This window comes from Pygocentrus nattereri, chromosome 16 (genome assembly GCF_015220715.1).
Source record: "Pygocentrus nattereri isolate fPygNat1 chromosome 16, fPygNat1.pri, whole genome shotgun sequence".
Classification (NCBI taxonomy): Eukaryota; Metazoa; Chordata; class Actinopteri; order Characiformes; family Serrasalmidae; genus Pygocentrus; species Pygocentrus nattereri.
The window spans coordinates 14535630-14604995 of NC_051226.1; the positions used below are offsets into that span (position 1 = coordinate 14535630).

The 69366-nt window shown below is 39.0% G+C and overlaps 6 protein-coding genes and 1 pseudogene across 10 annotated transcripts; 3 read left to right on the forward strand and 4 right to left on the reverse strand.

The window, feature by feature from the left end:
• Nucleotides 1-4470: 4470 nt before the first annotated feature.
• LOC108439620 lies at nucleotides 4471-9606 on the reverse strand (annotated as a pseudogene).
• Nucleotides 9607-10234: 628 nt separating this feature from the next.
• On the forward strand, nucleotides 10235-11887 carry LOC108439629 (growth arrest and DNA damage-inducible protein GADD45 gamma-like). Its single transcript, XM_017718128.2, has 3 exons — nucleotides 10235-10518; nucleotides 10635-10842; nucleotides 10972-11887. Exons 1-3 carry the CDS (start codon nucleotides 10376-10378, stop codon nucleotides 11083-11085), a joined length of 465 nt encoding a protein of 154 aa, XP_017573617.1. The 5' UTR covers nucleotides 10235-10375; the 3' UTR covers nucleotides 11086-11887.
• A 1467-nt stretch (nucleotides 11888-13354) lies between these two features.
• Nucleotides 13355-16505, reverse strand: si:ch211-22d5.2 (serine/threonine-protein kinase NIM1). 2 transcript variants are annotated; one of them, XM_017718126.1, is made up of 4 exons: nucleotides 16265-16505; nucleotides 15807-16062; nucleotides 15205-15473; nucleotides 13355-14332 (listed from the first exon to the last, which is right to left on the reverse strand). In XM_017718126.1, the coding sequence occupies exons 2-4, from the start codon at nucleotides 16060-16062 to the stop codon at nucleotides 13577-13579; spliced, it is 1281 nt and encodes a 426-aa protein (XP_017573615.1). In that variant the 5' UTR covers nucleotides 16265-16505; the 3' UTR covers nucleotides 13355-13576. The 2 variants fall into 2 exon arrangements, with proteins under 2 accessions (XP_017573615.1, XP_017573614.1); XM_017718125.1 differs by having other exon boundaries at nucleotides 15807-16109.
• Nucleotides 16506-18292: 1787 nt separating this feature from the next.
• Nucleotides 18293-20825, reverse strand: LOC108439619 (coiled-coil domain-containing protein 152). Its single transcript, XM_017718114.2, has 8 exons — nucleotides 20766-20825; nucleotides 20535-20640; nucleotides 19844-19912; nucleotides 19624-19688; nucleotides 19426-19528; nucleotides 19161-19288; nucleotides 18555-18650; nucleotides 18293-18418 (listed from the first exon to the last, which is right to left on the reverse strand). Exons 1-8 carry the CDS (start codon nucleotides 20823-20825, stop codon nucleotides 18293-18295), a joined length of 753 nt encoding a protein of 250 aa, XP_017573603.2.
• Nucleotides 20826-20959: 134 nt separating this feature from the next.
• Nucleotides 20960-35166, reverse strand: ghrb (growth hormone receptor b). Of its 3 annotated transcripts, none has more exons than XM_017718111.1 (9): nucleotides 34826-35166; nucleotides 32435-32526; nucleotides 25915-26050; nucleotides 25444-25622; nucleotides 24391-24575; nucleotides 23641-23782; nucleotides 23456-23546; nucleotides 22688-22757; nucleotides 20960-22565 (listed from the first exon to the last, which is right to left on the reverse strand). In XM_017718111.1, exons 2-9 carry the CDS (start codon nucleotides 32514-32516, stop codon nucleotides 21693-21695), a joined length of 1758 nt encoding a protein of 585 aa, XP_017573600.1. In that variant the 5' UTR covers nucleotides 32517-32526; nucleotides 34826-35166; the 3' UTR covers nucleotides 20960-21692. The 3 variants fall into 3 exon arrangements, with proteins under 3 accessions (XP_017573600.1, XP_017573598.1, XP_017573599.1); XM_017718109.2 differs by having other exon boundaries at nucleotides 20960-22568; nucleotides 34826-35165; XM_017718110.2 differs by lacking the exon at nucleotides 34826-35166 and adding an exon at nucleotides 34453-34646 and having other exon boundaries at nucleotides 20960-22568.
• A 10273-nt stretch (nucleotides 35167-45439) lies between these two features.
• LOC108439614 (succinyl-CoA:3-ketoacid coenzyme A transferase 1, mitochondrial-like) lies at nucleotides 45440-55633 on the forward strand. Its single transcript, XM_017718108.2, has 17 exons — nucleotides 45440-45638; nucleotides 46651-46762; nucleotides 48679-48769; nucleotides 49028-49163; nucleotides 50303-50452; nucleotides 50643-50749; nucleotides 51025-51085; nucleotides 51167-51274; nucleotides 51396-51507; nucleotides 51654-51748; nucleotides 52294-52342; nucleotides 53574-53646; nucleotides 53903-53978; nucleotides 54076-54165; nucleotides 54273-54353; nucleotides 54727-54828; nucleotides 55132-55633. The coding sequence occupies exons 1-17, from the start codon at nucleotides 45540-45542 to the stop codon at nucleotides 55165-55167; spliced, it is 1578 nt and encodes a 525-aa protein (XP_017573597.1). The 5' UTR covers nucleotides 45440-45539; the 3' UTR covers nucleotides 55168-55633.
• A 789-nt stretch (nucleotides 55634-56422) lies between these two features.
• c7b (complement component 7b) lies at nucleotides 56423-66880 on the forward strand. Of its 2 annotated transcripts, XM_017718107.2 has the most exons (19): nucleotides 56423-56609; nucleotides 56696-56727; nucleotides 57020-57084; nucleotides 58139-58214; nucleotides 58314-58455; nucleotides 58630-58774; nucleotides 58925-59063; nucleotides 59160-59294; nucleotides 60172-60415; nucleotides 60515-60628; nucleotides 61615-61781; nucleotides 61933-62161; nucleotides 63909-64080; nucleotides 64169-64256; nucleotides 64378-64510; nucleotides 64772-64960; nucleotides 65935-66022; nucleotides 66120-66301; nucleotides 66548-66880. In XM_017718107.2, the coding sequence occupies exons 2-19, from the start codon at nucleotides 56722-56724 to the stop codon at nucleotides 66715-66717; spliced, it is 2484 nt and encodes an 827-aa protein (XP_017573596.1). In that variant the 5' UTR covers nucleotides 56423-56609; nucleotides 56696-56721; the 3' UTR covers nucleotides 66718-66880. The 2 variants fall into 2 exon arrangements, with proteins under 2 accessions (XP_017573596.1, XP_017573595.1); XM_017718106.2 differs by having other exon boundaries at nucleotides 56423-56727.
• Nucleotides 66881-69366: the final 2486 nt, after the last annotated feature.

Consider the following 69366-nt stretch of genomic DNA (forward strand, 5'->3'; position numbering starts at 1 on the left):
ATACAGAAAAAATGTAAGTCAAATGTTTATATAATTAATTGTGTAACTCATTGTGAAGTTATGCAATAACAATGTAATAGGATAGCAAAATGAAACCAATAGGTCATTAACTTTAAGGGCTAATAACTAAATAATAAGCCTAGGTTTCAAAGGTGTAAGGCAAAACAGGACAGGCTATCAGAAAAAGTGTTATGCTGATTATATACAGTGACATCTTCTTGTACCCCACTGTATACATAACACAAATCTGGGATTTTTTGTATTAAATTAAAAGTTATGAAAATGAAATATTCAAGCTTCTGCATTGATTCAATATTCAAATTTAAGCTAATTTGTGACACTGACCATGTTAAAGCCTTTGTACAGAAAGATTTTTTAGTCTTATTCTTTCCATTGAAGCCCATGTTCAGACTCTCAGGAGAGTCTAATCTAGTCATCAGGGGCCTTTGAACATTGTGGGTTCATGCCAGTGAAGTGTATGCTGCCAATAAAGCAAAAGGGGGACAAAATAAATACTGATAAACTCTGAAATTCATGTTCACATTTCAAAAATTCAACTTTTCATTTAATTTGCAATGATGATAATACAATTTGCTAATTTGCTGACTCCACTGTACATGAACTCCTTAAATTGCCAGGCTCATCACCATATTAAGGCTTGTTATTCAGTAATTCTGTGGAAAACGGTGCAAACTGGCTCAGGTATTCTTAAGGTATATGAGTTAGGAAGGGAAGTCTGGGCCTGCTGGCATATCCTGGGTGTTTAAGGTATACAGATAAAGTGTGTGGAAGGTACAAGCTGTACGGTTGTGGCGTATGTCAATGGGTTACATCAATCAGTGGAGTATGTGATGGCAGGTCTCATCCCCATTGCCTTCATTCCCTGAACCGCTAGAAGAAGACACGCCCCACCCACACGGCACCCAGTCAGCCCAGCAGGAGGCCTTTGTGAAAGTTGCTCCATGGGGGTAGTAGCAGGTCCCCTGAGGGAGCGTGGCTGAAAAGGAGCTGGCTTGTGCCAGGCACAGGGTTGTCCTCTTCTTCCACTTCCTCTCCTCCCCCGCCTCCTCCCCTGCACCTAAACCACAGCTCATTATGCACAGCAGCAGATGGAGCAGGTTTTGTGGTCCAGTTGCTGGGTAGACTGAAAAGTATAGGGCTTGGGGGGCCTGGCTGTCTTTGCAGTTTGCAGGCGCTTGTCGTGTGGAAGAGCACAAAGAGGGCCGCCTGCGTGCTGCTGCATTGTTCTGCAGGGGATTATTTGATTGCTTCTTTACTCTTTTGGAAGTCTGGATCAGAGCAGGAGAGCCAAAGGTCAAGCATACTGCTCAGCTGTTCACTCCTAAAACATGGGGAGTCAAATAATGTGTGTTTTCACTGAAAGGGTGAAATCACAGTTAAAATATTGAGATCATGACTAAAAAAAAAAGGCAAAAAAAAGGCATGTAAAGTGATGTACTATAATATATGATTATGTGTGAAATACTTTTTAAAATTAAATATATCAATAACATTGTTGCATGTATTTTGTAGATTTTTACATATTGTGCATTTTATAAATATTGTAATTCAATGTCATTTTATTTTTATTTACAGTCAATATGCAAGAGTTTGGGGTCAAATTAAAGGTTGTGTTGATACTATGAAAGTAAAAATGAGCACACATCCTCTACAGGGAACACATCTTTATGTGCAATTGCTGTGCAATTATCCATTATGTTTAACATCCCTGTAGAGGATGTGGACTTATTATGACTTACAAAATCAACAAAACATGCAATTTGACCAGGATGTTCCAACTTCTGCATATGACTTATGTTCCTTGTTGGCCTACATCTTGGACCTGGCCAATTAAAGCATGTAGATTTATTCATTTGTTAGATTCATTTTTATTTTTTGCTTAATTATGCTCAAACCTTTGAAGTTGCAGGAATAGACATGAACAAAAAACAATGCAGTGCTTTAAATCCTGAGCTGAACCTTACCTGACTTGCAGGTTCTTTCTTGTTGCTCTGTCCTCCACCTGATCAGACATTTGAGCTCACATGGGATTTGCTGCTCATCAGCCAGATGGCACTTTCTCAACCAATCATAGGCTGTTGCTGGCTGAGCCTCAGGCAAAAGGCCTTGAGTTATAAAGACCAGTCAGCAGCTTAATTATTCCACAAACCTTATTGAGAAGAAGTGAGAGATCCTGTGTGCTGATACCATTCCTTAATTTTTATTTACTTTTTAAATTTTGACATCATTTATACAGTTGACTTATATTAGTTAATAATATCTCTTCTGTGAAACTGGTTAATCGTTTTATCCATAAATATCCTTTAAAATAATACTATTAAAGCAGAATTTTGTTATACAGTTTATTGAGACTTCTTTTTTAAAGCATGTTTCAAGATTACAGAGCAGAGATTACTGGTCTGTTTGTATTGGTATGTTAAACGAGTGGTAAATATTGGGCTTTGCATAGCTTGTCATACAGCTTTGGCTCTTTCTGTGTGAAGTTCATTGATTTTTTTTACTGAACCAAATCTCAACTTTTCTTTTTAAAATAATAAAATAACTGCTGCATTTTTAGTTTTTTTGGCCTTTCATTAATACTCCGCTCTCCCATAGCTTTCTCCTCTATGTTTTGCTGTACAAGAAAACATTTATTGCAGTGTTCTAGTGATGAGAAACTTACTGACTCTTTTTTTCCTATTTCCTACTATTTGTGCTGAATGAAACTAAGCTGATGATCAAACAATTAAATAATACCTTGTAATTCAACTATTATGAGTAATATTATCTCTGGACATCTTTGGCCTGGCATCTGGAATAAAGTGAAGTAAGACTAATGTTTCTATTGTTTAAAGTATAATGACCATTTATCATTTAGTTTTCCTTCATGGATGGAGTTGGGCGGCACGGTGGCGTGGTGTGGAGTTTGCATGTTCTCCTCGTGTCTGTGTGGGTTTCCTCCGGGTCCTCCGATTTCATCCCACAGTCCAAAGACATGCAGTCAGGCCAATTGGACATGCTAAATTGCCCCTAGGTGTGAGTGACTGTCTGTGTCTGTCTGTCTGCCCTGCGATGGACTGGCGACCTGTCCAGGGTGTATCCAGCCTTCCGCCCAATGACTGCTGGGATAGGCTCCAGCACCCCCCCACAACCCTGAGGGAGAAGTGGCTTAGAAAATGGATGGATGGATGGATGGATGGATGGATGGATGGATGGATGGATGGATGGATGGATGGATGGATGGATTGAGTTGGGCAGTAACTGGAAAGCGAGTGAATCTCTGGCCTTTTTAGCAGTTCTAATGAGCTACAGTTGCTCAGCAACATCTAAGAAACTCTTGAGTTTAGCACTTATGTTATTATATTATTGATTGTTTTCAACGCCCCTTAACACCAGGTAGGTGAGAGAAATGTAGCATTTTTGGGTTTTGTTTTTGTTACAGGCAACTGTATGTCAAAATATTGACTTTGCATCTCAAAACAATGATTTATTTACTTCAAATTTTGACTTATCGCAAAATAATTATTTAATAGTTTCATCAGTAAGATTTAAACAAGGTTTATTTGTTTATTTATGTATTTGTGTGTTTATTATTCAGTAAGTAATTATTTTGGGATAAGTCATTTAAGTAATTTTTTACAAGACACTAAGTCATTGTTTGACATAAGAAGTCAGTCTAATGAGATATTAAGTCATAATTTGGACCTAATATGCTGTTATTCTGAATTCAATATTCTGAGAAAATTTGTCTTTATTCTAACCTAGTCAATGTAGTAGGTCAGAAGATAAGGCATTATTTTGATATGCTAAGTCAATATTTTGAGAAAGTAAGCCATTGGGCTTTTTTGAGCTACTAACTTAATATTTTGATCTACTGAAGAGAAAAAAAATGTTTTTTTTTCCTTCTCTGCCTGGTATATATGGGTTTAGATAATTTATCAAACAACAAACGTATAGCTGTCTCTTTTGTTAATACACAGCTGCAGATCACCCTCTGCTCTCTTCGGCCTGTCCAGCTTTCTTTTACTGCCATATTTCCACTGAGCTCTTCATGATGTGTGATTCTCAGGTGATCATTAGGACAAGGAAAAGTCTGGTTGGAACTGCAAATAGGTCAGTTTCACAAAAACAATTTAAGGGCCTTCATTATAACTAGATTTTTAACCCAGTCTTGGTGAGATCATGTTTAATGTTCATGTGTTAGATTGTGTGTAATGGAGCTGAATCTGGCATAAACAATGTTGATCATTAAAGGTGAATGTGCTGACTCAGTTTCATAAACTAACAACACTAATGTTGTATTTCACCTGCTCTTATCTGCACAGGAACACATGCACATACATGCAGCTGAACACTTCAAACCAAAGAAAACACAAGTTAAACATGTTGTACTTTTCAGGAACTTTTAATCAGATGAATAACATCACAGAAAAGTTATTTCCAAAACTATTTTTGTAATATTATGCATCATCTCTACAGTGAAGCCTAAAACATTCCCAAAGTGGACTTCTTCATCATTTGTTTTTTTTTTTTCAACATATAAAATCTTTTCAAAATATCTAGGAGTTTTTTGTTTTCTTCTTGTCTTTTTTCTCCTTCTTTTTTCTTCTTCTTCTTTTTATCAACATATTTCCAAAGTAAACTTTGGAGATTTTTTTTTTACATGTTTTTCCTTTTAATTTTCAAATTTGACAAAACTTTTTGTCCTCTTCTGTCGTCTCAAATTTCCAAACCGAAACATGAAGATTTTTTATTTTTATTATCTTTTTTTCTTCTTTTCTGACATCTCAAATATTTCCATAATGAAACCTTTGGAGATGTTTTTCCTCCTTCCTCATATGCAGTAAAATCTAAAGTGAACCCTTTAGAGAATAAGACCCTTCTGGAGAGTGGAAAGCTTATTGCCCGCAGTGAGGTGCCTCTACTGGGGAAAGTGGGCGTGGTGGAGTGCAGTCCGACTAAAAGCTCCGTCTTTTTGGCCAAAAGCCCCGCCTCTTCGGCTAAAAGCTCCGCCTCTTCGGCCACAAGCTCCGCTTCTTCGGCTGGAAGCTTCTCCTGCTCTGTTCGAAGCTCAGCCTGTTCAGCCGAAGCTCCGCCTCTTCGACTCGAAGACCCGCCTCCTCTGCGCCTCCAACGCATCGCCCCGTTCGCCGCCCAACTCGCTTCTCCTTCCTCTCCAAACCTCATCCGCACAAAGAATGAGGGCCATCGGCTCGCTCTCGGCCCGGGACACCCCTCACTCACACAAACGAGGAGGGGGCTCGGCTCGACGTGCGCGTGGCACGAAGAGCGACACGAGCGCCGCCCGGGCCTGTCCACGCGCGCGTTCGCGCATTCATGAGCCTCCACAGGAGCTTCATCAGAATCATCCTCGATCCTCAGAATGAGGAGAGTATTTCCTTCAAACGTGCAGCAGCAGCGCAGTGCAGAGAGGCTCAGCGCGCGGGCAGACTCACTTCCGGAACCCACTCGTGGCAGCTGCGGCTCTCTGCGCAGAACACGTGCAGCTTTTCCAGAGCGGGGTCTTCCCACGAGCCCTCGGTGGGGTTCTGTTGGAGGAGAAAACACACAAACATGAGCAAATGTGTTCACACTGAAAGAGCTGCTCTTATTCTGAAAGCGCCTCGCGTGCATGCAGTTCTATGAACAGCCTCCTGTTAATGAACAGCCGTGCGTACCGTGATGAGCACGCAGTGCGCGTCTTCCAGCTGCCCCGCTTTGTCTCCCAGCAGCTCAGCGAGGCGCTGCGCGTCGCTCACTCTCACGATGCTGATGTCGTTGTCGAAGCAGAAAGCCTGGATGAGGGTGAAGTGGATCTGCAGGGCGATGTCGCACTCGAACTCCTCGTCCATCGCCAGCACGCAGAAAGCCACGCTGTCAGGATCGCTGTAAGCACGGAGAAAAGTTCATGAGCACAAGCTGAGAGTGACTTAGCATGGCTAACACTATCAAACACCCCAGAATAACAACACTGAAGTGAACAACCCTGACTCACTCTGTCTCCATCCCAAACTCCTTTCCCAACACAAAACCTAATCCACAAGCCAGTCCTCATCCTGCACCCCCAACACTGCTAACCTTCAGCTTGGCTAGTTTGGCCACCAGTAGATGACCTAGACTGGACATGTCAGAGTTCTGGCGAGCTATGAGTACGTTTACTGTTCAGAGTGAGATGTAAAGTCTCTCCTCATACTTACTCGTTCATGATTTTGGCGCACTCGTACACTCCAGCGGTGAGGCGACCCTCATCCCGCGCGCACAACATGGCCTCCTCTAGGCACGAGCCCTCAGAAGCCATCTTCAGGTATACAGCAGTGCTGAGTACGTCCTGGTGTTTGGGGTTGGTTAGGTGCTCAGTAAGGGGTGTGTGTGGAGTTAGGTGAGTGTAGAGCGTGTGAAGTAACATCCTCCCGGCACGCGACCAGTATTTATAGGCGGGACGTGGCACGCGCTCGTGGCAGCGACCGCCCTGATTGGCTGACTGAAGGAACATGAGCTGCAGGAGGCGCGTGCCTTTAGATATGCAAGACATCAAAAAGTTTCTTTATGAATGGGTCAGAGTTCAGGCACCTCTTTTACGCTTTTATCCAGCTTCAAATTGCAGCTTTTCACCGCAGCATGTAAACTGTCAGCTGTGCGGGAAACAATGGTTTGGACATTTCGTGCTACGTGGATAAGCGATATTGTATTTAAGTTACTTGATTCAAACGTGCACATTGGCTCCAAAGTAGCAAAGTATATTATAACTAGAGTTGTTGCCAAAGAAGAACAATAAGAATGAAACAAATGTGCAAAGTGGAAATGTTCATACATTTCAACCCAGAAAAGATTTTTTTTCTTCAGCTTATTATATATTTCGGCCCGTCATTTCGCAAGCGCGTTTGCTTCATGTATAGTTTCTCAGTGAATAAAGTATCAATTATGCATTTGAATGCACACAGACTACTTATATTTTAGCTTAAAACCCGCTTTATAATAGAGAGACGTTCATCCACACTGAAAGAAAACAGTGCTTTGAATTCACATGATTCAGTTGCGCCTGCATAAAATGCACTACATCAGCCCAATTTTCACTATAAGAAGTAAATAGTTGCGTTGATAAAATGTAATTATGCTAGTGTTCAACCGATTGACACATCATTCAGGTTCCAAAAGAAATGTGCTATTTTGTCATTGCATGCATGCAAACTGCATTTGACCTGCCTACTAAACTAGCACTAACAGTCGGGAATAAAGCTCTCGGATGCTTTTACATGCTGCTCAAACAGAAAATAAAAAGACAGTAATATTGCGCCTCATTTGGAGTGACATTGGTACAAATCACGTGTGCGTTTCGGTGACATACAGGAAAGTGTGTCAGTGCAGTGAATCAGAGCTCCAGTCACTCCACACTTCTGCATTATTTCTGGCTGATAATATCAGACACGCGCTGCTCGATTGCTCTCGCTGAGGTGGCCTTACACGAGGCGCGTGCCATCTGGGGATGCTCCTCTGTCGCTATAGCGACGGGAAAGGAGGGGGGTGAAGGGTCAATAAAGCAAAAGCTCTCTGATCGCTATCAGCTCCCGGCGAAGCAGCTCCTCTGCAGCCTGCGTCTTTATTCACAGCACGACTGATGGGCTGGAGTTTTGGACAAAGAACGAACTTGCTTGGTTTTTTTTCTATTCTATTATGTTCTATGCACTGAACAAACGCCAGCTACAGAAACTCAACGAGTGTTTTTATCTTCAAAAGTCAGTGAGTTGGTCGCCCTAACAATTTGAGTAAGAAACGCCAGGAAGGGAACAACAGCACCAATTCAGATTGTTGTCTTACCTGAGCCAATTCTGTACAAAACAGAAAAGGTTAAGTCCACATAACCTCGATTTTAATGTGTCAGAGGATAAACAGTGTCAGACATTTCACTGTAGAAATGTTTTGTTTTTGTTATTTTAACCCAAGAGGGTCTGGATCAAAATGTTCATGTAAACGCCAGTAGTAAGTGAACATCAACACAAACACGTATTATTGTTCAAACTGACAACAGGGACGCAATACAAATCGAATTTGCAGGATGAAACTGGTGATAACATCACAGTGTGATCTGATTCTGGGCTCTCACAAAATAAGTAAAACAGTGAGGCTATGATAAGTTATATCATACGATATAGTGCTGTGTAATATCCTCGTATAATATTCCTTTAGTGCTATCTTATTCTAAACTATGCTAGGCTATCATTGTGTAGCCAGTAATAAACTCCACTATAAATAATGGTGATTCAACTTTAAAAAAAAAAGTTAGTCTGTTTTAAGTCAACTGAAATTGAAATGTTAATAGAATGTAAGAGGCGTATTTTTATTGTGTTAACTTACTATAAAAAGTTAATTTAACTCAAAATTAACTCAAGCAACCTGCTTCCTGCAACTTTTAAGCTGGTAACTGACTGAATAGATTCCTGTAGAAATTCCTATAGTATTCCTTTTTTCAGGGGTGGTGATTTCACTGCTGGTAGTTTCATTAAAATGATCCAGATGATGAAAGTTGCTGCTGTTTATTCTTCTTCTCCGCGGCAGCTGGCAGCACGCGGCTCATGTGGCTCTGAACACAATGACTCACAGCAGCTCTGTGTGTATAGGGCGTGGGGGGGGGGGGGGGGTTTGGGGGGGTATGAAGGAGAGGGTGGTTAGAGGCTGCACGCGCCGGAATGGCTCTGCTTGACACCTGTCACTGCGCCCTGCAGATGTGCTGCGACTTGCACGCGCCCCAGCAGCTGCACCAGCTCGTGCGTGTGCAGTGAGTTTAGCCTGCTACACGGTCGCGTTAGAGCACGGTTTAAAGTCATCTTTGAGTGGCAAACTGCATCGGATGTGTTTCCCACACGAGGAGGTTCCTCATTGTCTTTAGCAACTTACACAAATGCGCCAAATGGAAAACAGCAAAGTTGAACACCTGTGTTGAAACAGACTAATGTGTAATTTAATCTGTTTCTGGGTTTTATTTGGACTGTTGTAGTGTGGTAGATGGACAATAGGCCTATAGGTGCTGCATGGTGATGGAAGGGCTTGAATGGGGCTGAGTGGGAGGAGGCCCCTCCATCTGCTCCTGCATGCTAACAATAGGCCTGAACCTGCCCGTCTGTTGTTCTCTAAAACCACACTACATTTCTGTCAGCGCTCCTCTCTCAGTTTGCCCATGGTATGGATCTGTCTATTACCAAATATGCAGTAGAAATCTTGTGATAGGAAAGTGCCTGGATCACAAAAGGACAGCATTCATATCTGTTTTTAAAGTTGCATGTCTGTATTCTGTGCTTGCATGCGGATCTTTTGCCTGATCTACATTCGCTGTGGACAAGTTTGGGCTTTGAAATGTGCAGACCGGGTTACTCTTAAAGCACATATAGGCGAACTAAAACGCAAAACTTAAACGTCCTCGAGTTTAATGCAGGTACGCACGTGCATGCCAAGTCACCTAATACAGCACAAAACCACTTTGCATATGTACGTTTATTCTATGCATTTGCAAACTGCTCTGCGGAAAGCTGCTGCCTGCGTGTCACGTGACCCCTGGCCGGCGCGAGGCAGATTGTCCGGCGGGGCGTCACGGCACGCGCGACTCATTTGCATTTCTATGCAGCTCTAATAATAAAAGTTTCTCAACTCATAATAGAGCCGTTTCAGCGCTTCCACAGATGGCCACACTCCACCTGCCCCTCTGCCTGGTGGGGGGTGGGGGGGGGGGGGTCTATAGTTCTGTACTCGCTCTCTTTCACCACCACAACGCTCCACACACTTTCTCTCCTCTGTTTTCAGTCCTATAAACTGTTTACTGATAAATGTTCTGTTTTCTTTTCAGTATTATTTTGTGCTTGCAGTCAACGTCAAGACGGCTCAAATGCTTTTGATAGCCAACTAGAGCTGCTGTATAACTTTTTACAACAGTTACATATAGAAGTATTACTTAGTAATGAATTATTAAATGTTTGTGAGTTTTAGAGAATCGGCTCTAAATGTTATTGGGTCTCCAAAATGTCACAGAGCATTTAAACTTCACATTCCACATTAAAATGTGCTGCATGGCTCTTGAAAGAGAATAAATAAAACGAAAAAAAAGTCTGCAGGCCAAAAAAACTGATCTCCATCAATCTGCCACGAGCCGCACTGTGACAATAGCTATTAGCATATCAAAACACCCTTCGGTTCAGCCAATCAGAAGGCGCAGGCATCAGCTTGCTCTCCAGCTCAGCCAATCAAGAGTCGCGGCTCTCACCAGCTGCCACGAGCCAAGACAGTATAAAAGCTGGACCTCTGCTCTGACTCAACACCAGATCCTTTCGGGATTATTCGCATATCAGCTTCTTTTGCTTCTACCTTGTGGAACCTGACCAGCCTCACCATGACTCTGGAGGAAGTTCCCGTGCAGAACTGCAGTGAGAAAGCTCGCCGCACCGGCGAGGCTCTGCAGGAGGCCCTGGAGTCCGCCCAGGCCAACGAGTGCCTCACCATCGGCGTTTACGAGTCTGCCAAAGTCATGAATGTGTAAGTATTTATTTAGCGTTGATGCGTTGTTGTTTAGCGCTGCACTGAATTATTGTTCTCAGTTTGGTTCGGTTACATTTGTGTTGCTCACGTTTCTATTTTCTCCGTGCTTACAGCGATCCTGACAGCGTGGCTTTCTGCGTGCTGGCGATGGACGAGGAGTTCGAGTGCGACATCGCCCTGCAGATCCACTTCACCCTCATCCAGGCTTTCTGCTTCGACAACGACATCAGCATCGTGAGAGTGAGCGACGCGCAGCGCCTCGCTGAGCTGCTGGGAGACAAAGCGGGGCAGCTGGAAGACGCGCACTGCGTGCTCATCACGGTACGCACGGCTGTTCATTAACAGGAGGCTGTTCATAGAACTGCATGCACGCGAGGCGCTTTCAGAATAAGAGCAGCTCTTTCAGTGTGAACACATTTGCTCATGTTTGTGTGTTTTCTCCTCCAACAGAACCCCACCGAGGGCTCGTGGGAAGACCCCGCTCTGGAAAAGCTGCACGTGTTCTGCGCAGAGAGCCGCAGCTGCCACGAGTGGGTTCCGGAAGTGAGTCTGCCCGCGCGCTGAGCCTCTCTGCACTGCGCTGCTGCTGCACGTTTGAAGGAAATACTCTCCTCATTCTGAGGATCGAGGATGATTCTGATGAAGCTCCTGTGGAGGCTCATGAATGCGCGAACGCGCGCGTGGACAGGCCCGGGCGGCGCTCGTGTCGCTCTTCGTGCCACGCGCACGTCGAGCCGAGCCCCCTCCTCGTTTGTGTGAGTGAGGGGTGTCCCGGGCCGAGAGCGAGCCGATGGCCCTCATTCTTTGTGCGGATGAGGTTTGGAGAGGAAGGAGAAGCGAGTTGGGCGGCGAACGGGGCGATGCGTTGGAGGCGCAGAGGAGGCGGGTCTTCGAGTCGAAGAGGCGGAGCTTCGGCTGAACAGGCTGAGCTTCGAACAGAGCAGGAGAAGCTTCCAGCCGAATAAGCGGAGCTTGTGGCCGAAGAGGCGGAGCTTTTAGCCGAAGAGGCGGGGCTTCTGGCCAAAAAGGTGGAGCTTTTAGTCGGACTGCACTCCACCACGCCCACTTTCCCCAGTAGAGGCACCTCACTGCGGGCAATAAGCTTTCCACTCTCCAGAAGGGTCTTATTCTCTAAAGGGTTCACTTTAGATTTTACTGCATATGAGGAAGGAGGAAAAACATCTCCAAAGGTTTCATTATGGAAATATTTGAGATGTCAGAAAAGAAGAAAAAAATCTGAAAATTAAATCTCCAAGTTTCACTTTGGAAATCTTGAGATTAGAAGGGGGGAAATTCTGATGGTTTTACTTTTGAAATATCTGATCTCAAAAAAAAAAAGCTCAGAAGGTTTCACTCTGGAAATATCTGAGATGTTAAAAAAAGGAAAAAAGAATCTCTGAAAGTTTCATTGTGGAAATATTTGAGATGTCAAAATGTGAAAAAAAAGTTTGGAAATATTTAATCTGACAGAAAAAGTTTTAATAAAATGATCAAATGAATTTTTGTGTAATGTGTTTATTTCCTTTCCATTCTGGTTGTGCTGTTGTCAGACTGCTTTGGCTCTTCGGTTGGAAAACTGTATTGCCTTAGTTTTCATTCTTCAGCAGATTTGCATTGGAGGCCACAAACAGTGCCAGCTGCCTGCTGCAGTGGCCTCTGATCTGAATGCACAGAGCCAAAACACAATGGCAGCACACTGTCCCGTCAGAAAGGGGGCCTGAACAAGGGGCCCATTGTTGGAGAAGCAGATGTCTGAGCTGCCACGCACCTCCATCTGCCATGGTGAGCAGATGGGAAGTGAAGAATGAGGAGGCCACAGGGGCAGCGAGGGGGTGTTGGGCTGCTATTAGGGCTCAATGTCACAAAAACTGCCTGTGGCTCCTGCAAGGCCTGCTGCAGCTCTCATCCCTGATGGATGGAGGCCAATGAAAGAAATTGCAAATGAAAGAAATTATGCATGCATAATTGTGAGCTTGAAAAGCCTGTTCTAATTTTTAAAGCCATACTTAATGCACAGATTGTTTGCATTCATCAGCATTTAAGAATTTGGTGCTGTTTTTGAAAATAATTGGACTTGAATAGAATTTGAAGACAACTTTTCACTTATAGCAAATAAAATGGCAGGATCACCAATTTCTTATTCTAATAGAAGAAGAAATTACACAGAATTAAGTTGTTTGATCACTTAGATAAAAAAGAAAGCAAATGCTGTAATGCACTTTATTAACAAAAATAGAAAACATTCACATAACATGATTGTTACAGCTCTTAACTTACAGTCTAACATTTATTATTAGAAGCTTATTGTTTTTTTTTATTTCATTAACAGCCAATGTGTTTGAATTCTTGAAGCAAATGTCTAATGTCTTTAAATATCATTCATTTAGTTTCATAAACATTTTAGATAAGTAATCTCTTTATTTGCACTTCTTTGATATGCAAAAATATGTGAAAATAAACAAACAGGAGAAGACAAAATATTAAGGGCAAGGTGCAAGCAAAATGAATATAAATAAATACATTTAAAAAGCACATGTAAATGTGTACAACTGAAATTGTCACCTATTGATAATAGGGGTGTAATAATAACAATAACAATAATAATAATAATAATAATAATAATTATTATTATTATTATAAGTTCAATTTATATAGCGCCTTTCACAAACCAAGGATGCTTTACATCATAAATTTTACATCAAACTTTTAAATAAAAAATAAACAAACAATACAGTTGGTTTGATACAATGTTCAATTAAGATTTAATGTGCCATATCAGAGATATGGTTTAAAATTATGATATACTTTCAATTTCAAACCTTTTTCCTTTTTTTAAATTTTTCTATACTGTATTGAAATCGTTACACCTTTAAGTGATGATAATTGCTAAGCTTGCAATGCAAGACTATGAACTTTGTAATCTAAAACAAGTGAACTCCATCAGTTCAATTATTGCAGACATAAAATCCATAAGCCCTTTATCCTTAAGCTTAATAACTGAATCATTTCCACTGAATAATAAGCCTTAGCATGTACAAATAATCAGCTCAAAAGGTTAAGAAAGGACACACAGTTTTGAGGTGTGCCGTAAATTCCTGTAGGCGCGAAGACTGTCCCGTTTAGGGTCTTTGACTACACCTGTGATCATAGGGGCGCGCTCAGTTCCCTTGTTTCTTTGCATCCTGTGCAATATGATGCGATAAATACCTGTGACTGGACTTCGACTGTTCTTGCTCTGGTTGTTGAGGATGTGTTCTTCAGTCACTCCCAGTTCCTGCAGAGCAACACGCACCTCCTCTTCTTCTTGGTTCAGCCTTCCTGGACCAGACTCCAGCAGATGCATGGGGTTAAGCCGGTATGTGGGTGGAACAGGACGGAAAAACTCCACAGGCAACAACCATTCACAACCCAGCATCTGGTCCAGAGCATAGCGCTCAGAAGGCTCAGGCTTCAGGATGCCCTGAATCAGCCGCTGGCATGGAGCTGACACCCATATAGGCAGAACGTAGGCCCCCTCAAGTACACAACGCCGCAGCCTAGGAACAGTGTCAGCACGAAAAGGCATGGTGCCAGTCACCATGAAGAAGAGGAGAACACCCATAGCCCACACGTCTACAGGTGGCCCCATGTAGGACTCATCCTTGAACAGCTCTGGAGCTGCATATGGGGGAGAGCCACAGAAGGTGTCCAACATCTGATTGTTAGTGCTGACCCTCGTACTGAAGCCAAAATCAGCCACCTTCACACAGGCATTGCAGGAGAAAAGGACATTTTCTGCCTTCAAGTCCCGATGGATGATGTTGTTGTCATGCTGAAATATATGATAAATATAGTCAGACAAAAGATTTTTCATATTGCTGCTGTCAGAAGAAAACCTTGTATTGTTTTTCAGTTTTTGATATAATTTGAAAATATATTGTATATTTTATATTGTATGTAAATATCATGAGGAATGGACCAAAATAAATGACTTTGAAAAAACTCTGGTTACATTGACTTACAGTAAATGTAAACTAGGTTTTTTCCTTCTCCTGTAAAGTTACAATTTTGGTTTTCAACAAGATTTTCTTTCAACAACAGCGATATGCAGATACTCATATAGCAAAACTTATACAAAGAGAAAAAAGTAAAAAAAGAGACATTTTTTCTGCTTTTTCAATTTTCTCTACTTATTAAAGAGCACAATTCCTTATGACTAACCTAGCACCCACTGTAAATTACATGACAATGATCTAACAAAATGAAATGGTTGTATTGCATCTAACTGTAACAGCACAGGCTGGGGCAGCACTCTGGATTTGCAACACAATTGACACATTTATTGCATTGTCTTACCCAACATAGGATGCTTTGCATAAGAATTACTAGATCATCTTATTAAACATTTAATAAGACAAGATGACTTTCTCTTGAAGTGTAGACACAGGCATCTAGACCACTAGTAGATCTGCACAAACATTCTACACGAAAGCAATGCTAAGGGTTTCCCAGACAGGGATTAAGCCTGGCCTTGAATTACATTTTCCTTTCAATGGAGAACCTCCATTCAGAGCTCTGTGTAGTCCAGGACTAGGCTTAATCCCTGTCCAGGAAACTGACCCTAAGGGTTTTTTTCTGCTAAAATTGGTAATACCTGGTAAATGCTACTTCTGATATTGTTGTGTAATGGGATTTAGAACTGACCATATGCTTTACAGCAGACAGGATTTGGGCAAACACAATCTTGCTCTCTGGCTCAGAGATTTTTCCCTGAGAGGTGATCCTGCTGTGGAGGTCTCCTCCTCCAGCATACTCCAGAACCAGGTATAATCGACTTGGCGTCTCCACCACTTCATAAAGACGCACAACATTCGGGTGAAACAAGCTCTCCATGCTGGAGATCTCTCTGGACAGCATTCTCTGGGTCTGCAGGTCCAGCCTCAACTTATCCAGAACCTTAATGGCAACTTTGTCTGCAGTGAATGCACAAAGTGGAGAAGCAATTATGTTGATGTGATTATTGCATATTAATCTCTTTAGCTTCTGATCTATATTAACAAATTTCCACAGAAAAGCAGCCAAGAAACCTGCATCTGTCTCATAGAATTAATACTTTAATTTAATTTAACCTCTTAAATTGCAACAGCTTGTGGGTCCACACATCAATTCCTCATTCTCTTGACTACAAAATATATATATTTTACAAAATAATAATTTATTGTAGTTACTGAATAGCATATTTTCATCTTAATAACTGAACAAAAAGGTCAACCATTAAAGAATGATCTAGACATGATTCATCTTACCTTTGGTAAGGGCATGGAAAGCCAGTTTGACTTTAGAGAAGTTCCCACACCCGATCTCACCACGGACTTTGTAGAAGCCAACCCTTCTACCCACAGTCAGCTCCTTGATGGTATTTTCATTGTGACACATATCCAGTGTTAAGTTCTCCAGGGGTGTGAGGCGTCTGGATGGCTCCTCTTCCTCTTCTTTCTCCGGCCCACAATCAGAGCTGTCTGTCAGGCTGTAGAGGCTGTGTCGTGGCACTTGTGGAGACATCTGATCGGCAGTCACACGCATAGTGTTGCTTTTTAAGGCTAAAATAACTACAGAGTAAACAAGCTTAATTTCTTTCACTTAGCTTGTTACATGAATGTAATGTACATTGATACATTTGTAATTTATGTAATACAAAACTTAAAAAAAATTGTATTTAGAAAAAAGAAAAACAACTTTTAGACAGATCTTAACTGTTTCTCACCCCTGCTTTACGCTTCTGAGGTTGGATTAAGGCATGCCTCTTCTTCCAGTCAACAGCGCCAGGTCCCTCCACGTCTTCACATCCTCTTTAAATGGCATCTGTTGTCATGTTACATCTCAAAATACTTTTTTTAAGTAAAAACAAATTGGCTCTATTAACATTTTACCAAACCTTCCACGCTCCCCCCTCTTTTGTTATCTGTTAAAGGCTGTAAGCTAAACTTTTGGGAGAGATGCTACATGCCTCCTACACAGTCCTGCAATATTCCCTCCCACTTTATCTCTCTAAGGTGCACTGTCAAAGAAGGGATTATGCTGGTGTCATGTCTCTTAATCTCTCAGCTTTATTTAGGCATACCTTAATCCTCATTAATTTCCAGAGAGAGGTCTCTCAAACATGAAAGACCAAATGAGGTGAAATGCCAGACACTTTCCTAATGACTTTTTATGCACTATGTATTTGCACTGACATGCTGTTAACAACAGAACGGCCTTAACAATTAGCCAGTACGTTTGCCAGACTGTGAAGACACAAGTGTTGTCTCTGTGCTTAATGAGATTGATCTCAGATGAGCACTTCGGGTACAGGGAAAGTTCAGACGTTATGTAACTACTAAAAGAGATTAGCGCAGTCCCTCTTTGACACACAAAAGAGTTCGGCAGATAATGTGATTATACTTAGCTTCATAATCTTTAGAGTGAGTCTTGCAGGATGCAAATTCACAATCAGCACGTTCAAGTGTGCTGTTCTGCTGAAACGTGCAATATTTAAATGATCCAAATATACTTCCTGAATGGTTTGTTTGAGCATGCTAAGATTAAATCTGTGTAAGCAAGAGAGCTTAAAGAATTTTGTTAGATTTTCTTTTGTTTAATCAGTTTTGGGGTAACATGTTCTAGTCATCTGTGCATAGTGTTCAATAGTGTAAGGAACAGTGGGGCCAAATATTCAGTGGGCCAATACAGACAGGGTCACAAGGATGTTTAGACAAATATTAACACATTTATTAGACAGCCTTCTTTAACATGCACATGCAGTCCTACATGGTCCTGACTGCTCTGGCGTATCACTAAGCACAGAATGCCACTAACAGTGCTTAGCAACTGGAGGAACTCAGGTTCACTAGGACAGAAGAGATCTTTTCTCAATAATTTACCTTCTATACGAGAAGGGAACGAGAACGAGATACGAGAAACATCTGGCTAAAATTTCTTCCTACACTGCCTTAAAACGTTGCTAAGTTTGCAGAAAAGCTTGCCAACTTTGCAAGCTTTGCAAGCTTCCTGGTGAGCACTATCTTACCTGCTCACCACCATATCAATGGCTCATCTAGCAAACTGCCTTCATCTGTATTACAAATAGATAAACTGACGAGTACACATCTACTGTGTGCACCACTGTGCACAATACATTGCTACATACAATGCTACAGCTATGACAAAAAAGCCTTCTCATCTTAATTATGGGACATATAAACATAAACATATAAACAAAAATAATTATGGGACATATAAACATAAACACATAAACAAAAATAAAACATTTTTAGGATGTTAGGGCTAAATGGTCACCCTAGTTAGGAAGTTGTAAGCAGGTGTGTTTGCAAAAGAGATCCACACTTATAAATCAGTGAAGTTATTCCAGGTCTCTAATACTAGTTTGACACTTAACATGTGTGAGTGTGTGTTTGTAAGAGGTGCTGAATTACAAGGCGTTTCTAATGAGATTATAGGTTTTCAGCGGCCACGTTAATTCGTGATGAACACATGCTGAACGTGCTCCAAAGTCCTTTAGTCCTTATTGACCTCTGCAATGCTTTTCCTTATACACAGTGGTTCATACAAATAGAGCAGCTTATGTACGTATCTGTATGATCAAGAACACGAAACAAATAACACACAACAAGTAGCAACAAAACTAATTTTATAACAAAATATATTACATTGTGTTTAAAGGTGTACCAAAAATGTACTATACATGTTAGAATAAAACAATCTATCATTCTATACTGGACTGGGGTAAAATCTGTTAATTCTTCTTTTTCTTCAGACGTGACTCAGACAAACCATGAAGATTCTGCTGCTCTAGCTCTTTGACTCTCTGACGAAGAGCCTCAATTTCCTTGTTCTTTTCCTCCTGCAGAAATTGCAACTTCTATAGATGAGCAGAAGAACACACATATAATCACTGTCATAAAACCAAAACAAACACTTCTTTACTCATTTACTGTAAAAAACAGTCTGTAACAAGTACAGTGCAGTGCCATAGTGCACATAGCAGTGCAACTCACCCTTTTAAAGATGTTCTGAGGGAAGAGCCCAGAGGCTTGTGGCTGCTGTTGGGTCATGACTGACACACTCTGGGCCCTTGCAAGCTTAGCACTGAACTACAAAGAAAGGTAATCAGCGTTTATGGAGTCTTTTTCAATTGCCGCAATGAGATCTATTGTTAGGCAATGTCAACTCCATTTTCCTGTTCTTAAACATCTCAAGGGTTTACCATGAAACCGAATCCCTGGGTTATCGACCTAATCTTGAATGTAGTATGTCCAATTTCTTTGTTATTAAAACATGACCACGTAAAGTTAAAGCCTAAATTGGCTTGAGAAATTATGATCCACCTTAGTGTCTGCCACTTCTGCACATCCAGCTTTTAGGTAGTAAGCCTGAATGTGTTTCATATTTGGCAAGGAAACAAGCAGGTATGTTTATACTTATAAATAAAAACAAACTGCAATCCAAAGAGGGGGCCAGGGATTATTGAATATTACTGCATTATGTATGTCTAGAAGAATCACTACATAAGCATCTGGAAAAATAGTGTTTTGTTGAAATCTTGTAATTAAAGGTCAGTTCAATTTGTGTTTTGCTGAGCTGATAAACTACTCTAGATGTACCTCCATCTGTAGCTTTATGATTTCACTTTGCTTTTCTTTCTCCTGCTGCTTCATTTTCTGTCTCATCTCATCCAAAGTGCTTTCCTTTCTATCCAGAGCCTCTTTCAGTTCAACATCTTTGGACTCCACTTCAACAAAAAGCAAAAATATAATACAACATCCTTTTTTGCCTTGTATTGGCCTTAGACATCATAGAGTCTTGCAAAAGACTGGTGCACAATATAGTCAAATTTTACTACATAGACATGTTGGTGTTTTTGCTCACATTTCCTCTGCATCTCTTTAGCACAGTCATCCATCTCCCTCTGGTGTTGCTCTCCCAAAGCTCTCATCTCTTTCTCCAATCTTTGAATACAACATTTCCTTTCCTATATGTACAACAGAGGAAATATTAGACAAAGTAATAGTTTTTATATTTAAAAATGACTATTTAATTCATTATCTTTGGGTTGATTCACCTAACCTCCACTTGTGCTTCATTTTGTTTCTTCAGATCAAGAACAGCACTTTTCAGCTTCTCGTTTTCAACTACATGAAGGGAATCAAAAGCACACAAGACCATCTGGACCACACTGAAGGTGTTGTGTTCTTTTATTTTACACAGTGGACTCACTAAATTATTTTTAAAAATGAGTTAATATAATTTTCAGTCCTCTGGCAGGTAACTAGATCACATATACAACCTCGAAGATCACACTGTTGTTGCAAGTTGTTCTGAAGGCCTTTGATGGTCCCCAGCATGCCATCTCTTTCTATAGATAAATGTTTGGTATTATTGTAAGTACTACAGGTAATTAAAAAGACAGAGTATGCATGAATGTAAAATGACCTGACATTATATTTATCTACCACTAGAGGGAGACAAATACTAAGACTTTCTGTTTAATGTTCCCAGCGCTGATACTGCACATATTTTCCTCCTGCCCCAACACTTAAGCTGCGTCCAAAACCACACACTACTACACTACAAATTATTATACTTGGGAATAGACTTATATTGCTGGTGTACTATTTTTTGACATACTACTTAGTAGCATGCGGTTTTGGACGCAACCGCAGTTCAAGATTAACCGGATCAGGTGACTTAGAATCAGGGAAAACACTAAAATGTGCAGAGCAGGAGATTGGAGCCTTACTCCAATAAGTTCCGACTATTTACAGTCGACTCTCTATAACTGTTACTAGAAATGTAATGTTACAGCTCGTTGTATTACGTTTTCAATGTTACCTTATTATCTATATATGTGTTAAAAAAGAACCCATTAGTGGAATAAAATTAAGGACGGCGTTGGAAAAATACTGACACCGAGCAGCTAGCCAACAGTAGCAACTTACACAAAGGCTAGTTAGCCAGCTACTAACGTAAATACTCACCTTCAGTCAAGCGCTTTTCCTTATTCTGCGAAAACTTTAATAGCCTATTGCTTTCATCTAACTTTATTTCAAGGATGTTGTTTTTCCCTTTCAGCTCTGTTATTTTCTTGTGAACACAAAAAAATACGCATTAGCTAACATAACTCCAGGGTTAACGCTGTAGCTAACCTAGTAACAGTTTATATCTCCTGTTAAGGTGTTATAACAGGTATGGTGTTGTATGTGATATACTTGCTCCAGAAGGCAAAAATCTTGAATAAGTTTATTCAGGTTCACAGCCGTTTTCTTCATTTCTGCACTGAAAGTAAAGCTCCTTCTGAGCTAGCTCACGTTAGCTAGCAACTAAAGGCGCGGGCGCGTGCTGTTGTCTCCTAGGTGATAATGGAGTAGTGGCGGTAACCACAGGAGAAAAGACAAAACACACGTTTCTTATCTGTCGATATTTTATTATTCAAAATATATGTATTTATGTACATTGCAGCAAGTCACGTAAAGAGTCATATCACTTTCTCCATTTTGTATAACGTCGCCTACCAAGACAGATGATGTATGGCACAGTGTAGAGAAGATAAAGATATCATTACAATGATGTCCCAAAGCCTAACAATGTATGCTGTTAAACCTAGCTGAAGTATCTCCACTTCCATGGATATTAGTTAAGGCTTACTCTTGATAACAATATAGTGTTAAACTGAAAACACAGATGCAATAACACAAACCTTGTGATTAGTCTTTAAAAAAGAAAGCTAGGAATTAAATACAGAATTACACAAAAGTTCTTGCTTAAGGCAGATTTCCCCCATACAATAAGTAGCCACAGAATTCCATGTCAGAGTAAGGTATCAGCTGCTATGTTTACCACGTGGTAAACAATAGTATAAAGTATGCAATATCTACAAAATGAAACTAGAAAATGAGTCTTTAGGATTCCATCTAAACAGTTGCATCACATTTTGAGGTTCAGCTTGCCAAGATGTTTGAATAAGACCATTCCGCATGAGAAATCTGCTCAGCTCCCACATGAGGACTTTTTTGGCCCAGACTTTTGAAAGACAACATCTTGTTTGGTGTTGGCCAACACTGTTATACACACCTAAAACAAATGCATCCACACGCCAAAACCAAGCCCAGGCTATTCCAGGCACAGACATCTTTCATTTATTGTGGACCAATGCTTTGTAGTAGGTCAGGTGTCAGATATCCCCCAGGAGTTGGAAAAGATTTCACAACAGCAAAGGGACGGGGTGCAGGGTTGTTTGGTTTCAAAAGAAGGCTGTTTTTCCAGTCAACACCATCAACCATGGTGTATTCCGCAGGGCTTGGTATGGTAAGGATAGGAAACGGAGAAGCAACTGGTCTTACCTCTGGTTCCACAGTGGGGTTCAGGTACTCTTGTAACATACTGGGTCTTTGCTCTGCAGAAGGGCGTAGCTCTTCTTTGGTTGAACTGGGCTCACTGTGTCCTGCAGGGTTTTGTGCACTGATTTTACAGGTGTTCAACTCTGAAGTGTAACCTCTTTCTTCAGAGGAAACCACCAACTGGGGCTTCTTCCCTTTATCATTGTCCTCATTCTTTTGAGCTTTATCTTGGATACTGCAGCTGTCACTTTGATACTGTTTCTCTGGGGACAGTACTGCCTCGCCACGTGGGGTGACATCGGTCACCTGAGAATAGAGGCTGGTTGGCCAAGCAGGTTCATGTGGAGCTCCTGGATTAATAGGAGACAAGGTGTGAAAACCATCATGGCCACTGGTGGAGGGCTGATGAACATCTGTATGGTCATGATCAGACAGATCAGGGTCGCAACAGCTGGCACGACCTGAGTCATCATCCTGGAAACCACTTGACATGGGAGGGGAGTCGGAGACAGGAGACTCGCCAAAGAGAAGTGGTGTCTCAAAGCCTTCCAGTGTCTCAATCGGTTCATTGATGTCGACCTCTATAAACTCCACCCATGTATCATTACTGTATAACTCTGGTCGCAGGCCTGGGTGGGTGCCCAAGATTGAGGTGAACTCAGTCAGCTGGCCCTTCTTTGTAAAACACACAAAAAAAATAAATGGAAAATATAATTTTTGGACAAGCTGACCTCGTGGGCCAAAACAATTTCTAGGTGTGAACACAAGCAGGATAAACAACATGGAATCAATACCTGTAAGAGGACTGGGTCCATTCCTTTGATTTTCGGTCCAGGAACAGGAGGCAAGAAAATCACCATGAGTCTGAAACAAGGAGCAGACAAAATGCAATCTTAAATACAGGTACATTACACTTTTAGGCATTTGTGAGGGTAAGACGTCTTAACAAATTCTACTAAATTTGAAACACTCATTCCACACAATGTTAATTCTGAAGGCCAGCTGTTCTGCAAGTATTCAAGAACCTTTGCAGCAGTATTTGAAGCTGTATAATTTACAAATGTGTTATAAAACAAACTAAGAAAAAAGATGTACTGTGTCCCCAAAGGTTTGAAGACACCCGCTCATGCAACGAGGGTATTAAAAGGAAGTTTCTGAAGGCTTTATGTTGGATCATTGCGGTAAGTATTTGATTGCATTCAGCCACAACAGCATCAATGAGGACAGGTATGGATGTTGGACGATAAGTTCTGGATCACAAGTGGCACTCCAGTTCATCTCAAAAAAGTATTGTATGTTATATGTATGTTCCATCACTCAAGAAATGCAGTTCCACCAGCTTTATGCCCATTTTGATCCATTCTATTGGCAAATCTTTTCCATAGATGATATAAAAACTGTGTACAGACAACTGAATACCTGTGTCTGCAAAGGGTGCACCATATAGTAAATTCACTAATTAGAATGCTGGACAACTGAAAAAAGGTGTGAAAATACCAGATAATCAGATTTTTTCTTGGATGAAGTGTCATATGGCAGACACTGACAAAGTAGTCACTTACTTTTGCTGGCGTGAAAGCACAATCAGCATCAAGATGATTCCAATACCAACAACAGCAAAAATGAACATTGCAGTTAAGGGGACTCTTGGTTCTAAAATGAAAGAAAAAAGACAATTAAAGGGTTTATTTAATTTTGTAAACCATTCTATATTATTTTTAGCAATACATTTAGCCTAAACTCAGACCTTTGCTGTCAACCAGAATGAAGATGGAGTCACTGAATTCCCCAAAGTTGTAGCCTCGCATTTTGGACCTCACCCTGACCTCATACTCTGTGCTGGTGTTAAGGCCATAGATGTACGCTTTGGTCTCCTTCCCATTGTCCAGCTAGAAAAAGAAGAACAAAGCCAGAGTAATGAAGTAAAACATGTATACTTGGACTGATAAAAGGGTAACAACTCAAGGCTTTTTTTAAATTAAATTATACCTAAACAGTCAAGCTAGCACAATTAATGCATTTACTCACTTAAGGTTTTTATGTACTTTGTCGAATTCACATACATTTTCACTGAAATCTTGTCACTTTTTATTGGACCACATAGCTCACTTTTTAAAAACAATCAAATGACCCACTTCTCATGCTAAACCTGTAAATGGGTAATGAATGAGGTCCTGTTTTGTTTTGTTACACATTCTACGATTATTTGCTTTAATCAAATTCATGGTTCAGGCTGAAATATTCATATGCAAGTTCAGTTTTTTAATCATCAACAGTAAAGACAGGTCATGAGCGGTTTAGGCTTAGGGCTATTAGAAGATTCAAATCATATAGTTTTGTGATATTCATGCTATACTGTAGTCATCTATGCAAATTTATTTGACGTGTCATTAATTAACCATTTAGAACAAACTAAAAATAAACTGCATTCAACAGAATTGGAGACTGCTGACTGCTTCATTGGATTCAGCAAAAGTAAAAGTAGTGTCAGACTCACACATTTCCACTGCTCTGAGCCCTTCTCTCTATACTGCGTCTCATACCGAAGCGACATCCATCCAATCTTCACATTGTCTACTGCTGAGGTTGGTGGCTCCCAGCTCACTACCGTATCATAAATTAAGCCTGTTGGGCCCATGCTTAATAAAGTCCAGTTCAGCCCTTCAGGTGGGTCTGGAAATACTACAAAAACAAGCATCATGCAGTGAGCATAGCACTTCACACCAGGTCTTGTGAAAACTGTGCAAGACTTGTTTGCTAAGAGCTAGGGCACCACCTGCTGGACAAAAACTAACTTTGGCTGCCTTAAATCTACTAAAGGCCCTTATCACAGTAAACGGAAAAATGAAACATTTTTATAATAAAAGAGTTTTAGTATGTAAATGTAATTAGTTTGAAATGTAGCAAAACAGCCTGTTTTGAATTGCTCTTGTGATGTGAAAACAATGCATTTAGATATTTTCAACCTAAAGCAGTTTAGGTCTACCAATTCACTGAAGATATAAGTGTTTTCAGGCAAGACTGCTTTTTAAATGAGGAATAATAATAATAATAATAATAATAATAATAATTATTATTATTATTATTATTATTATCATTAATAATAATTAATGATAAATGTCTTGACATATTAATTGCATAACAGAAAAAACAGCCTGTTTTTATTCTAAGTGTTAGGAAAATTATCTTATAAAATGAAGAGTGCAATGAGTTGCTACTGATAAGTGGACCTCAGGGAAGAAAAATATATTATATTGGCCTTTTAACAAACAAAATCTTGCTTTTTAATGTTGGTAGATGGAGTGGCAAAAAGTATTTAGAGATTTTCCTGGCTTTAAAAAAAATCAATAAAGAAATCCAAAAACACAACTCCTGTAAAAAGCATTACTAAGAGAGAGAGAAGTTCAGTGACACCATTCACAATGCTTTACGGTGATCCTGCTTATATTCATTACAAACTAGTGTAATAATAATATTATCTTCTACTACTGGAGTACCATCTCTCAACTGAGAAAACAGATACAGATAACTATACTTGGGCCTGGCTTACCAATATCTTCCACGTTGAAGAACATTTCATCATAAACAACATCTTGTGTCCGTGAGCGCAGCTGAATGGCGTAAGTGTACCAGATAAAAGTGTGGCTGACATCGAAGTAGCACTCATTTTCTATTGTGGTACTGTAACTTGGACACTCACTCCATTTACCTTCATCTTTCTTCGAATCTCTGCATGACAGAGGGAACCACAGTAATAAACAAACATCCATGCATCAAGATAAAGGCAAGTTATTACAGATTCGATCACACAGGCCACATTTGTTCCATTTCAACAATGCTAATGAGATAAATAATGGTTAATATGTTTTAATATGTTAAAAATCCAATTTAAAGTAATGAATTAAATTTGAAGTGATTCTATTTGATGGTGTGGTGCAGCTCTGACTCGCTCTGACTCGCACAAGAAAATGCATTAAATCGTTACAAAGTAAATAATTCAGCATTTAGGCACTGCCATTACTTCTCAAACATGTAGAGAAGTCTCAGATCCCCCGGCTCTGTGAGGTTTTGGAAAGAACCAGCATTCCATTGACAACGAAATGTCGTCAGCTCTCTGGAAAAGCAGCCAGTCAGACGAGGTCCAAAGGTGCTCCGTGCTGTAAAAAAAAAAAAAAAAACTGTTACTATAGTGGACTTACTATATGGACAAGGGCTGGGGTCCAGCACAGTTTGGTGATTTACATTTTGTAATTAACTACACACTGACAATTAACTAATCAGTTAAATCAAGTATTTTAGAGAAATCACCAGACTATGCCTGATTGGCCTTCCGTTGAGGGCAGTTTTTGCTTGTTCTCAAGGGTTCTTAGCATGCTTCATATTTCAGTAACTTGATAGCACAAACAAAACTGATGTTTCGCTTGGATGCTCTTTCATTTTCGTCACTTTGTTTATTAATACTTCCTTTTTAATGTAGCTAAGGTATTATGATATTATGTCAGGACAAAATCTACTATTTCAGAAATGGTAACTTTACAGGAGAAGGAAAAATAAATACATTTTAACTACTAATGTACACTATTTAGCCAAAAGTATTTGGCCAAAATTATTATTAATTAATAATTATTTTGTTCTGGTGATTCAGCCACACCCATTGCTAACAGGCTTCTAAAAGCAAGGATATAGCCATGCGATCTCCATAGACAAACGCTGGCAGTAGATTGGATCATACTGTGGTACTGTCATAATACGCCACCTTATTACTGTGAAACTGAAGCATCTAGGAGCAACAACAGCTCAGCCACAAAGTAGCAGACCACACAAACTCGCAGACTGGGGTTGATAGGTACTGAAGTTTGTAGCACATCAAGCTTACCTATCCTTTTACATTTTCTGACTACAGAATTCTTTACTGCCCCTGGAAGCAACAACAGCACAAATTCTATGAAATTGGGTTACATGGCTGGGCAGCCGTACACAAGTCTAATATCACGATGTGCAATGACGTTCGTTGGCTGGAGAGGTGTAAAGTATGCTGTCACTGGACTCTGAAGTAGCAGACATGTTCTCTGGAGTAATCATGATTCACTATCTGACAGAGTGGTGGACAAGTATGGGTGTGGCGGATGGCAGCACAACGCTAGATATCGGAATACACAGTGCCAAAAATAAAGTTTGGTGGAGGAGGGACAATAATCTGAGTCTTTTTATAGGGTTTGGGCACAGTCCCTAGTTGGAGGGAAAAATAATGTTAAGACGTGTTTAGAAAATCATATGCTTCCAACATTTTGACAACAGTTTGGGGAAGACCCTATCCTGTTTCAGCATGCCTGTGCCCCTGTGCACAAAGCTATAATATAACAGGACTATACAAATATGGACTGATGAGTCTGGTGTAGAGGAACTGCACAGACCCCTGACATCAACCCCACTGAACAACTTTGGGATGAACTGGATTGTTGATTGCGAGCCAGGCGCTCTTGTCCAAGATCAGTACCTGGCCTCACAAATGCTCTTTTGACTGAATGGGCAAAAGTTCCCACACACACGCTCCAAAATCTTGTGAAAAGCTTTCCCAGAAGAGTGGTCGCTGTTCTTGCTGCAAAGGGGGAAGACAACTGCACATGGTTTTGGAATGTGCAGTTGGATCTACAAGATCCAGCTACAAATACATATTGTTCAACATAATGTTTACATATTCATATCTAAATTACATTAAACATATCACTATTGATAGGACAAAACCCGACAAGTCCAATTTTTTTACATAGATTAAAAAGACCAGCAAGCATTTGCATTATGTCATCGTTTCATGATGAACTGACCAATTACCTGGAATAAGTAACTACTACATTAACTTACACTGTATGGTCAAGTGTTCAGCAAATGACAGATCAATGTCATTGAAAGGTGTTGAAAATGCTATATAAGCACACCTGGACAAAAACTGTTTACTATTCTATTTGTAGGCTGGGATGACCACGTTTTCAGATAGTAGAAGATGTCCTCTACTCTGATTTTCACTGTAGGACTAACAGGAGGTAACATAAAGCCTACTTGTACTTGCCTGTGAGGCAATCGGTGATGGTTTCCTGGAAATGCTTGCTGGCATGTTTCACATGTAAGAAGAGCATTTGAGTGGCAGTGGGTTTCTGACAGAGCTTTCTCAGAAAACTCTACCCTGAACCGTCTATTATTTTAGGTCTTTACTTAAGCAGGCAAGTCAATATAAATCCATGCAACTCAAATCAATCATGATTCACTGTATTACATTTGTTATGACTCTTCTATTAAACATGACAAACATGTACATAACATCGTTCTGTTTAAATACTACACCAAATCAAATGTTTGGAGCTTGTTTCTCTGGCAGATGTCAGTTATAAAAGGTACACGTTTATAACCTGGAAACCAAAGTTATTCCAAATGAATAACTGTCTATCAAGGTAGACCAGGGAATAAAGGCAGAATTGGGAGCTTGGTGTCAGCATGCAGCAAGCAGTAGTCTGATTTTGACAGAGAACCATACCAGAGAACCAAAATATTAATATCCTGTTTATCAACTTTCAAACCCAAAGTTCCTCTGTTACACCTACACGGCCCAGGTTAAACAGATATAGGTATGCTTTACTGTCAATGATACATTTATATTACACCAAAAATGTGAGTGCCATTTCAAGCTACTTTTGTCCTCTTTTATGTTCTTTCTCTTTTATTCTTAAACTGGAATGATCACACACGGTATTACAGTAAGTACCACCAATTGATATCACATCAGTATATCGATACATGTCTAATTGACTGCAACAATCAACAAACATTAGCAGGAATGGTAATGCAATGTCATGTAATACTGTGCAAAAACAGAAACCACCCTGTCCACCAATTCTTCAAAATTTCTATATAATTACATGGCTAAAATGTAAATGTAAAAAAGTAATTCAGTTTTGATGTGAAATGCTCCATTCTGGACAAACCTACTGACTAAGAATTGTGCACAGTGGTCTGAAGAGTTAAATGCAGCTAAATGTTCCCTTACAGAAAGCTGCTACGTGAAATTGTTATGAATACTTCGCTGAATGCCTGAGACATAGATTTATGGCCGCTTTCAGAGGTTTTAGCCTAAATATCTTTTAAAAATACATTCATGGTGGAGAGCTACATACAGGATGTTTTAAGGCAAAGAAAACATTTTCAGATTTACCGCTATTTTACCACTATCAACATTACATAGACTTAAAAGAAGCTTTACTGTTCATTCTGGATAGTAAATGAAATCACTATAATTGTGTTATAGACATCACAACCCCTGGTTCCTTTCACCACAACTCTAAAGAAATCTGAGTTGGTGAATTTCTCTAGAATGGAGCATTTCACTCTGAATGACTGTTTCAAAGCTGTGAATCAGAGATGTGAAAATCAGTGGAACTCCCATTTAAGGAGAAGTAATCCAATTTTCTGCATAAATAAAAAAATATTTTAGTAGAAAAATGAACAGAAGCCACAACAACTAAATGTTATACCATATTTTTAGTATTTATTTTGAGAAAGAAGACCCTTCTAATGCAAGTTTAACTTCCAGCATCAGGAAAAAGCAGAAAACTTGCATAAAATAGAAAATGATACAGAAGCTTCATCAGTACTGCAGTATTTTCAGTATTTAGTCATCTCCCTTTGCCTTTATTATAGCTTCCATTCTTTTCAGGAGACTTTCTTTCAGCATTTGAAAGACATCTGCTGTTTTGTTTTTCCACAACTTCAAAGTTCAGATTTAGAAGTTGGTTGCATGTTCTGCTTCTCACAATCTAATTGTTTAAGAAAAGATAAAAGTACTTTTAATCTGATGATGGCAGTTTTGGTGATCTACAAGGTCTCGCATGGTTGTTAAGAGTGCCATTTTCTCTGTACCTTTTGAACATTTGTTGAACTCTATTTTGGGAAACTCCTGTTTCTCTGATTTTCTTTAGACTTTTCCCTTTCCTTCTGTTATTAGTGGGTCTATTCTCCTCAGAAATATCTCTCATCTATTTTTGATGCACTTGAGAGAGCAGTCTGTAAGGTAGCTAAGGTACGTTGGGATAAGTTATGTGAATGTTGGTGTCTCTTTGAAGCAGAACATAATGTCAGCTTTTATTGGGAGGCCACAGCTGTAATTGTGGCTATAGGGTGTGCTGATGTGAAGACAAATACTTATTGATTAGATATTATACTTAATGTTGAGGCTTTGTGTAATTTTCAGTTAACAAATTGATTTTTTTAACTCGGCTTTTTATTACATTAAAAACAGATTCAGTTCTTGATCACCTTTTTGTTTTTTTAACTAGCCAGTACAATATTATTCAGGTAGATTGATATTTCTGGCCTACATGTGCACAGCCTCCACTCACAGAGGAAATGGTAAATTAAATTTCACATTACAGCAAGGTTGAGCTTTCATTTCAAAGGGCAACATGCTCTCTCTCTCCCTCTCTATTCAATTCCTCATCTCTGCCCCTACTACTGTTCTCCCTCACTGAATTCATAATGATCATCCATGCTCAGAAGCACAGGTAATTTTATGGACCATTACCTGCATCCAAGAGTAACAGCTAATGCAGGGGAGTGTATGTTTTTCAACATGAAGCAGCCTGCAAATCTCCAAGTAATGTCAACAGCAATGCTGATAGATGTACTTAAAAGACTACATGTGGTTTTAGCATCTTCCAGATCAAAGCTCAACAGCCGTGCTATCTAATCAGCTAAAGCTCAGTTCAAAGTTCAAAATATGCAAACAAAAGGATTTGAAAGTTAAATAAAGAGATTCACAGCCAATCAAATTTAAAGCAACAGTTTATGGAAAGATCAAATTGCACTGGAGCTATCAGGCTGATATAAATACAATTCTGTCACAAAGTTAGGAACTACTATTAAATTTTCAGATTAAATGTCTTTTAAGTGCAAGTTCTTTATTTTCCAGCATCAGAAAAAAGCAGAAAATATATATATTTAACAGAAAATGACACAGAAGCCAAAGCAGCATTGCAGTATTTTCAGTATTTAGTGACCACATTTTGTCTTTATTACTGCTTGCATTCTCTTAGAGAGATTTGCATTCAGTTTTTCATCGAAATTTGCAGGGATATTTTTCCACACCAAAGTTCAGTCTTAGAAGTTGGTTACATTGTCTGCTTCTTAAAATCTAAGTAATCCCAAACATTTCAATAATGTTCCAATCTGGACTCTGGGGTGTTCAGTCCATTGTTCTGAGAACACCAGCAACTTCTTTGTTTGATCTACAAAATTTCTTGCTTTTTTCCTATTTTCTTTTTCCAATAACAGCTTCTTTCCAGCTCTTAATGTTGTGTTCTCTTCTCACAGTGGAATGATGGACAGAAACACCTGTGGATTTTTTCATGTCTGAAGCAAGAGTGGAGCTTGATTGTCTCCTCTTTCTCAATGACAAAAGCTTTAAGTACGGTTTATCTGATGGGCTCAGTTTTGGTGGTCTACCAGGTCTTGGACAGTTGTTAGGAGTCCCATTTCTCTGCATCTTTTGATCATGTTTTAAATGACAGTTTTGGATACTTTTTTCACTTGTTTTCCTTTGATTTTCTCATTCCTTATACAAGTGGATTATCTTATATTCAATCTCATAAGAAATTTGTCCAGGAAATGAATAGCTTGCACTTAATACCAGTTTTGACTAGAAAGTACATAAAGGAAGCGCAGTCTCTGACTTTTGCACAGCGCTGTATAGAGTAATGGGAGTCTGTCACGTAATACCCTGTGTGGCATAGCCTTCTATTTATTACTTTAGGCTTGTAGCTCCATTGCAAAAGAATCAATCTTCAGACACCAAATATATCATGGTCTACTGAGTAAACGTTTGGGAAACATTTGTAAAACTTAGTAAAATATCTGCCTTCATCCTGCAGAGTTTTCCTGTACTGTTCTATTTAACTCAAGGCCCAGTCTGAGTTGCCTCCTTGGTGTATTTTAATGGTACAAAATGATTGCATTTAGTTTTGTTTAAAGCAGACTATATTCACTACACTTGAGGGCAGTTGTCAAAAAAAATAAAAAAATAAAAAATTAAATTAAAAATTTTAAAATGTAAACAAACTGAATTATACATTGTTAAGTGGCTTTTGTATGCCATCATCTGAACATGCTGAGAGGCCCTTGAGAGGGAATGCAAATTCTTGTAGAGGCGCTGGCTTTTCAGAGCTTCTGCAACAGGCAGAGAAGCTCTCAATACAGTTCAGAAGGAGTTTCCCAGTGAAAACATCCTGTTTCTTGTGGCAGTGCACTAAAGAATAACATACTCTCTATGACCTTTGTTGTGGTATATGTGTAAAACTAACAATACAATGAGCCAGTTTTTCAGCAGAGATCTCTCCCATTTAAAGAAGAAAACACACACACACATACACACACACACACACACACACACACCTTCAATGCCGCCTCTCCTTCTGGGTCGCAGGGGAGTGCTGGAGCCTATCCCAGCTGTCATTGGGCGAAAAAGAAAATGTAAACTAATTTAAATAAAAACACTGTACCTTGTAATGTGGGCTTCAGGTCTTCTGTGGTGACAGCAACAATAAAGAAGAGACAGATGAAGAAGGACTGATTGGTTCCCATGGCACAAACCCTGAAGAAACAACGTTAACAGATTTATATGTAACAACTAGAAATATTCTACACTTTTATCACATTTATATCACTGTTATCACGTACTGTTATCAATACTAGCCAAAAATATTGCTACTATTATATTACGAATATCATGACTACAATTACCACTCAACAATTAAAATAAATTATTAGAGCTTTAAAAGACAGGCCTTTATTAAAATTAGGAATGTACACATCAAAATCTATCAGTACTGGCAAAAAACTGCTTAAAGTGTCTGCACTAGACAGATATTTAAAATTGACTGATATTTTAAACCAATAAGATTTATTTATTGGACTTAGTTGGCAAAGAAGAACATGTAGGTGATGCAGAGCTGAACTTTATTTATTTTACTGCATTTGTAAACCTACAGTAGTAAAGCTTAGATTTCTCCATAATTTTTATCTAGACATATGTGGTCCCAGTTTCTATTTGTAAAAGTAAAGGGTTTTGTTCCAAAAACATTTGTTGAGTTTTTTTTTATGATACATGTTGCTGATAGTGGGATTTGCAGATACAAGAAATATCAATAGTACATTATAATTAATATCACCTTTATTAGATTAAATATTTATTAGAAAATATATTTCCATTATACAGGTGTTATTCTTTTTAAAAACTCAATATATACAATATTTTACCAAATGGATAAAAACTTAAATGTTCATGTATCAGCATCGGTGTTAATATCAGTGGATATGTACATGAAAAATACTGAATCTTGGCATCAGCTCACAATTCCCATATTGATGCATCTCATCACTTTATTCTATTTAAAGCATAATCTGAAATTGTGATAAATTCTCTATTATAGACCACTGTTAAATCTAACAAAACCTGACCCAAAAGACTAGAGGGGACAATTGCATTTATCTGTAAACAACTTCCATTTGTTTTTACAGCATGTGAGGGACCATCATTTGTCAAACTAATGGTATATTAGCCCTGTCCAGAGCTTGTGAAATATATCTCCTCTGTTTCCTGGCCATGCTCCAGTTCTTCAGTGCTACTGGAAACTGCATTCTCAGAATCAGCATCTCAAAACTGCACCTATTCCCTGTGCACTAATAAGGCGAGGCTCAGCTTCTCGGCCATGCCAACTGTTCCAACAGCCACTGTTTACTATAAAGGCAAATGTTTATAAATGTTCATCAGTGAAAATCACTGCTAAAGCAGCAATTAAACTTCCTCTCAAATATACAAACATGTTTTTTCAATGCAGGTTTTTGGAACTGCACTGGCAGATAAGAGATAACATCCTACACCACTTTGCATAGCCATATGATAGATATATACTAGCAGACTTTCAAAGAGAGGTTGTTATCTAGGAAAAAAAACAGAAGATTATATTTTAATGTTTACATGTACTCAAGATGATTTTTTTACAGATTTTACTTTTTTCTAATGCTTATACTGTCTTATCTGGGAGAAAATGCACAGGATTTATTTTTATTTTTATTATTATTATTATTATTAGTAGTAGTAGTAGTAGTTGTTGTATAAATGCACTATCACAGTTAAGATACCTTAACTTTTTCTTAATTATATATAGTGTACTATATTTACACGTAAACAATCATGCACATAGGACCATTATAATATTTGACATGCTAACATCATACTCCATGTGTCTGTGCATGTATGGATTATTGTTCTCGAAGGCATTCGAGCTCCTTTTAATAGTGGGTTCAAATGCCTTTAAGGACTATGATAGATAGTCTGAGTTATAAACAGCTTATACCCAAAACAACAGCTGTACAGAAAGGAGAAAGGCATAACTTTCCCACAACAAAGGTCTGCTTAAGTCTTTTTCAGTGATAATAATGTTCGTCTAGTGTTATCTTATGGGTAAACCCAAACATGCCTGTTACCTTGGAGCAAGATTGTGTAATAGAAACTAACCTGGATCTCAATGCCACTCAGTCCTTTAATACTTGACGGGTTCATTAGATCAGAAAATGAAAGAATCATTTCCAAATTAAAGATCCTTTTAAGGCATATCTGTTACTTGCTATTAGCCTGAGCTGACCCAATGCACTGGCATCACAGCCATAGCCTGCAAATGTTTAGTTGAACCTGACAACTGCTGCTGTTTGGGTCAGCCAAGTTCTGCCTTAACGAACCATGGGGAAAACAATTATCTGGCTGAATAACGGGCTGGGAGTGCCCACAAGTTACACAGCCTCCAATCAACAGTGTGAAAACAGTTTCTCAACACCATGTTTTTCAGGGACCTGTCTGTGTCCCTCCACTGGCACTACAATTCAGCACTCACCTCTGATAAGAGTATGCTTCAAAACACCTGATAAGAAAGCGCTTTCAGTTCCTGAACTTGGACGCTTATTCCTTGGGGCAAGCAAAACCGCATAGGCAATCACATTACACAGCCTCCGGCTGGGTCTGCGCGTAGATCCGATTCCTCGACAGCTTCTGTCTAGTACTCCAGCAGCAGCACTAAAGCAGCTAAATCACTAAACCAGCATCAAGCCAAAGCACATTCGGCGACTCAGGAAGCTCCTCACACAAACAACACGCTCACTCAAACAGGCGACGCGTCAAGTTGCCCAAACGCGGTGCGTTGGAAGCACAAGGCATTTTCACATTCGTGCACTGAAAGAGGAGGAGGAGGAGGAGTCTCCAGCCCTGCCGTCGCAGCGCTGTTCCCTGTTTTCCAAGCTTCCAGTGGCCTCGCGAAGTCGTGCCCACTGTTTCACGTGATTGGCGTTAATTCTTTCGTATACTTCGTTTTCCACTTTAGCTTAAAAAGCACGCACAGCTGCAGCAGGGGTGATGAATCGATTGCTTGTTTATCGTCACGGGAAGCATTAGGCTACTGACTCTTTTTCTGAAGGAAAAGATCGATCAATGCACAAACAGCTGTTTGGCACGTGGTTTAAACATGAAAGCAAGCTTCCTTCGAGTTTATACCTATTTTTTTTTGGCAAAACCTGCGGATTAGCTAAGAAGGGTTGACTGCCTGGGCCTGTTTGGGATGCATTGCATGCCCTCTCCCCCAGTCCCACAAGCAGTTCTGAACAGCTGTACACGTGACGCAGCAAGCGCACGTGCACAGGGAAAAGCTTAGTGGGTTGTAAGACACATTTTATAATTAAGTCACATAACTAGTATTTAAATGTATTATATACTTAAATATTATTTGACTAAAATACCAGAGAAATGAAGTTTACATGAACAAAAGTAATGCTTTATCTTCAGCTTGCAAACCACATCATCAAGAATGTTTTACATGGCAGAGTATAGTTTGTTAAGACATGTTAGTTGCTGAACCTGCTCCCAGCATTGAATGGATCTTACTTTAAAGCAGGGAGGGGACAAACTATTTTGAGGTGGAGGCCACAGGTACCACCCAGCAAAACCAAAACACCACTTTAAACACATTCCATATTGTTCTACACCACTTCAAGCACACTTGGTGGTGCTTGGGTTTCATCAGCGACGCATGTAAATTAAGACTGTGTTTGAAATAGCAAACCGTGTGCTGTACTATAGCAGTGTCGTGCATGCCACTCTTCATAGTGACATCTGATATGCAACAGTTACCATTATGTACCTTCTTCAAGGTCACCAGATGGTTGCATCCATGGACATGCCCTCTCGAAATGACAGTGTCACACAATGGGATGCAGTATGTCATGATGATAGCTCTGGCTGCCTTCTGGAACATCTGGCAAGATGTAGAATATCTGTAGAAATGTGTCACGTACTGTAGACGGTGTACTACTGAATCACTTGCTAAAGTGGAGTCAGTGACTGCCAGAAAACATTTTGTAATATTTGGAAATTTTCACCTCAGATTACATCAGCTGTTTAAAAATGTTCAGAGGAAAAATCCCGTCTGTGTTACCGCCCTAGGCTCTGTAAACAGGAGGAAGAAAATGGACTATCCAACATTCAACCAATCAGGACAAGGAGACGTTTTTCCATGCCTATCAATGATGCTTCACACTAGGGCTGCCATGATTAGTCGACTAGTCACGATTATTAGTCGACGACTAATTTAATAGTCGATGCGTCGGTTTTTTTTTTGTTTTGTTTTTTTTTACTTTGTTTTTCTCTCCAAACTGCTGCGGCAGTTTCCACTGCTGCGTCTGCCTTTCTGTCCTTGACGCACATACACAGTAGTGGAAACCGGGGTAGGCGGTGGACGACATCCCAGGACGTTATACAGACAGGCTCTGGCATCATGGCTACCCGGCTACGGAACTCAAAATTGTGGGATCACTTTAAGAAAATGAAAGAGAAACGCGTGCAATGCAATATCTGCAAGGCAGAACTTGCCTTCCACGGCAGCACAACCACGATGCACGAGCACCTGAAAAGGAAGCATGTTGTGGCTGATTGTGACAATGATGAAGAGGGACCGTCATCTCGGTAAGCTAAATTGCTAGTTAGCTCCTAAAAGTAGACGTAATTAGCGTAAACAGAGCGTTAACTTAGTACTTACTCATCTTGATAGCTGTAAAAGTTAACATTAGCAATGGCGATTTGTTTCATTAGCCTTAGCACGCATACATGTGTTTTCTGTAACGTCCAAGTTGTGATAAGTGAAGTTCGGCTGTACTTTGGAGAGTATGGAGTCAAATTAGGGTCTTTAATGGTGACGAGAAAAAAAATATATCGCAAATATAAGATTAGCATTTTGCATTTTACGTTCCTATTTTGTTTCTGCAATACTTTCTCCCTTTTGCGTTTCTTTCTTTTGTTTGCGCGTCACACTTTTCTTTGCGTCTCGCATTTCGCTCTTGACCACGCCTCTTTCCCCGCCCCCACACAGAGGGTAAAACCGGAGAAAAGAAAAGAGCGAAGCGCGAAAAAAAAATATGAACGTAAAATGCGAGACGCAAAGAAAAGCAGTGTGACGCGCAAGCAAAAGAAAGAAACGCAAAAGGGAGAAAGTATTGCAGAAACAAAATAGGAACGTAAAATGCTAAATGCTAATCTTATATTTGCGATATATTTTTTTCTCGTCACCATTAAAGACCCTAATTTGACTCCATACGAGAGGCCCCACTCTCTAAAAAGGATGATCCTCTCCAATGGTGGAGTGAAAATGAGTGGCGTTTCCCCGCGCTGTCACAGCTATCTAAATCTTTTCTGTGCATCCCTGCAACCTCCACCCCATCAGAGCGGATTTTCTCTGCAGCAGGGAACATCTGCTCTCAAAACAGAGCAAGCCTTTCTCCAAGACATGTGGCAATGCTAACTTTCCTGGCTATGAACAAGAGCCTTGTGCAGTTTGGGATTGTATAGTCAGAGTGTAGTAAGTTGAATGCAGTTGTGAGCACTGAGCACAAAATGCACTTTTGTTATATTTGAGTCAGTGAGACCAAAACTTTATTTTTGTGAATAATTCCTTAGTTTCAGGTACCTACCTAATTCGATTTAAATGCAGCTAAGTTTGATGCCAGAGACAAAGGAAAGAAAGAAAAACCTAAAAAAAATAATTTCTTTATTAATGTATTTGTGTTGTTTAAGCCAGTGCCTTATTCTTATTTTACAGTTGTTTACACTTTATGCTAAACAGTTAAATAATTGTTTGTTGCAACAAGCTGCATATTTCATTAAAGGTTTAATGAACTATGATCTTAATTGTTTTTATTTTTAGTTAGCATATAGCTGAAATCTAATGATGGTTATATAATAGCAGCTGTATTCTAGTGCGATAAGCTGTATGTTTTATATTCAATTAACGTATGATCCGATTAGTCGACTAATCATAAAAAAATAATCGTGATTAGTCGACTATAAAAATAGTGGTTCGTGGCAGCCCTACTTCACACACAAAACATGTAGCCTTAGCCTCGCCATTAGGGCTGTTTGATTCCAGAAATTTTGGAGTTGATACTGATTCCAAGTGACGAATCCAAGGGACAATTTCACACATTAATCTTGATTATTAATCTTGGATATGTTGTACCTGATTCTCCTATGTCCATTAGATGGGTAGATTTCTTGGTACTGGACATGTCATTTGATTGTATGTATTTCCTTTGTGTCAGACTTTGTCTAAATTAAAATACAGCTGCGCGAGTTGTAGACCTTTACAAAAAAGTCAGGAGTTTCACATGTGCAAAAACATTAATTTATTTATTTATTTTTCCTTTCACATGTTAAAAATGTATTATCACTTGTGAAGTGTGTTCACATGTGCAACATGTTTAGGTGAATAAAATACTGTATATGATCACGTGAGCATAAAACCGTGATGACTTGTAAAGACGTTGTTCGGTAAGGGAAAGGATGCTTTTTTCAGACAGGCTCAAGTGATTCTTCAGCAAAATTATGATAAAAACAACACCAAAATGGCCAATTCTGGAATTACAAACAGCTTACAATGCCAAAACTGAAAAGAAGAGAATAACTGACCTAGATTGAAGTAAACATCAGTGTGGCTTTTCAACTTTGAGATAAAAGGCAGGAAGCGTGACTTTGCAGACTTTGTTCTAAATATGCTAGACAGATTATTTGCACATTTCATTCAAAAAAATTGCAGCTTTATCATGTTCATACGGACGAAGCTGAGTAGAAGAAAGTTTGGTTGCCCATACTTGTATACTGCGGTCATTTCACGAACATTTAAACTCTCCATAACATAGCACTACTTAATGCAAAACCGTCGCTTTCTAAGTACTTTTTGGTCACCAAAACACCACCGAGAGTCTCGTTTAGCCCCAAGCTGATGGCGCTACTCCCCCCACGCTGGGTCTCAATCTCCAATGGCTCCCTGCTCCCTAACTACATAGTGCGCTACGCAGGGATTTCAATACCGGCTCCTGCTTCCCAATACTATATAATACAGCTAACAAATAGCCATTTCGGGTCAGCCACATCCTTATTCGACAACTGGTGCACTATTTGGTGCAGGAGCTTAAAATTCAAACCTTCCCTAGCACACTATTTAGGGAGCACGGAGTCGTTTGAGACACTACTTACGGCAGACCTGACAGAAACACGGATATTCGAAGCGCGTAAGCCGCTGAAGTGACATTGTTCAGTCTTTTATATTGCCGTTTTACAGTGAATCATATCCTAAGTCCTTTTTAATTCAAGCCTGTGATATTATGATGAAGTTGTTTAGCTAGCATGTAGATATTATACCCTGTTAGCTTGCGGGTCAGCCTAGTTAACTAGCTAACTAACCTAACCTAGCTATAGGCTGAGAAAACAAGTAGTCAGACCCACCATTTAACCAGAAGATAGATTCTTACTTCATCAGTACATTCGGTGGTTCCTGCAAGCAACATAAGAGTCAAATAGTATTCCATTAATGGCACAAGGTACTACAGAGTTCAGTTGTTATGAAGCGTTCATAACCTAGGTGTGTAGCTAGTTACATCTCAGAGAACTTGTAGAGGAGAATTACCACCCTGTCATGTCTTTCGGGTTTCTCAACCGCTAGAGGGCGCCAGTCCAAAACGAATGGTTTAAGATGGAGCATTTGAGCAAAATCATAAATGCTTAAACATTTTAAATGTAAGAGAATATATTAATTTCGTAAACACAGAACAGCTAAATAGACAAAAAATGACGTGTGTTCTATTTTTAAGAGCTTTTGAACTTGAGTTATAGACGTGTAAACGGCGCCTCATCTGTGTTCATGACGTCAGTAAGCCTGAACAGCCGAGGAGCTGCTCCACTCGCCAACCAATCAGCACTCAGTAAGTTAGCCATAATATTAGTGTCCTGCTGCCCAAAACCTGCTTGCTGCAGAAAAAATAAACATACAGGTCATTTTTTCTCTTGCATTTTTAGTGAAATGCATTCGTCTACTTTCCACAAAGGAAAGTTCTGGGCAAGTGTTTAGAAACTATTTGAACTTTTTGATTTAAGCTCCATTCATTCAGGACTCGCTTGCGGGAGCCCTCTGGCATTTTGCAGTCATGTTTTTGATATAATGGGAGAAACAGGTTGAGGCCAGGCTCCTCATAAACCAGCTCTGTATACGTAAAGCTTTGAACACGGCTCAGCCAATCAGATTTTAGATCCAGATGTTTCTGTTCTGTAATGTTCTGTTTTTCAATCTTTAAACAGCTTCTCCTTGCACCAGAAATCCAACGCAGTGCCGGAGATCTTTAAGCCTTGCTAGTATAGCTATGTCTGTGTCATTTTAATTGTGGCCGTCCATTACAGCTCAGTGAGCTCCAACTTTCAGACGTTCTAGCCTATGCAGAGCCTGTGTGTGTGCTTTGGTGGTGGGGCAAGAGTTTCAAATCATCAATAAGGTTAGCTTAGGGCATCCCAAAGTCAGTCTGATGGATGTCACACTGTGCACATTTTTTGTAGTCTCCCTCATTTAGTAATTAGAAACCCCTTTTGTGCTGGGCCAGATGTGTTAGAGCAGGCAAACACATTATTTTGTAGAACTTTGCACAATGTTTTACCCTGTCATTCATTCCTCTGTGGAGAAAAAGCTGTTCTTACTGTTTTCATTGATTGTCTCAGTGTTGCAGGCATGACAGGGGATGTGGCCAGATCATGGGAATGTGTCAACCAAATAAGTCAGACAGGAAAGTTTAATGCAGAAACCTTTTAATTTGCTTTGTAAGTAGCTTTTGTTCAGCCAGCTTGCCACACAGCTAAGATATTGCTAATTTCAGCTAGCCCCTATGAGGATTTCAATGTTATGTTAGCATCAGACTAACAGTGTTTAATATTTGCATTTCATTACAGATCCCTATATTAAGCATAGACATTTAAAGTTTATAAATGAATATAAATTAAAGAGAGTCTGCTAAATCAGTCACTAACACAGAAATGGAATGTTTGTGATATGTGACATTAAATCACTATGTTTATATTGTTATGTCTTTCAGAGACTGTATGTGAAACGACAGCTGTGACATTGAAAGGATGAAGGCAGAGTGAATGGCTGTGGTTATTTGGTTGCGGCAAGCAGCAAATTATAATTTCCAAATGACAGATACAACGACAAGTAACGTTTATATGTGAAATAGAAAAGAAAATGCAGTTTTGTTTGTTATGAAAATCAATTCATGTAAACTATTTGTATTTCTCCCATCCACTGCCCCAATCAGTGACAACCTGGTGTTTGGTATATCAGGTACCTAGCAAAACTCCAATGACAAAAAAGGTAGAGAGTTAACAAACAGTTAGCATTGAGATATAGGTGGTATTAGAGCATGTGAGTGGATTGGACTGGCAGACATTTCTGCTCCTCCCTCAAAGAAATTCTGTAATCACTGTGCTCCAGCACCACTCCTGGTTTTCTGGTTTTCACAACCTGGAATGAATAAAAGACTAGATTAAAAAAAAGAAAAATAATCTCAACAGTTCATCAAAGTCACACAAATAAAATACTCATTAACTAAGGCAAATGCTTGAAGAAAATCAGCAGGCTAAAACTCTAAAAGGATAGATAGACAGACAGACAGACAGATAGGTAGGTAGAGTAGGGAGAAGAGGGCACACTTCTTCCTCATGTAATACAGGCTTGGCAGTTATGCCATTATGCAAATTATATGTAAAATAGGCAATGAACAAAATGAGCACAGTGTCATTGGTGAGATTCAGTCAACTAAGATAGTGCCCCTCTTAGTGATGTCAGCAAGGGTCGCTGTCAGTCAGGCTAAAGGTCTAGAAGGTTCTCAAATGGTCACCTTTCACCCAGTTATATAAAGATAAGAGCCTAGTTTGGAAACCTCTACTACTCACTGTAAAACATGATAATTGCACTAACTTTTACTTTATTACTTTGGTAAAATTACCTATAAATCCAACAACACATTCTATTTCTTGTGTAATTCTTAGTTACTGAGTTCAGTCAAAATGTTATTTTTGTTCTGTAGCATACTCAGTACTCTTAGATGTGAAGTTTGAATGCATTTTACATGTAAATCAGACTTAACCAAATATGTGACTTCCAGCACATCTGCTAAAATAACTGATAGATAGGAACATCTTAAACCACAACAGGTTCTCATGTCCTTCTCAAGGAACACAACCCAAGCCTCACAGACACAAAAGGCCAAAGAACTTACTCCTGGGTGTTCGGAATGTATTTTTAAGCAACATATTCTCTCTCTCTCTCTCTCTCTCTCTATATATATATATATATATATATATATATATATATATATATATATATATATATATATGTAGTGGTATGCAAAGGTTTGGGCACCCCTGATAATTTTCATGATTTGCCTTTATAAATCATTGATTGTTCGGATCAGCAATTTCAGTTAAATATATCATATAGCAGACGAACATAGTGATATTTGAGAAGTGAAATGAAGTTTGTAGGATTTGCAGAAAGTGGGCAATAATTATATAAACAAAATTACACAGGTGCATAAGTTTGGGCACCCCAACAGAAAAATTACATCAGCATTTAGTAGATCCTCCTTTTGCAGAAATAACAGCCTCTAAATGCTTCCTATAGCTTCCAATGAGACTCTGGATTGTGGTTGAAGGTATTTTGGACCATTCTTCTTTACAAAACATCTCCAGTTCAGTCGGGTTTGATGGTTTCCGAGCATGGACAGCTCACTTTAAATCACACCACAGATTTTCAATAATATTCAGGTCTGGGGACAGATGGCCATTCCAGAACATTGTACTTGTTCCTCTGCATGAATTCCTTAGTTCATTTCGAGCAGTGTTTAGGGTCGTTGTCTTGTTGAAGTATCCAGCCCTGGCGCAGCTTCAACTTTGTCACTGATTCTTGAACATTGTTCTCAAGAATCTGCTGATATTGACTGGAATGCATGCGACCCTCAACTTTAACAAGATTCCCAGTACCTGCACTGGCCACACAGCCCCGCAGCATGATGGAACCGCCACCGAATTTTACTCTGGGTAACAAGTGTTTGTCTTGGAATGCTGTGTTCTTTTTCCGCCATGCATACCGCCTCTTGTTATGTCCAAATAACTCAATTTTAGTTTCATCAGTCCACAGCACCTTATTCCAAAATGAATCTGGCTTGTCCAAATGTGTTTTAGCGTACCTCATGCGACTCTGTTTGTGGCGTGTGCGCAGAAAAGGCTTCTTCTGCATTACTCTCATTTACAGCCTCTTTGTGCAAAGTGTGCTGAATAGTTGAACAATGCACAGTGACACCATCTGCAGCAAGATGATGTTGATTGTGGGTTGACTATGGCTTTTCACACCATCCTTCGCCTCTGCCCATCTGAGATTTTTCTTGGCTTGCCACTTCGGGCCTTAACTAGAACTGTGCCTGTGGTCTTCCATTTCCTCAATATGTTCCTCACAGTGGAATCTAATCTCTGAGATAGCTTTTTGTATCCTTCCTCTGAACAATGATGTTGAACAATCATTGTTTTCAGGTCATTTGAGAGTTGTTTTGAGGCTCCCATGTTGCCACTCTTCATAGAAGATGCAAAGAGGAGAAATAGTTGCAATTGGCCACCTTAACCCTTTCTCATAATTGGATTCACCTGTGTATGTAGGTCAAGGGTCACTGAGCTTACAAAACAAATTTTGTGTTCGAATAATTAATGCTAAAGGTATTTAATTCAATAAAGCGACAAGGGTGCCCAAACTTATGCACTTGCCTAATTTTGTTTAAATAATTATTGCCCACTTTCTGTAAATCTTATAAACTTCATTTCACTTCTCAAAAAATCACTGTGTTCCTCTGCTATATGATATATTTAACTGAAATTGCTCATCTGAAAAACCAATGATTTATAAAGGCAAATCATGAAAATTATCAGGGGTGCCCAAACTTTTGCATACCACTCTGTGTGTGTGTGTATGTATATATATATATATATATGTGTGTGTATATATATATATATATATATATATATATATATATATTCATTTTTTTTATTACAGGAGATAATGTATATATATCCTCAATATGAACATGCTATATGAATTCTCTTGCCCTGCTTGCAAAATAAGGCCTACATCGTATGTCAGTATCCACTTAGCCATTTCCCCAAGAAAAAGCCATCTGGTGCTCTGCATCTGTTATACTTTCCAGCAGAGGCAATCTTTGACCCCGGCATGTTCAGCTCACAAACGTGTGACTCACTGCACTCTGCTGAACCATGTCACTGAGCAGGTATAAATAGTCTGTATTGTACAGCATGTTCTGCACCTGATATTGTTTAGGGGGATGGCTTAGCCTTCCTTGAGCAGCCGCATTTATCATTTATATTACCGTGTAATTGGGTTTCACTTTCATTTGTGTTTACACTTCACTATTAGGACAGCAGGTAGAGATGAAGTACATTTAATTAGATATGTGAATGTATTGTACTTGGTCAAATGTACTTCTAATTCAAGCTCTTTTTAGAACATTGAGCTTTAAAGTTGTAAATTAATGTGTTCTTACATAGATTCATAGATTGTAGTTACTATGGAGGGAACTGTATTTTTTTATGAACCACTATTAAGCCTTGTTTTGTTGCTGCCCAAAGAAAACCATGTATCTCCATTTTTTGTGATTTTTACTTTTCTACATCATTTGAGCACGGCAGCTATTCCGTATGTTGTGTGAATTTTTAATGATGAATGGACTCATAGAAATGCCCCAAAACTCATTACCATTGACATACATTAAAAGCTAAGAATGTTTTGCCATGTTCTGTAAACTTAATATTTTGGAGATAGCTTTTTTTTTTCATTTGGACAGTCACAATTTGGGTAGGAGGGAGGCTCCATTTGTAATTTATGGCCTATTAAGGTGTATTAAGTGTCAGGGCAGTCGGGGAAATAAGGCTGCATTTGTACTTTATGACCCACTTTCACTCGATTTCATTCTTATTCTGTGCTGGAAAGTTGAATTAAACTGTATTCTGCTCCTGTAGGGAACAAGTGAGAGGGGACAAAGGCAAAGGGTGCTTGTCCACGCTGTCCCTAAACGCCCTTTAAAATCCACCCACCTCTTGTCTTTCTAGCGCAGGAGGGTCTTTTTGTGAAAAGTGCTTTCTTTGCCTGCACATTTCTTCAAAAGTCAGCATCAGTTGTTCTGAATATGGCTTATCAAAGAGCAGCATTTAGGTCAGCTAGGTTTCTTAGAAGCATATCAGTAACATTTAGAGCTCATGGAATTACCTGTTCTGAGTATAACAAGGTAAGTTGTGTATTTTGGCTTTAACTTTGCATTCACAAGGTTTTACTTCTAATGCATGCATTCCCAAGATAATCATGTTTGTATTTTTTCTCAGAATTATTTTATTTATTAATGTTATCAGTAAATGACAATGTTTGTTGCATTTTGTTATCTGTATTAGTGAATCGTCTAAGCTGTGATATATTGGGCACTTAACTGATTACTTGATCTGTAAGAAATACCTAAACGACAATCCCCAGAATATATATACTCGTTTTTGATGGGTCATAAAATATTCTGTGCCAACTATTTTTACTACTGTGGAACAGGGGAACAGCTTAGATTTATAAATATAGACATAAGCAATGGTTTGGATTTGGAACTGTCTTCCATCCTCTAAGCGACATGCTGAACTAATGTCACTGCATTGATTTCCTGTTCAAACAGCCACTTTGTTTGCAGGAGTGTGCTTAGAGTCCACATTGCCACATCAGCTTTTCAGACATCTGTCCAGCTTGAAAATCCATGATTTTAAGTAATCAGAGATACATAAATGTTTTATCAAAGGTATCTTGATATTAATCAAGATATCTCTTGTTTGTCTGCATTTATCTGCCATACTATGTGAAATAAAGGCCTCTCACCTTTAGTGGCCTATTTTCAGAACAAAGCCACATCAAAATGAAGCCTTTTTTGATTGTCCTTATCAGACATTGTGGTACATTTGCTGGGCCAAATTAATTTTAGAGTGTGGATGCTTCTCTGTTCTTACAGTGAGGCACATTTTTTACTAGAGAACTAGAGAAACTGGGCTACTAACAAGTCCTGATTTGTCTATATACGGACCACATTCCCTCTGGAATGGCAGCACTATAGGTCAGAAATGATGAAAGTTCTTTGCACTCAAACTCAATCTGTTCAATGTCCTTTCTTAACTCAGTAAAACAGAAACAAGAGACTGTTTCTTCCCCACACTGACATTTTTGAATGTGTCTGTTGTCATGTGAATTTGTGTGTCCTGTTTCCTCTGCAGGAATGCGTCAGCTGCTGGTTTTCTACCTCCCACTCCAGAAGCGTATGTTTTTATGGCAGCCCTACAGAAGCAGTCAGAGACATTCCAGATGGCTCCACTTTACTGGTTGGAGGTATGAACACAAACTCATTCTGGCCTATTGAAAAACTGAATCCAGTTAAGTGACCCTTGACCCCTGACCACAAGTCAAAATGTTTTAAGAAAAACTTTTCTTATTGAGGCCCTGTGTTAAGTAATTATGTCATAAGTGTTTCCTGATTAATTTCATATTGCTAATGGCACTTGACAACTTTAATAAGTTGGCTCCTGTGGATCAGACTGACAAATGTGTTTTCTGCCATACTTCTGACCTTATGTGACATGAAGGCCTGGTATATTAAGCCTTTGGTGGCAGTTTCAGGCACAAATTGAATGCATTCTGCCCTTGTTTGAACTGTGGTACCATCTTAAGACTGTGGTAACACAAACATCAGGCATCATGCAAAGTATTCATAACCAGTTCATGTACTTGGTTTCTGTGAGGTAGCTGTTAGAGCTATTAACTGCTTTAGGCTTCTTGTTCCTATCACCACCATTGAATAACTCTCTGAGTTTCTCTGTAACAGTGGTTCACACTAAACCACTCTGAATGACTTTGTTTGCATCTTGGAAGGATTTTTGAAAAAACAATTAAATGCAGTAAGCTTGGAGTATAACTATATACATATATTTGAGTTATACAAACCCAATTCTAAAAAAGGTTTGACAGTAGGCAAAATGCAAATAAAACATAAGGCAGTTATTTATAAATCTACTTTGATCTGTTTTTGAAGATAACCTATATAAAATATATTCAGTATTTTACATTATTAACTCTTTTGTGTAATTATACATATTTTTAGCCATTTAGGTGCAATTTAAGACTAAAGATATTTAAGAAAAATTTAAGACTGTTTAAAAACATGTTAAACAGGTGAAGCAATTATGCTTGGGTATAAATGGAGCATCCTTGAAACATCTAGTCCTTTATAAGTAAGGGTGGGTCATGGTTCACCACTTTGCCAAAAGCACATCAGCAAAAAATCCAACAGTTTGAAAGTAGCATTTCTCAATGAGCAATTGCAAGGATTTTAGGTTTTTCACCTCTCCAGTCCATTATATCATTAAAACATTTCGGGAACCAGGAGAAATCTCTGTGCATAAAGGGCAAGGCCAAAAATCTAAACTGAATGTTTATGGCCTTCAACCCCTCAGATGGCACTGCATTAAAAACTGTGATGCTTCTTTAATGGATATCACCATGTGAGCTCAGAATTACTTTGACAAACTGTTGTCAATGAACACAGGTTGTTGCTGCCTCCACAAATGCAAGTTAAGGTTGAACTATGCACAGTCAAAGTCATATGTATCTTCTCTAGACTTGAGCTTATCCAAAATAAAATAAAAATATACTGATGTGCAGTGGAACTGTGTATTGTTTCATACCATTTCCAATTAATCCATATGTAAGTTATGTAAGTCAGTTAACTACAAGTCAGGACCACCCATAAACTCCATGTGATTGTATTGAACATAACTGGTAATTTCCACATGTAAGTACAGTTATGTTCTTACTAACATGCCTCATGGTAGCAAGGGGTTTTCGACATGTAAAGCCTTGTGGCACATGATATTGGTAGCGTAGTGTTTGTTTAGAAAGAACTCCCCATAGATTTGAAGTATTCTTTCCACATCAGTCAGATTGAACAGGCTGTGCTTACCAAAGAAATACTAATTTTAGTACCTTTACACCACTTGTTTATCACCAATGTCATATTATAAACATAGTCAGTTACAGTGCAAGGGTAAAATGTCCATTTAAGTGCAGCTGACCATTTATTTTTAGAGCTGAGATGGATTCTTTCCCATCCATTATGTTGTTTTCTTCTGCTAAGAGCTGTTTCCTGTATCGATGTCCCTTGCCCTGTGCCTTACACACACACACACACACACACACACACACACACACACACACATTGTTTACCATACATTTTCACTTTTCTGTTCCAGGCTTTGGTTTGTGTGGGATACCAGAGAATCTCATCAACGGCCTATTGAAAACAGGAGTGAAACAGCTCACAGCTGTCAGCAACAATGCTGGGTACAAGCAATTTATCTCTATTATGTTAATCAGGGATCATGGTGTTATTACAATATTTGTTCTGTGCACTACATACAGTGGGTTCCTGTCCAAGAATGTTAGACAATATGAAAGGGAAATAGCTTTGTCTAGGCTGCACACAGGAAAGAGGGGGTTAGATCAGAGGGGGAGAGGCTGATTTAACAAATACACAGATACTGCAAGGAAATCTGTTATGATATAATGTTTTAATACTCTTAAATTGGCATCTACTTAAAGAGTGGATAACTTTGGCCTGGGCCTGCTGCTAAAGACCAAACAAATCAAGCGGATGATCTCTTCATATGTGGGAGAGAACATGGAGTTTGAGAGGCAGTACCTATCTGGAGAACTGGAGGTGGAGCTTACCCCTCAGGTAGAGTTTCTGAGGTAGAATTGCCTTTTTACGCTAAACAGGGCCTAGTTCCTTTATTCAAGGCCTAACCTGAGGTAATATAGTTGTAAGCTTAACACTTGGATGTCTACAGTTAAGCCTACAACTATATCACCTCAGGTTAGGCCTTGAATAGAGGAAACTATGCTTTGTTCTTAGGTTGAATTGCCCTTGTACACTGAACAAGGCCTAGTTTCCTCTATTCAAGGCCTAACCTGAGGTGATATAGTTGTAGGCTTAACCCTTAGATTATTAGTTATTTCTGTCTTTGCGCTCTACTGTTGCAATGTGGTTATCTTACTGATTACATAGTTGAGTAATGAGTTGCATTGACCTTAAATTTACATTCTGTTTCATCAGGTTTGAACTTCTGTCAAAAAATGACAAAAAGAAAAAGATCAAAAATGTAAAGGATTCTTTTTTGTGTGTCTTTAACATGATAGTAGCATGTACAGCATGTGTGACAACATGCAACAGAGTTTCCCCTGTAAGTTTATCATAGCTTTACTCTAGTGATCAATCTGTCCACTGGAGGTCAAAGTTAATTATGAAGCATTTTTGGTTCCCTGAGGAATGTTTCAATGGGTGAAGTGTGAAGAACCTTTTAAAAGTTTAAAGAATGGCTCGATGAAAAATCTACACACTTTTCCACTTACGCTATATGTAGTCGAGCAGTCGAGACATGTTTGTTGTCCAAGTTTTGATTCCTTAGTTTTTTTATATTGCCTCTAATTTCGTTAATAACAAACACTAGAAGTCAGTAGTCACCCAAATATTTTTTTGTAAATAAATCTGTAAAACTTCTCTGAACCAACTTAAACCACATCCAGGTCTTCATAAAGGTTTGGAACAATACGGCTTACTGTCAGCTGAAAATTTTACGCAACCTCATCGTGTTGCTGAATGCAGCGAGCAGCCATTTCAGTCAACAGGTGTTGACTACGACTTGGAAACTATTGATGTCTAGTGTTTGTTAGCAATGTTAGCCTGAATTTTTGCCAAACCACTTCCAAGAACGTCATAATTTTTTTAGAACCACACAACCAAAGCAGGAAGCATTTTTTTTTAAACTCTGCAAACCTTTATTTTTAAGAGTGTCCTATTTTTTTTTTTCATTTCAGGGCACACTAGCAGAGAGGATCAGGGCAGGTGGTGCAGGTATCCCAGCTTTCTTTACCCCTACGGGGTATGGCACGCTCATTCAGGAGGGTGGTTCACCCATCAAATACAACAAAGATGGCAGCGTAGCTATCTCCAGTAAGAAAAGACAGGTAGGAACCCAATATATATATTATAAAATTATGTCTATGGTACATTTCTGCTCTTTGATTTGTAACTATAGCAGAGCGTCCATGATCAATGGAAAAATAATTCAGAGCCACAAACACAGAAGATTGTTTACATTTGCACTGTTTGGAGGCATTTAAGAGAGTTTAAAAACCTTGTTGTTTTTGTCTACAGGTTCAAGAGTTCGATGGAAGGCACTATGTCATGGAAAAAGCCATCACAGGAGACTTTGCACTTATAAAGGCCTGGAAATGTGACAAAGCAGGGAATCTTGTATTTAGGTAAAAAAGTTCTGAATCTAGTTTAATGTTAGATATAATTAACTGTAACAGTGTATACAGTTGTACAGAAATTGTTGTGTCTATTGCATTTAGACTTTTGGAGTGAAATCACAGTGTGGTGTAATTTCTGATCAGTACTCTGTAGTGATTTAATGTTCATTTCCACTTTGTCCACAAGAGGTCAGTATATCCTTGCTTAGTAGTTCAAAGAAAAAAAACTGCTTTATTTCACACATTTAACCTCAACTGTTGTCTTACAAATATTCAAATTGCAGGAAATCAGCACGGAACTTCAATCAGCCCATGTGTAAGGCAGCTAAAGTAACAATAGTGGAGGTTTGTGAAAAATTATTTCACAGCTGTTTTCTGGTATCTGGGTTATTTTCACATGCTCAGACAAATTCTTTTCTTCCGCAGGTGGAAGAGATTGTAGATATTGGAAGCTTTGCTGCAGAGGACATTCATGTGCCAAGTATTTATGTAGACCGCCTGGTGAAAGGGACCAAATATGAGAAGAGAATAGAGGCAAGAAATAATTTCATTACTTATTAAATTTCTTTCTTTTTTTTAAGTTTTGGTGTCTAAATGCTCACACACTGAAGTAATTGTGATTGTTAAATGATATTCCTCTTGTGTATCTGTGCAGAAAAGGATAGTTCGGTCCTCCCAGGCAGACAATCCAGTAGTCAAGGATTCAGATAAAACCAGAGAGAGAATTATTCGACGAGCAGCTCTGGAGTTCAGAGATGGGATGTATGGTATCCTTTAGACAAACAAGAACCTGAACAGTATTGTCTTCTGTGACGTTAAGCTCTCATGCTGAATCTGATTATATATATATAAAAAGTATTTGGAAGTAAACTTTATATTATGTTTTCAAATACCTTGACTGCTTTCTTCAAAGCTAACCTCGGTATTGGGATTCCCATGTTGGCCAGCAATTACATAAGCCCTGAAATCACTGTCAGTCTACAGAGTGAAAATGGCATTTTAGGACTGGTGAGCTACATTACCACACTTTAAAAACACTGGACATCATTCACCAATATCATCCTGTTTTTTATTAAATGTGTTGTTGAGAAAGGTCCTAAGAAAAAATCTACATCAGATTCATGACGTTTTCTTAAACTGTAGAATTATTCACACCTTTATAGTTTTGAGTATTTTAGATTCTGTTCTTACCTAAGAACAAATCCCAAATAAGAAAACTTTGGTGAATGTCAGAATCTTCATGAAAATTGCATAAGTGGGTTTTAAGAAGAAATTTAGCCTTAAAAACGGTTGGTGAACAAGGCCCATTGTTGTTCTACCTCAGAAAGTGAGAAAACTGTCTGCCTTGAAGTTTTGAGTTTGTGACACATCTAACAGTAAGTTAACAACACAATAATTGGTGACTAAACTTTGAATAAAGTTGCCATAGATTTTAAGGCACCCAGGTGAACTTATTTAAATTAAATCAGGCAAGGCTTAAACTGGAGAAACAGTGTTGCACTAAAACCAGATTTTCTCCTTATTTTAACAGTAATTTTTCTTTTTTTTTGTAGGGTCCTTATCCTACAGAAAGTGAGGTGGATCCTGAACTCATTAATGCAGGTAGAGACTGAAGTTCCCTTAAGGTTCCTGCCATAATTTATGATTCTCTGCAACCAATAACCACACAAAATCCTTGCATTCTCTTTTCTCAACATATTTGCCCTGTATTGTTTTATAATCTTCAGGGTCTAACATTCCATGTACCTAATAAGGAGTAGGACCGGCCTTTATAGTAATCGCATCTTCCTTCAAATGCTGTCATACAGATACTAAAGTCTGTGTAGAGGGATATAAAAAGCCCTTGAATTCTGTGGGTTAGAAAAGTGGAATCTGTTTAAAATGTTGTAAACTGGAACCTGTGTTGCTAGATTTGATTGACTGTGACCATGGAAGGAATCTGATTTCATTTTCAGTGTTCATGAAACAACTTTTCAACACAAATTTCTTTAGCTGTGTGTATGGAAGCATTATCACCTTACAGTACAGGAATGTGATGAGGAAACAGTGCTTATATTATCAGGTGCATCATGACTTGTAAAAAGGCCTCATACTCTATGTGCTTTGTATAATATGGTGTAAAGCCCAGTCTCACATCCCCGTCTTAGTTTCTCTTTCAAGGACACTCGGCCAGAGTTACCAAGTTAGCACGTTTTCATTATCATGCAAGCCAGTACTGTTAACTGTGTCACTGATTTAATTGTGTTGTGTGCTAGCTTTGTTGCATTTGTTTACGAATGCAGAATCATCTTTTGACCCCTGTGTAACCCCCTGTTGGCAGCAGACATTGAGGATTGAAGGCATGCTTTGGCCTTCTCCAGTAGCAGACACATCTGGATATATGAAATAAATCAAAGATGACCACATGTCTTTAAACAATATTATCCTTTGTCTTTGTTTAATGCCATTAAATGCATGTAGTTTTGTATTTTTTAAACAAACACCTTCTTGCATTCCAGATTTTTACGTTTTGTGAAGCTTAGTTACAGGTGTGCTAATTTTGTGGTATTTGTTGAGGCCATGGTTTTGTAGAGTTTAACAGCTGTCCTGTTGAGTGTCCATCTATCACCATCAGGGAACTTTGACTTGAGAGCACTATTCCTTGTCAATGCAGCCTGTCTAGAACTAGCATATGTTATCGTGGTTAATGTGATTCGACTCACTTTGAAATACTGACTGCTTCTTTAATTTCCTCATGTTGCTTTTCAAAATTCACGTGTTAAACTGTTAGTTTCAAAGTTCTTTTCATGAGGTGTCCCTGTTCTTCTACACAATCCTTTTATGTTTATCACAGGAAAAGAGACGGTCACTGTTTATCCAGGGGCTGCATATTTTTCCAGTGATGAATCATTTGCCATGATCAGGGGGTGAGCTGTGTTCTTATTTATCTGCAAGCAGTTGGAGAGCATGTGACAGAGGATGATGTTTAAGCCCTTAAACTCCTAGTCTATTATTCAGTTTTTAGTCTTAAGGTATGTTAATCTTGAATAATACTATGAACTAACAACTAGCATGTAGGTTATGTAGTTATGAGAGTGAGGAACAGAAGCCAGGATTGGCCCAAAGGTTCTTTGAGTTTAAGTGTTTATTGAAACTTACATTTTTATATTCCTTGCTCTTTAGTGGTCACGTTGACCTCTCCATGCTTGGGGCGATGCAAGTTTCTAAATATGGAGATCTGGCCAACTGGATGATCCCAGTATGAGTTGTTTCTCTTACCTCTTGAATTTCCAAGCTCTGATGTGGGTCTTGTGGCAGATGGTTGAATTTGTGTCCCTTCTGTACTGTTCTCAAAGGGTAAGATGGTGAAGGGCATGGGTGGAGCAATGGACCTGGTCTCCAGTGCTGGGACCAAAGTAGTAGTCACCATGGAACACTCAGCCAAGGTACAGTGCTGGAAATTACACTGGTAATACTCTTTCACTGCTGCTGATGTGTAATATTAAGAGAACATGCACAAATCTGATTTCTAACTACATGAGCAAATTTACAGGGTGGAAAACACAAAATCCTAGAGAAGTGCACGCTGCCTCTGACTGGGAAGCAATGTGTTGATCGCATTATCACTGAAAAGGTTGGGTGAAATCATATGGCTCTGTAAATATTTATGGTATATTAAGGGGCCCATATCATGGAAAACCAACATTTTCCCATTTTTTAAAAAAATATTTTAATATGGTTTGTAAACATTGTCAGAGTTCAGCCCTTATATGGAAACTTCTGTTTTGAATTTGCCATTTTGTGATGTCACATATTGAGCCTACAGCATTTTAGGCCTGCCTATTCACACTCACAAAAATGCCACAAGTAAAGTTCAGGAAAAAAACATGAATCACAAGAATAATTTAGGATATGGGCCCTTTAAATGGAAGAAATACTGTTCTGTAACTATTCATGGTGTCTTAAAGCTAAACAAAGTGTATGTTTTTTTTTTTTTTTTAAAACAGGCAGTATTTGACGTTGACAAGGCCAAAGGACTGACTCTCATTGAGATTTGGGAGGGGCTAACTGTAAATGATATCAGAGACTGTACTGGCACAGATTTTGAGGTAAGTCTAAATGTTAGCAAACTACAGCAAACTAAAGGGACACTCTCTACAAAATGCTCTGGACTCCATTAGTACACATTGTTTAGAAATTGTTTTAATACTTTCTGGAAATGTTTTAGTCATTCAACAAGCAGTAATTGTCAGTACGATATAACTCATTCAATAAACAAGGCATTATGCCATTGAAATGTGCTGGAACATTTTGTGTGTATATGCAATATTATGGCACTGTACTAATAATAGTGTGTTGTCCTTCTTAGTTTAATATTTTGTTATTTATTTATTTATTTTTACTGTTTCCAGGTATCTCCATCCTTGAAGCCAATGCAGCAAATATGAAGAATTACAGTTAGTGCAGTATTTCCCACTGATTCAAACATGTTTAGTGACACAAGGACAATAGAAGATGGATGGTGTGAACTGAAATTTCTGTTGAAGCTGAGTTTGGCACTTTAAAGAGTGATTGTAACCTAATGATGGACTGCCACACAAGCTTATGATGCACCATATATCTCATTTGTGGTCTTCCAGATCTCAGTGGAAAGTAAGATATTAAGATGATTTTCATCATTTTAAAAGCTATTTTTTTTAATCAAAGATAAGGGGAGAAAATGGAACTTTGAAAAGTAGAGTAATACTTTGTTGCTACAGGTTGTTCCATAACTACCATAAATTCAATAAATCTTTATAAATCAAAATATGTTACGGGGCTGTTACAGTGAAATAGTATTACATGATAGTTAAATTTAACCTGGATTCATATTTTCAATGATTTATAATTGAACAAATAAAGCTGATGAATGTGTGTAATGTGTTTGTGTTTCTTTTACACACACACGTTTTTTTGTGTGTGTAGTATGTGTTTATTGCTGAGAAAAGTGTTAATATTTGAATAAACAAAATTTATAGAATATTAACAATGATTTATATATATATATATATATATATATAGATATAGATATAGATATAGATATAGATATATAATTGATTTTCTGGATGTTAGTGTGTTTGTTTAACCATTTTTAAACCTCTCTTCAAGGAAGCCCAGTATTATATGTAGTTTAAAAGCAACTCCTGGTTTGACCAATCAGTGCTTCATTAATTTGTGCTCATGATGTAATTGATGATATTAACAAGTCTCTGTGGCGGCTGTGAAGGTGTCAGAGAAAAATATGGACCCAAGAAATTCTTGTTACTTTTTATTGTTTTTAGTGTTTATTTGAATTATGAATATGACTTTATTCTAATATTGTGATAAACTCCCTGCTGAGGTAAATTTGCTTAGATGCAAATTTCACACAGTACCGTATGTATATATATATATATATATATATATATATATGTATATGTTACATGTACATTATTTACATACATATCATTTCTTTATGATCAGGTGCTAACTACATTAGAAATTAGCATATTTTCATGATTATTGTGGTAACATTTTGAGGCATTATAGTTTACTAGATTTTGATTAGTGACTCTTCCAACATTTTGCAACTGCTTATCAAAGACAAACAACATTGCACAACTCTCCTAGTAGTGAAGACTGTTCCAGTTTAGGACGAAACACTTTCATCATACTCTTAATTCTGCTAAATAGGCACATCTGTTCTACTCCTTTTTATCAAGTCAACAACAGTGGACTAGCTTACTGGAAATCTTACTGGAAAACTTTTGTGAGGAGGTCAGGTTGTGAAAATGTGTTAACGTCAGTCCAGAAGCAGAGAAGTCAGGGGACAGTGCTTGTCACACACGGACGGTGCATATCAGGTCATCTGGTGAGTTCACAGTGCAGGAAATCCCTGGGTTGAGTAATCTTAGCCTGAACTATATGAGTTAGACTCTCTCTGTCTGCTTCAACCAGAGAACAGAGCCCCTGAGGCCTGCAGCATGGAGGTAAGGACAATAAACTCTAGCTCAAAGAGCACAATTGCTGTGTTAGTGAAATAAAAAACATAGACATGTAAACTTCATGTCAGAGTAGAAGTAAGAATCTCATTAACTCATGGAAATCCACTATAAATTAATAAGAAAGTACTGTGCAAAGAATGTGAAACTTATGTAATTGTTATAGGCTCATATTTGGGTACTTGGACAGTGAAACATCTTTTTAAAGTCCTGTGTGCTTCCGTGTGAACAATGAAATCCTGTGTATGCCGTATCACCGATATCTGGCTTTTGCTTTCAGATACTGTCACTAATGGTTGCCCAGTCTTGCCTGTTAGCCTTGCTTACTTCATTGTCACTTGTTGGGTAAGTGTTCAGTGCAATCTCTTGCCATGATAAACACCATGTTAAAGGGCCCATATAACGGAAAAGCTAATTGTCTTTGCTTTTTACTAAATAAAGAGTTTGGTGCCAGATGTAAATACCGGTGAAGTTTCAAAACTCACTCCACAGTCCATACAGCATGTATATGTAAATTAAGATTTCTCTTGTGATGTCACAAAAAAACAATGCATTTACGCTTACATTATAAGGAGTATTTCATCTTGGACTGCTTTTTGCATAAGGCGCAATGTAGGGCAGCCAATCAGAAAAACACACACACACACACACACACACACACACACACACATATATATATATATGGCATTTCAAGCACAGTAGCATAAACAGCCTGTTTAATTCTAAAGGGTAAAGGCAGGTGTAAAAAAAGGTCACACTGCTTTTGATACACACATGCACAAATAGGCATCGATGAGCCTCAGGTTCATAGTTCATAGTTTGTCCTTTCTCAGACCATTATTGGTAGGTAGTGGCCACTACTGGCCCACAAGCCTTCCTGTTTTGGAGATTGTCCAACCAAGTCAGATGGCCATAATGATGTAGCCCTTGTCAAAGTTCTTATGTCTACCCATTTGTCCAGCATCCCACACATTGAGTATGAGAACCAACTACTGTTCACTTATCATTTAATATATTCCAGATTTTGACATGCACTTTTTTATAAGAAAATGATTTGTTTATATTTTAATAGTATGGAAAAGGCAATTATAGCTTTCTATTTATGCAAAAAGGTAAAAAAAAAATACCCATCAACAATAGGAGTATGAGATTTTTGCATGACAGTGACAAAAAAAAAAGAACACAAATGTAGAAGGTGTGTCTTAATTGCACTTTGAAAAGCACCCTCAGTTATATAATATTTTGTTTAAATAATAGCTTTTATATTCAGTATTTTGCCTCATTACTGCATGGCATCTGATTAACAGTCAACTGTTAATGGCAATGTGGACAAAAGCATAACTTGGAGCGGAGAGTATTACTGAGTGAGTGGCTCACTCATTCATTTTTATTTTGACAGTTGTCAGCAACCACTGAACTGCAGATGGGGGCCTTATAGAGACTGGTCAGAGTGTGATGGCTGCACAAAAACTCAGGTAGACAGACGTAATGGCACCTTTCAGGGTTCAAAACACAAGCATAAAGTCATGAATCCGTAATGTGCAGTGTTCCCTTTTATTTTTGCTTGCTCTTAGGTCCGAACACGCTCAATAGAAGTGTTTCCTCAGTTTGGGGGAGCTGCTTGCACAGGGGAGGCCATTCAAAGACAAGCATGTGTGCCTAAGAAGAGCTGTCCCCTGGAAACAGGCTGTGGAGACAGATTCCGCTGCACGTCTGGTATGTAATATTATAATATTAATTGCATATTCAAAGACATTCTTTAAAAAAGTAAGGGATTAATTAAGGGATTAATAAGTAACCCAAACAGTCCAGATGTTATAATTAATAATGAATTAATATAACATATATTACATTATAATTAATTATAATATAATTAATATCTGCCCGTAGGTCAGTGTATCAGCCTTTCATTGGCATGTAACGGTGATCAGGACTGTGAGGAGGATGGTTTAGATGAACAGCGGTGTCCCCAGTCCAGCACTTCAGTTTGTAATACACACAAAACTCCACCTAACTCTGACCTCACAGGAAAAGGGTAAGACACCTTCCTTGAGGGAATGCTCCAGAGATTTTTAATCCCCTACTTGCCTGCAGCTGTATTGTGCTATACTGAGATGAAAAGCTAAGACAACTCTGTATCAACAGGTTTCCTGTTCTTTCTCATGTTTTTTGCTTGATTTCACAGGTTTGACATGTTGACAGGCAAGCTAAAAGCTGGCATTATTAACACACGCAGCTTTGGAGGCCAGTGCAGGAAAATTTTTAGTGGTGATCACAAAGACTATTACAGACTCCCAGAGAGTATCCTCCGATACAGCTTTCAGGTGGGCAACAATAGGAAAGGAGATTCTCTGTGTGAGAAACAGTGTTGTCTACAGGGTTTTCTCATTAATGGCTGCTTTTTTCACATTTGCTTTTAGGTTAGTATTGAGAATGATTTTAGTGACGATTTCTACAACAGCTCCTGGTCCTACACAAAACATGTGGAGGAGAGATATAGCATCAGAGGAGGCCACGATCACAGAACATTTCACAGTGAACTGAAGAAGGATAAGGTAAAGCCATTTCAACGTACTGTGTGAGTGTTTCCACAGGAGACTGGCTACACACTGATTATCACTGGGCCCTTTAGCAAAGCATATAAGCATTAGATGCTCCAATATACAACGCAGCAACGAAAATTATATTTAAAGCAATATATCAACAGTTAATGTTAATTTACTCATAACACAACCAAACATTTCTAAAGCTCTCATTGAGGAAGGCCAGTATTTACAGTTACCATCCCCTGTCTGCTTCAGCTAATCAATTCTGCATTAAATTAAATCAAGTGTGCTGCTTATAGAATTTAACAAATTCATACATGTGCAGTGCACTGAGGAGAAGAGGAACCAAGCCTGTGTTCTTCTAACCACTTTAGATTGTGCCCTGCAATCAAATGTATAACTTTTAATACATACAAATATTTAAGTCCTTTAGAGTGCCTTATTCTGAAACTGTAAATTGTTGAAAGACTTAGTGATTCAGATTTCATTAGGGTGGTGGTTATATGAATCAAAGGTTTTGATGTCTACAGCACAAAATAGTCACTTTATTAAATGTCCAAAACAATCAGTGAATCTATTGTTTTATATCTGGTAAAACTGATAAAATCAGTTTTTTTTAACTACTTTGCACTACAACACTATGCATGCATATCTCAGCCACCAGTCAGAGTCTTCGTAACCATTTCTTGTAAGAATTTCGTTAAAATCCTTTAAACTTACATAGTGTTGCTTTAAACCTGTTTATTTGATCAAATAAAGACTTTATTTGAATTTGTCAACTTATTGCAAGTAAAAGCAAAAACTAAATATAATGAATGACTACGTCACTTCCCATGGTTTTAGCCCCTTTTGGTGTGCATCTATTACTTACATGCTTCCATTGCAGGCCTACCATTTGTTGATCATCAGGAACGAGGTGGAAGTAGCTCAGTTTCAGAACAATGTCCCTGAGTACCTCACCCTCTCCGAGGAGTTTTGGAGGGCCCTCTCGGCTCTGCCCAGCACATATGATCCAGCAGCCTACCGCTCCCTCCTACAGATCTATGGCACACACTACATGGTCGAGGGATCTCTGGGTGGACAGTACCAGCTTCTGCTGGAGTTCGATTCCAGCTTCATCAGAGAGATGAGTACGTGTTGTATGAATATGTTCTTCAGTCATTTAAAAGGCACATACTGATAGAAATCCTGTTTTGTTAAATAAATTATTTTCCTTGTTTGAAATATAGGTCAAACAGACATTGACTTCCACCAGTGTATTACTCGTGTGAAGAGACGTTTTTTCCGCAAGAAGAAAACGACCAAGTGTGAGAAACTGATCCAGTCCATTAAGAGTTCCAGCCGTGAGTTTATTCATTGTTATTCACTACATTTCAGAACATAATAATCGCAGCATTTTCTGGACTAGTATTCACATAATATACAGTATTTAAAAGCCCTAGCTGTGCACACACTTATATCAGGGCAGCACCCAGTAACATGAGCTATGATGTCTGTTCTGAGGAGTGAGGAGTGACCCTATGGTGGTCTTTTTCCACTAATGGACAGGGTAGGGGGTAGCTGACAAGTTGTGCAAAAACAGTTGGGCTACAGTCAAAAATTGTGGACCTTACAATCAGTAACGAACCATGGTTATTAGAGCTAGGCTTTCACACTAGGCTATAAAGCTTACAACAGTGTCAAAAAACAAGAAAAAGCCAGGTTAATGATGCTAATTTCTGCTAGCATCCTCATGCAACTTCTAGTGGTATGTTACAGCTTATCTAATGTTTGTGCACATGATCATTTTTGGCTGTTATAGGTTAAACACAGACATTTAAAGCTTGTAAAAGGGATCAACATATATTTTACCTTTTATGTTACAGTTTTACACTTCATTAAATAGCCCTAGCATAGAGCTGCTACCATTTTCAATTTTTGACTCATGCCTGGATAGATTAAGTGATACTTTACCACTACTATCTATTGTCAGTGATATTTGCAGGACTTCTAAAGGACAAAATGCTGTTTTTTCTTTCCACTTTAGGTTGAAAAAATGGCTAAATCCATTGAACATGATTATGTTGGGAGTTATAGCTGTACTTAAGATTTATAGCTGTAAGATGTATAAGATGTATAGCTGTACTGTAAGGTTTTTGTGGTGAAAACGAAGCAGCATTACTGAATAGGGAGAAATACATACTAAAACCTGGTGTGTGCACTGCTGTGAATTCAGAAGTGTCACGTCAAATTTTGTGGGAATTTTACTGATGAAGATATGATGACAATAGCAGATACCTCGCTAACATTCTCAAGAGATACTCAGTGTACAACTAATATCACTTCACAGAACACAGTAGCCAGAAGATGCCTGTGAAGACGGACATCATTGGAGGCTATCCTGCCTATGTGGCTGGCCTGAGCCTTCTGGACCTAGACAACCCTGAGCACAACCAAGCCATGTATTCTAAATGGGCTGGCTCAGTGAAGGAATTCCCTCAAGTTATCAAACAGAAGGCAAGCAAATTTCACTTAACACAGTACATTTCTTTTCTAACATAGACTGGGGCAGGCAGGGTAAAGTCACATATGATGTTGTTTTGTCTGGAGATTTCTTCACTTTACCAATACATAGCATGTTTAGAGCACTTTGTTGGATTACTCATAGCTGAGGCCAATATATGAGCTGGTGAAGGAGGTACCCTGTGCAGGACTGAAGAAGCTCCACCTGAAGAGGGCACTGGAGGAGTATCTTGAGGAACAGAGTTCCTGCCATTGCAGGCCATGCCAGAACAATGGTATGCCTGTGCTGAGTGATAGAGTGTGTACCTGTGTGTGTAAGCCTGACACCAGTGGCACAGCCTGCCAGAGCGGACATGTCCTTGGAGAACAGCCAGGTACAATTGAATGCCTACCCATTATCATCTATAATCCTAACCATCACCCTGCATCCAATATTTACATTTACATTTACAGCATTTAGCAGACGCTCTTATCCAGAGCGACTTACACGAAGTGCTTTGTCAATCTAGAGAAAGTATCTTTGCTAGTTACCAATAGCTTAGAGAAAAAGACAGTCCTGAGCTCAGATATAATGAAACAGATCTGTACACACTTAATAATAAATGTACTAAAAGGATTCTTTGGAGCATTGCCACAGTAGAACCACCTATGGTTCCATTAAAGGGACAATATCATGAAAAATATATATTTCCTTGTTATTTTATAATGGAAGAATTTGACAGAGAATGTCTGGTCAAGATTCTTTATGTAGTGTCATGTAAATTATCCAGTACATATATGAAAATTAAACTTTAATAATAGCCCATTTACACACACACACACATTTTCTAAGCCACTTTTCCCTCAGAGTCATATGGGGGTGCTGGAGCCTATCCCAGCAGTCATTGGGAGGAAGGCAGGAAACATCCTGGACAGGTCGCCAGTCCATCGCAGAATAGCCCATTTAGAATTTGTAATTTTTTGTGAACCAACAAATTTACATGTATAACCTACAACAGTATAGCCCACCCATTCCTGATTAATTGTTTCAGCCCAGTTGGCAAATGAGTTGGCAAAATAGAGGGCAGCCAATCGCAACAGATCTCATTTAATACAGATTATTCCACATTGAGATGTAAACAAAGTTATCCAGAGAGATGTGATGGTTCATTGCAGAGAAACTTACTGATTCAGATTTCTTCGTAGTGGTGGTGATAGGAACCAGGGGTTGTGACGTCTACGGCACAAATATAGCCAATTTATTTACTATCCAAAGTCTCTTTAAAAATACATTTCAGGCCTAATTCAGCTCTCAAAATTATTGAAAAATAAAGTCTCAGCCATAAGGCAGCATATTTATAACAACTTCATGTAAAAACCTTATGTGAGGGAGCTTTTAGATGCATTAAACTCTTCAGATGTCTGGTTCCTATCACTACCACTGTGAACAATTCTGACTCAGTTATTTTCTCTAGAATGGAGCATTTCACATCGAAGTACTCAGTGACTTTGCTTCACTGATTTACATAAGAATGGTGGAATTCAAATAGCCTGTTTAATTCTGAGAGATAAAGACAGATTGGAAAATGGTCATGTCAAAATGAATCATGACTGTTATTGGTATAAAAAAAAACCCACACACATATTATATGTGGGCCAGGACAAAATGCAAGAAAATGTACAATATGGGCCTTTTAATACCTTTATAATAGAAATCAGTGGGCTGCCCTTTGACTTCTGTTAAAAATGTGTTTTGAATGTACAGGTTTTCTGATATTTTACTAATATCTTATTAATATCTAATTGTCTTATTGTTTGTGGTTATCAACCATACACTACATATGTGACAGACAGAAATTAGTTTAAACAGTGCTTGAGGGTTCTTTAAAGCATAGCTACCCAACCAAATATGCTACCCTGCATGTTTTGGTGTATTCCTGCTCAAAATCACCCACTTCAGCTCAGGAAGGGTTAAAGAGACACCAGGTCAAGGGTGCTTTAAAGAACCTTTCATAGAAAGACATTTTCTAGAACAAAAAGTGGTTCTTCTGTGGCTTCACTCTAAAGAAGGAAATGTGTATTACTCTTACTTATTACTGTACAGTTTTGGTACTCTGTTGTAATGTGACTGTGCCCTTATAGGAGTGGTTCATGGAGGCTGGAGTTGCTGGTCTGCCTGGGGATCTTGTTCTCAAGGTCATAAGTCGAGGACTCGCGAATGTAATAATCCTGTACCAAGAAATGGAGGCAAGCACTGTAATGGCCCATTGGTTGAGCACAAAGCCTGCGAGGACCCAGATCTTGACCACTTAAGGTGTGACACTGAAGATGTCTAGCATGCCATTGCACATGTTGTATCAAACCACTTTGCTATGGTCTAACTAGTGCGCGTGACTTTTCAGATTTATGGAGCCCCACTGCTTTGACACCGCTCTAACACCACCAAAGTCCTGCAAGGTTCCCCCTCCTTTGCAAAATGGAGTTGTTTTGGTGAGTTTCTTTTCTGATCATGTTATATCAGATGTGTAGTACATTGTATATGTACAAGCCCAAACAAGCTCTTGCTAATTACCTGATATCACCTCAATAACTGTTCCTCTTTTATGTTTAGGATCCTAAAGATGTCTATCCAGTGGGAAGCAAGATCGAGTATTCCTGCATTGAAGGATATCAGGTTGTTGGGGACCCTCTTGCTGAATGTACAGCAGGCCTGTACTGGATGAAAAGACACATAGAGTGCAAGAGTAAGTCATGAAAAGAGCAGTTAAATGGAAGGTTGGATGATGTTTGCTTTGATTTGTATCAAAACCTAATATACTCAACACCGACAAGGCATTATGGGCCAGGCAGTTATTAAGCTTAAGAAATTCAGTGTTGAATCTGCTTTGGTACTGTAATTCAGACAAAGACCATGCTTAAGCCATGTAATGGAAACCAACATCAAGAGTGCACCCCAATGTCTAGACAAACCCAAATTCACATTTGATCTTTTTGCTACTCACAAGGATCCTCATGTGATGCTCCGCCTCTCCTGAGTCATATCATCACCACACCACTGAAGCAGACCTATCTAATAGGAGAGAGCGTGTCCCTGTCCTGCCCTAGTGGAATGCAGTTCCAAGGAGAGCCAAGGATCATCTGTCGTGCCAGCCTGAGCTGGTCTCCAGCACCAAACGACTTTAAATGCAACATAGGTAAAGATTTTAAAGCTTTTAGGTTGGCTTTCCACATTCTCCAAGTTAGAGGTCTATTACACAGCCAAGACAGATATTCCTCCATCATTATTTGCTGTTCTACTGCTTTGTTGCTGTCATTTATGACATGCACCAACCTTTGAGTCTAAATATCAGCTCATGCTACTGTACCTAAAAGTGCCACTAGCTCAAGGTTCTGCCCAACTCATACAGCAGAAATACTCCATTCTAGTTCTGGAGGGATAGTCTGATTTCTTGTGGATCCTTAAAAAGTTTTACAAACTCTTACAATATTTAGGGGTTAAATGTAAGGTCTTAATATATCTAAAAAAGTCTAACTTCATCAAAATTACAGGTATTAAATTCTAAGATGATGCCAAAACACTAGGTCAAAAAGAGTCACTGTTTATTAAACTGATTCAGGATAGTCTGCCAACCAAGAACATCCAGGCATAAAAGACTAGAGGACATTAGAACTGATAATTAGAACTGAAGACTGACCAAAGATCACAGAAGGATTGTGTAGTCTAAATGCAATCGTCTATGTTTGACTTTCAGTCTGTTTTAATAAAATATTAATACTTGAGTTGGTGTATGTAGTTGTGCAATGGAAATCATATTATTGTTTGTTTACGGAGGTGTTAGATTTTCATTTTTAAAAACCCTGAAATACTTAACCTGGTAATTAATAAATTAGTTGAATTAGTTGTTTGAGCAAGAAAGTTGCTAAATTGTGCTGGAATCTAGTTCCAGGATGACCCATTAACCAAACCTTGCTTGTAATCTAAGACTAAAGTCCATGTATGTCCACCTAACTGATCTGAAATAACTACCAGACATTACTGCTCTTATATTTCACTGTTACTTATTCTGAATTGTGAGTTTATGCCATTTATAGATACTATACTCAAAATTAGAAATATATATATTTGGTCTTGATATTTGGTTTAACTGTAATGAAATGTTTCTTTCAGTGGTCAAGTCCCAAACAAGTCTGGACTGTAAGCCATGGGAAAAACAAGGGGAAGGACAATGTGTGTGCAAAATGGCATATGAATGCAAGTAAGTTGGGATATAAGTCCCTTAATATCAGTAATAAATGTATACATAGAAAATAAAGGCTTCATTTAAAACTATGGCCTAATGTCTTGTTTTCCAGGCCCTCTTTACAAGTGTGTGCCTCTCTGCGTCCTGGCCGGATGGATAGAGTAGGCATGTGCCAGCTTGGTGCCTTGCAGTGTCAGGGACGGACATTTTCTCTACTCCAGGACAGCTTATGTGAATGGCCAGAAACCAAATTTACATCTTGTCAGGACTGCCATCCATGGGAGAAATGCACTGGTAGGACCTTTTAACATTTATTCATTTTAATATTTCTCTGTAATAATACTGAATATGGTAATGCACTGTTGATTTGACCTGAATACTGAATGTGATAAGCAGTAGGCTATGCAACAAGAGGAAGCCAAGTCTCTAGTATTTATTTAATTCTATTAAATTCTGCCTATCAAATGAATTATGCTAGGTATGTGCATAACTGAACTGCTGTGCATTGCTGTTAACTGAAAGGCTGCTGTGTGTTTCCAGGGTCAGAGTGTAAATGTAAAGAAGCAGCAGAATGTTTAGAAGACTCCGCCCACCTCTGTATCTCTGTGGAGAACGGCAACCCAGTGCCCATGTCAGAATGTGAGGCAGGGGCCTGGAGGTGCTCAGGAAAACAGATCAAAATCCTCAGTATTGGAAACTGTCCAACGTGAGCTTTCCCATTATAATGAAAAGCTATAACAACAACTTTTACAACATAGATATGTATACATACAATGCAGTTGTGCTTGTTCTGGACAACACAGAACTACATACAGTCGTATGCAAAAGTTTGAACTCTCTGGTAAGTGAAAATAAGTTAACACATCATCTGCAGGGAAGTCTAAATATTATATTATATTAAAAATTATAATATAAAATATAAAATTATCCATCCATCCATCCATCCATTTTCTAAGCCGCTTCTCCGTCAGGGTCGCGGGGGGTGCTGGAGCCTATCCCAGCAGTCTTCGGGCGGAAGGCAGGATACACCCTGGACAGGTCGCCAGTCCATCACAGGGCAGACACACAGACACAGACAGTCACTCACACCTAGGGGCAGTTTAGCATGTCCAATTGGCCTGACTGCATGTCTTTGGACTGTGGGAGGAAACCGGAGAACCCGGAGGAAACCCACGCAGACACAGGGAGAACATGCAAACTCCACACAGAGAGGACCCAGGTCACCCGGCCGGGGAATCGAACCCAGGCCCTCCTTGCTGTGAGGCGACAGCGCTACCCACCACGCCACCGTGCCGCCCAATATAAAATTATATTATATAATATTTTATGGTTAGATTTAATGTATATAAAACATACTGCTCAAAAAAAATAAAGGGAACACTTAAAATTAAATTAGCAAGACACACTCAATAAAGGAGTGGTTCTGCAGGTGGGGACCACAGACCACTTCTCAGTACCTTTCTGCTTTCTGGCTGATGTTTTGGTCACTTTTGAATGTTGGTGGTGCTTTCACACTTGTGGTAGCATGAGACGGACTCTACAACCCACACAAGTGGCTCAGGTAGTGCAGCTCATCCAGGATGGCACATCAATGCGAGCTGTGGCAAGAAGGTTTGCTGTGTCTGTCAGCGTAGTGTCCAGAGCCTGGAGGCGCTACCAGGAGTCAGGCCAGCACACCAGGAGACGTGGAGGAGGCCGTAGGAGGACAACAACCCAGCAGCAGGACCACTACCTCTGCCTTTGTGCAAGGAGGAACAGGAGGAGCACTGCCAGAGCCCTGCAAAATGACCTCCAGCAGGCCACAAATGTGCATGTGTCTGCACAAACAGTTAGAAACCGACTCCATGAGGATGGTATGAGGGCCCGACGTCCACAGACTGGGGTTGTGTCACAGCCCAACACCGTACAGGATGCTTGGCATTTGCCAGAGAACACCAGGATTGGCAAATTGGCCACTGGCGCCCTGTGCTCTTCACAGATGAAAGCAGGTTCACACTGAGCACATGTGACAGACGTGACAGAGTCTGGAGATGCCGTGGAGAGCGATCTGCTGCCTGCAACATCCTTCAGCATGACCGGTTTGGCAGTGGGTCAGTAATGGTGTGGGATGGCATTTCTTTGGAGGGCCGCACAGCCCTTCATGTGCTTGTCAGAGGTAGCCTGACTGCCATTAGGTACCGAGATGAGATCCTCAGACCTCTTATGTAACCATATGCTGGTGCGGTTGGCCCTGGGTTCCTCCTAATGCAGGACAATGCTAGACCTCATGTGGCTGGAGTGTGTCAGCATTTCCTGCAAGATGAAGGCATTGAAACTATGGACTGGCCCGCCCACTCACCAGACCTGAATCCGATTGAGCACATCTGGGACATCATCCACCAGCGTCATGTTGCACCACAGACTGTCCAGGAGTTGGCGGATGCTTTAGTCCAGGTCTGGGAGGAGATCCCTCAGGAGACCATGCGCCACCTCATCAGGAGCATGCCCAGGTGTTGTAGGGAGGTCATACAGGCACATGGAGGCCACACACAATACTGAGCCTCATTTTGACTTGTTTTAAGGACATCACATCAAAGTTGGATCAGCCTGTAGTGTGTTTTTCCACTTTAATTTTGTGTGTGACTCCAAATCCAGGCCTCCATTGGTTAATAAATTTGATTTCCATTGATGATTTTTGTGTGATTTTGTTGTCAGCACATTCAACTTTGTACAGAACAAAGTATTCAATGAGAATATTTCATTCATTCAGATCTAGGATGTGTTATTTGAGTGTTCCGTTTATTTTTTTGAGCAATATATATATATATATATATATATATATATATATATATATATATATATATATATATATATATATATATATATATATATATGCCATAACCTGTTGAGATTATGTTAAATACAGCAAATAAATAGTTTTTAACATTACAATGTGCAGAAGTGTGTTCTGGATGTGTATGTGTTATTATCAAATGTCAATTGACCAGGGCATCCAAACCTTTAGATACAACTGTACATATATATATATATATATATATATATATATATATATGCCAATCTATGGCAAATCTATGCCAAACTATGGCAAATTACCTCCCAACACCATCAGAAATAATTTCATACCACAAATGTATTCCACACATATATTGAGTTCAAAGTATTTAAAATTACATTGTATATATATATATATATATATATATATATATATATATATATATATATATATATATATATATATATATATATATATATATATATATATATATGTATATGTTTATGACTGCAATAACTGTAAATAAACATTTTGCTTTGTATTTTTGAAGAGCAAATACATCACACCCAAACAACTGGACAAAGGG

What these genes read in the sequence shown, in the direction of transcription:
- LOC108439614 (XM_017718108.2), top strand. Translation starts at nt 45,540, where the DNA reads ATGGCTTATCAAAGAGCAGCATTTAGGTCAGCTAGGTTTCTTAGAAGC. An exon ending in AATATGAGAAGAGAATAGAG is followed by an intron (nt 51,275 to 51,395) that starts GCAAGAAATAAT and finishes GTATCTGTGCAG; the next exon opens with AAAAGGATAGTTCGGTCCTC. An exon ending in TCATTTGCCATGATCAGGGG is followed by an intron (nt 53,647 to 53,902) that starts GTGAGCTGTGTT and finishes CTTGCTCTTTAG; the next exon opens with TGGTCACGTTGACCTCTCCA.
- ghrb (XM_017718109.2), bottom strand. Translation starts at nt 32,516, where the DNA reads ATGGGAACCAATCAGTCCTTCTTCATCTGTCTCTTCTTTATTGTTGCT. An exon ending in CCTGAAGCCCACATTACAAG is followed by an intron (nt 26,051 to 32,434) that starts GTACAGTGTTTT and finishes TTTTTTTTACAG; the next exon opens with CACGGAGCACCTTTGGACCT. An exon ending in GTGCTTTCACGCCAGCAAAA is followed by an intron (nt 22,758 to 23,455) that starts GTAAGTGACTAC and finishes TCCTTGTTTCAG; the next exon opens with ACTCATGGTGATTTTCTTGC.
- LOC108439629 (XM_017718128.2), top strand. Translation starts at nt 10,376, where the DNA reads ATGACTCTGGAGGAAGTTCCCGTGCAGAACTGCAGTGAGAAAGCTCGC. An exon ending in TCTGCCAAAGTCATGAATGT is followed by an intron (nt 10,519 to 10,634) that starts GTAAGTATTTAT and finishes CCGTGCTTACAG; the next exon opens with CGATCCTGACAGCGTGGCTT. An exon ending in CGCACTGCGTGCTCATCACG is followed by an intron (nt 10,843 to 10,971) that starts GTACGCACGGCT and finishes CTCCTCCAACAG; the next exon opens with AACCCCACCGAGGGCTCGTG.
- c7b (XM_017718106.2), top strand. An exon ending in ACTTCATTGTCACTTGTTGG is followed by an intron (nt 57,085 to 58,138) that starts GTAAGTGTTCAG and finishes TTATTTTGACAG; the next exon opens with TTGTCAGCAACCACTGAACT. An exon ending in ATGGCTGCACAAAAACTCAG is followed by an intron (nt 58,215 to 58,313) that starts GTAGACAGACGT and finishes GCTTGCTCTTAG; the next exon opens with GTCCGAACACGCTCAATAGA.
- LOC108439619 (XM_017718114.2), bottom strand. Translation starts at nt 20,825, where the DNA reads ATGAAGAAAACGGCTGTGAACCTGAATAAACTTATTCAAGATTTTTGC. An exon ending in ATTTTTGCCTTCTGGAGCAA is followed by an intron (nt 20,641 to 20,765) that starts GTATATCACATA and finishes TGTGTTCACAAG; the next exon opens with AAAATAACAGAGCTGAAAGG. An exon ending in ACAACAGTGTGATCTTCGAG is followed by an intron (nt 19,689 to 19,843) that starts GTTGTATATGTG and finishes CCCTTCATGTAG; the next exon opens with TTGAAAACGAGAAGCTGAAA.
- si:ch211-22d5.2 (XM_017718125.1), bottom strand. Translation starts at nt 16,083, where the DNA reads ATGCGTGTGACTGCCGATCAGATGTCTCCACAAGTGCCACGACACAGC. An exon ending in TTTCCATGCCCTTACCAAAG is followed by an intron (nt 15,474 to 15,806) that starts GTAAGATGAATC and finishes CATTCACTGCAG; the next exon opens with ACAAAGTTGCCATTAAGGTT. An exon ending in TGTCTGCTGTAAAGCATATG is followed by an intron (nt 14,333 to 15,204) that starts GTCAGTTCTAAA and finishes CATATATTTCAG; the next exon opens with CATGACAACAACATCATCCA.